This window comes from Hemitrygon akajei, unplaced genomic scaffold, assembly GCF_048418815.1.
Source record: "Hemitrygon akajei unplaced genomic scaffold, sHemAka1.3 Scf000041, whole genome shotgun sequence".
NCBI classification, from domain to species: Eukaryota; Metazoa; Chordata; class Chondrichthyes; order Myliobatiformes; family Dasyatidae; genus Hemitrygon; species Hemitrygon akajei.
Window position 1 is genome coordinate 5,593,637 of NW_027331927.1, and position 72,089 is coordinate 5,665,725.

The 72,089-nt window shown below is 46.4% G+C and overlaps 2 protein-coding genes across 3 annotated transcripts; one reads left to right on the plus strand and one right to left on the minus strand.

The window, feature by feature from the left end:
* Positions 1-6,194: 6,194 nt before the first annotated feature.
* On the plus strand, positions 6,195-14,308 carry LOC140720351 (uncharacterized). Of its 2 annotated transcripts, XM_073035210.1 has the most exons (3): positions 6,195-6,353; positions 8,522-8,686; positions 10,987-14,308. In XM_073035210.1, the coding sequence occupies exon 3, from the start codon at positions 11,154-11,156 to the stop codon at positions 14,286-14,288; it is 3,135 nt and encodes a 1,044-aa protein (XP_072891311.1). In that variant the 5' UTR covers positions 6,195-6,353; positions 8,522-8,686; positions 10,987-11,153; the 3' UTR covers positions 14,289-14,308. The 2 variants fall into 2 exon arrangements, with proteins under 2 accessions (XP_072891311.1, XP_072891312.1); XM_073035211.1 differs by lacking the exons at positions 6,195-6,353; positions 8,522-8,686 and adding an exon at positions 10,588-10,705.
* An 897-nt stretch (positions 14,309-15,205) lies between these two features.
* LOC140720318 (NACHT, LRR and PYD domains-containing protein 3-like) lies at positions 15,206-42,661 on the minus strand. The gene is made up of 10 exons (XM_073035182.1): positions 42,371-42,661; positions 30,534-30,621; positions 29,525-29,691; positions 28,446-28,617; positions 28,297-28,347; positions 22,322-24,059; positions 21,152-21,238; positions 16,749-16,919; positions 16,426-16,593; positions 15,206-16,261 (listed from the first exon to the last, which is right to left on the minus strand). Exons 1-10 carry the CDS (start codon positions 42,659-42,661, stop codon positions 16,174-16,176), a joined length of 3,021 nt encoding a protein of 1,006 aa, XP_072891283.1. The 3' UTR covers positions 15,206-16,173.
* Between the last annotated feature and the right edge of the window lie 29,428 nt (positions 42,662-72,089).

The window sequence follows — 72,089 nt, forward strand, 5'->3', positions numbered from 1 at the left end:
GCAGTTGGGAGCTGAATGCCCAAGGTTACATGTTATATCAGAGGGATAGGAAGGCAGGCAGAGTGGGTAGTGTGGCTCTACTGGTAAAGAATAGCATCAGATCAGTAGGAAGATGTTACATAGGATTGGAAGTTGTTGAATCTTTGTGGGTTGAATTAAGAAACAGCAAGTGTAAAAAGACGCTGATGACAGTTATATAGAGGCCTCTAACAGAGGCTGGGAGGTGGACCACAGGTTACAACAGGAAATAGAAAACGCTGGTCAAAAGGGCAATGTTATGGTAGTCATGAGACATGTTAACATGATGGTCAATTGGAAAAATCAGGTTGGTAATAAATCTCAAGGGAGCGAGTGTGTTGAATGCCAGAGGGATAGCCTTTTAGAGCAGTTTGTCGTTGAGCCTACTATGGGATCAGCTATACTGGATTTGGCTGCTATATAATGAACGGGAGGTGATTAGGGAGCTTAAGGTAGAAGAACCCTTAGGAAAATGTGGTCGCAACATTAGTGCGAGCAACTAAACATTAGAAGGGAAAAGATGAAATATGAAAGCAAGCTAGCAAATAATATCAAAATGGAATACAAAAGTTTTTTCCCCAAGTCAAGTATGTTAAAAATAAAAAAAAGATAAATTGGAGTGGATCAATGACCGCTAGAAAGTGAGGCAGGAGAAACAATAACCGAGTACAATGAGATGGCTGATGAAACTAAATCAGTATTTTGCATCAGTCTTCACTGTGGAAGACACTGACAACACCGCTGATATTGTGGTGTGTGATGGAAGAGAAGTAGGTGCAGTTACTATTACAAGAGAGAAGGTGCTCAAAATGCTGAAAGACTGAAAGTTACACAAGTCACTAGGACCAGATGAACTGCACCCTGGGGTTCTGAAAGAGGTAGCGTTAGAGATTTTGCTGGCATTAGAAATTATCTTGCGATAATCATTAGACTCCAGCATGGTGTCGGAGGACTGGAAAACTGCAGATGCCACTCCACTCTTTAAGAAAGGAGGAAGGCAGCAGAAAGGCAACTATAGACCAGTTAGCCTGACCTCAGTTCTTGGGAAGATGTTAGAATCAATTGTTAAGGATGAGGTGATGGAGTACCTGGTGACACAGGACAAGATAATACAAAGTCAGCATGGTTTCCTTCAGGGAAAATCCTGCCTGATGACTCTTTTGGAATTTCTCAAGGAGATTACAAGTAGATTAGATAAAGGTGATGAATTGGATGCTGTACACTTGGAACCCCAGAAGCCCTTTGACCAGGTGCACACACATGAACTGCTTACCAAGTTAAGAGTCCATAGTATTACAGGAAATTCACTAAAATGGTTAGAACATTGGCTGATTGGCAAGAGGTAAGGAGTTAAAATAAAAAGGACCCTTTTCTGGTTGTTTGCCAGTCACTAGTTCCACAGGGGTCAGTAATGGGACCGCTTCTTTTTATGCTTTTTATAACTGAGTTAGATAATGGAATAGATTGTTTTGCTGCCAAGTTTTCAGATGATGCGAAGGTTGATGAAGGGGCAATAGTGTTGAGGAAACAGGTAGGATGAAGAAGGATTTAGTTTAGGAGAATGGGGAAGAAAGTGGCAAATGAAGTACAATGTGGGAAAATGCAGGGTCATGCAATTTGGTAGCAGAAACAAATATGCGAACTATTTTTTAAACTGGGAGAAATTCCAGGAATCTAAGATGCAGGGGGAGATGGGAGTCCTTGTGCAGAACACCATGAAGGTTAACTTACAGGCTCATTCGGTGGTGAGGAAGGCAAATGTCATGTTAGCATTCATTTCAAGAGGTCTAGCATACAAGAGCAAGGATGTGATGCTGAGGCCTTATAAGGCACTGGTGAGGCCTCACCTTGAGTATTTTGAACAGCTTCGAGCCCGTCATCTTAGAAAAGATGTGCTGCCATTGGAGAGGGTCCAGAGGCGCTTCATAAGGATGATTCCAGGAATGAAAGGGTTATCACACGAGGAGCGTTACATGGCTCTGGGTCTGTACTCGCTGGAATTCAGAAGGATGAGGGGAATATCATTGAAACCTTTCAAATGTTGAAAGGCCCGGACAGAGTTGGTGTGGGAAGGATGTTTCCATCGTGGGAGAGTCTAGGACAAGAGGGCACAGCCTCGGGATAGAGGGGCACCCTTTCAAAACAAATATCCGGAAAAATTTCCCTAGCCAAAGTGTGATGAATGCGTGGAATTGCTTGTCACATGCAGCAGTGGTGGACAGATCATTGGGTATGTTTAAGGCAGAGATTGACATGTCCTTGATTGGACATGACAATGAACTTTACGGGGAGAAGAGCGGGAACGGGGATTGAGGAGGAGGGGAAAAGGTTTAGTCATGATTGAATAGCGGAGCAGACTCGATAGGCCAGATGGCCTCATTCTACTCCCATGTCTTGATGTCTCTCTTTCTTCTCCTCTCTTTTCCCCACCATCTCTCCACACACTCACTTTCATCTGCAGCTACCCGCTCTCCACTTTCCACACACAACTTTCTCAACACCTCTCTCCACTTCACACACCTCCTATTCTTCAGCCTCATTCTACCTCTACCTTTATCCTCATATCAAGTTCTAGATGTCTGGACTAGGACTCCGAGACAAAGACTGGACAGTGACCCGGAACATGGGTCTTGATTCGGGCTCGGAACCCGGATCCAGTCGAGGACTCGGGACTAGGAACAGACTAGACACAAGATAGCACTGGGATCACAGGGACGTGGCTTGGACTAGACCAGGATCTTGGATGTGGCTAGGGCTGGACGAGGAATTTCCAGCACCAGGCTGGGCGAGGTACTCCTGGGCTCAGTGAGGCACCAGAACTGGATGAGGACACGAAGCTCAGACCTGGACGGGGCTGGAACACGGCGCCCTGACTTGATCTTGGAACAGAGCCTTGGTGTTGGAGTACAGGGTCACAGAGCCGGGACCCCTCCTTGGAAACAGGACTAAGAACCGGGGTTCTACACAGAACACAGAACCAGGACCCCTCCTTGGGAACAGGCCTGAGAACCGGGGTTCTACACAGAGTCAGGACCCCTCCTAAGGCCGGGACTCTTCCCTTGACGGACACTAAACACAGGGACACAAAGGGACAGATCCAAACTCAGTAATAGATACCTCCATATCTTGGCATGGCGAGGCTCCAGTCTCACTCCGGCGGTTGAACTTGACAGCGATACAGGCAAGGAGACAGGCGAGGTTACGGGCAAGGTAGCAGGCGCAGGAAACTGACGAAGGTTAGCGCCAAAATAACTGTTGAGATAAGCTGCCAAACTAACTGCCAGATATTCAGCCGTGCGGTGAAAGAAAAGAACAGTCCAGCTGACTGAAGCTGAATCCCGAAACGATTTATGGAGCCAGCCCAAAACGAGAATCATGTGCCGCAATTAAGGCAGCCACTGGACCCAAGGTAAACTGGAAAACCCGGAATGAGGATCGATGAATCGGACCGTGAACCGGAATGCGGGTTTCATGCACCGGACCATGACACTCACTCCAGTACAATCGCATGTTTTTTGTGATTCTTTTCATCAGTTAATCTGAGAGGGGGTAGGTTCAAAGGAGATGTGAGAGGCAAGTTCTTTCACACAGAGATTGGTGGGTGTCTGGAATGCCTGGGGTGATGGTAGAGGCAGATATATTAGACACTTTTAAGAGACGCTGAGACAGGCACATAAATGTGAAGAACATGGAGGGAGATGGACATTGTGCAGGCACAAGGAATCAGTTTAGTGGCCATTTGGTTGCTAATTTATTTGGTTGAGCTCAACATGATGGGCCGAACTTTGTTGACGTACTTTGTTACTTCAGCAATATTTCAATGTTATTTTCAGTTCGGTGCATTGTTTTACCATACCGAGCTGCAGAAATTATTTCAGCATTTTGTCCAACTTTGCCAACCCATTCCTGATTTCCACACAGGATTCCCACATCACTCTCTGGGACTGGGAGCCTTTCCCCATCACCAGGTCTGAGGAAAAGCGGGGAATCCTCTGTCACGGTTTCCTTCTCTGTGAGTTCTGTGATTTCCTGTAAACATGGAACGTGTTGAGTGACGGACTGAGTGAAAGAGAATGGAGAAGATATTATCTGCTCAATGATGAGACGTCCCAGTGACTTTGATCACAGGAACAGTCACTGGGCAGCCTCTACACCCATACTGTAAATTACTGGGTTCGATAATTAGCAGCAAAGCACACGACTGTGGAAATTACATATCAGAATATTATTAGAGTCACAGAGCCCAGCAGCACTGAAACAGGCATTTCGGCCCTTCTAGTCAATACCGACCCGTTTGTGTTTTCACTGCCAACTACCTGCATACACTTCCCATCCATGTCCTTACCCAAATTTCTCTTTAGTGTCTAACTCGAACCCACATCCACCACTTCCACTGGCAGCTCATTCCACACTCTCACCAAACTCTGAGTGAAGAACTCCCCTTCAGATTCCCCCAAAATATTTCATCTTTCAGCCTGAGATATCAAGTGTGACAGTGGGAGAGTGGTTATGGAACCGGAGGAAATAGCAGAGGTACTTAATGAATACTTTACTTCAGTATTCACTATGGAAACGGATCTTAGTGATTGTACTGATGACTTGCAGCAGACTGAAAAGCTTGAGCATGGAGATATTGAGAAAGAGGATGTGCTGCAGCTTTTGGAAAACATCAAGTTGGATAAGTCGCTATGGATATGAACATTTGGAGAAGTATAATATGATTAGTAATAGTCAGCATGACTTTGTGAAGGACAGGTCGTGCCTTACGAGCCTGATTGAATTTTTTGATGATGTGACTAAACACATTGATGAAGGAAGAGCAGTAGATGTAGTGTATATGGATTTCAGCAAGGCATTTGATACGGTAACCCATGTAAGGCTTATTGAGAAAGTAAGGAGGCATGGGATCCAAGGGGACATTGCTTTGTGGATCCAGAACTGGCTTGCCCACTGAAGGCAAAGAGTGGTTGTAGATGGGTCGTATTCTGCATGGAGGCTGGTGACCGGTGGAGTGCCTCAGGGATCTGTTCTGGGACCCTTTGTGATTTTTATAAATGACCTGGATGAGAAAGTGGAGGGATGGGTTGGTAAGTTTGCTGATGACACAAAGGTTGGATGTTTTGTGGATAGTGTGGATGGCTGTCAGAGTTTACAGCGGGACATTGATAGGATGCAGAACAGGGCTGAGAAGTGGCAGATGGAGGTCAGCCCAGGTAAGTGTGAAGTGGTTCATTTTAGTAGGTCAAATATGATGGCAGTGAAAATGTCGGGACTGAGATGATGGGAAATGTCTCCACGCCGAGGGTAGTGAATGTCTGTAAATCCACACCACAGAGGGTGTTGAAGACTCGGTGATCGTCCTCACATAAAACAGAGGGTGGCAGATTTGTGGAGACCCAAGGGATCGAGAAAATGAGGATCGGTAGAAGCATGTGGCTGAGATGGGAGAGTAGTCTCCATCTTGCTGATGGTTAAAGGGGCCGAATGGCCTCCTCCTGTTGTTTCTCACTTAATGTTTCAGTGTTCCTGTCCAGTGAGGCTAGAGGAATGTGAATAGAAATGAGTGTTTATAAACATAGACTGATTTAAATGACAAACACGAGGAAATTTGCAGATGCTGGAAATTCAAGCAACACACACAAAATGCCGGTGGAACGCAGCAGGTTAGGCAGCATCTATAGGGAGAAGCGCTGTCCATGTTTCGGAAAGTTTCAGGACTGTCGAAGGGTCTCGGCCCGAAGCGTCGACAGTGCTTCTCCCTATAGATGCTGTCTGACCTGCTGCGTTCCACCAGCATTTTGTGTGTGTTGACTGATTTAAAAGAAACCAGCTCATTTTCTGTGTGGGTCTGAATTGTGTCTCGGGATGGGATGTGAATCAAAACTATAACTCTGAGAACTCTGTGACCTGGGGCTGGAGGGAAAGGGATCGGGGAAGATATAGAGGGAAAATCTAAATACGTATGGAAATGATATAGGGAAATAATGAAATAATGTGGGAAATGCGGCGGTGGGTAGGGCAATATGTGAAGGGCGAGGAACAGTCACCGGTCACATGGGAGACCCTCCAGCGAAACGTGATCATGTTTTACCGCAGATAGGCAGCATTTGCGGGTTTGTTTCCGTGGCCCCGCCCACCGCCTGTGACGCAAAAGAAGCACATTGCGCATGCTCACAGGCCAGAGCCAGGCAGTGATGTTTTTTTCGTTCTTTGTGTAAGTGGGTCAGCGGTGGGTCCGGGTTCGGGATCGGGATCCGGAGGGGGTCCTCACCCCCTTGGACGGGGAGCCGGAGACGGATTATACTCTGCGGGGCAACACCAACAATTTCCCTTCGGTGAGTATTGAAGCCGGTCCCGAGCGGGGAGGTCTGACGTTGAGTGGCGAGTTAACTTTCCCGAACTCAAACAAGAGAAAATCTGCAGTTGCTGGAAATGCGAGCAACGCGCACAAAATGCTGGAGGAACTCAGCAGTCCGGGCAGCATCTAGGGGAAGAATACAGTCGACATTACCGGCCGAAACCCTTCGGCAGGACTGGAGAATAAAAGGTGGGGGTGGGGAAGAGAGAGAGAAACACAAGGTGATCGGTGAAACCTGATGGGGGAGGGGATGAACTTTCCCGGACTGGCGGCCTCGCCTCGCTTCCTTCACAGAATCTGCCGGGGTCGGTCCGGGTTGTGAGACCTTCACACCGAACCGTCTGAGATGAGCCGCCGCTCAGCCCGTGTTGTTCTGGTCCTATTAGCCGGATGAAGTAAAACATGTTTCTGTATTGTTACTGACAGAGAATTGTATAATTGCTGTTCTGTGTGTTATCTGAATGTACTTGCCTGTGATGCTGCTACAAGTCAAGTACACTGTTAAATGCAAAACCCTGAACAGTGTCGATGATCAGAGGGATCTTAGACTCCAAGTTCATCGCTCCCTGAAAGAGACTGCACAGATTGATCGGGTGGTTAAGAAGGCAAATGGCATGGTTGTCTTTATCAGTTTAAGCATTGAGTTCAAAAGTCGGGAAGTTGTGTTGCAGATTTATAAAACTAGTTAGACCACATCTGGAGTGTTTCATACAGTTCTGGTCGCCCCCATTCTCGGAAGGATATCGGGGCTTTGGAGTGGGCGCAGAAAAGGTTTACCAGGATATTGCCTGGATTAGAGGGCCTGAGCTTTAACGGGAGGTTGGACAAAATTGTGTTGTTTTCTCCGGAGCCGTGCCAGCTGGAGTGAGACTGGATGGATGTTTATAAGATTACCAGAGGATTAGAAGCCATGTCTCAGAAAGGCAGCGTCCATTATCAAGGACCTCCAGCACCCAGGGCATGTGGTTTTCTCAATGTTACCAGCAGGTAAGGAGGTACAGAAGTCTGAAGGCTCACACTCAGTGATTCAGGAACAGTTTCTTCCCCTCTGCCGTCCGATTGCTAAATGGATATTGAACCCTTGAACACTACCTCACATTTAAAATATATAGTATTTCTGTTTGTTGCACGATTTTTAATTTATTCACAGAAACATAGAAAACCTACAGCACAATACAAGCCCTTCTGGAGATCTGCACTAAAAACTGAAAATGTTTGAAGTCATGCTGCCAAAATGTTATTAACCTGAATTGTAAAGATTGTTCCTCTCCCCACTGCTGTTCCTTACATGCTGAGCAGTTTGGTAATTCCAATTTCTTTTTATTACATTCACTCTGGATTGGTTTATGTTTCCTGAAATGTACCGGTTTTAATGTGGAAGTGGAAATGGCTCACTCTGTGACAGTTGAACAATAAAGTAACCACAACTTTTCCCTGCGAATTACCCTGGTGCCAATTAGTTTGTTATTCCTAGAACTGTGTTCAGTACAGTTGTTGTGAACAAGGTTTACAAGAATAATCTCAGGAATGTTCGGCGTTATGTATGAGGAGCATTTGATTGTTTTGGACCTGTGCTCAATGGAGTTCAGAGGGACAGTGGGGGTGGTGGAGGGATGTATGGTTAAGTAAACCTGCCGAATGCTGAAAAGCCTGCATACAGTGGACATGGAGAGGATGTTTCCATTAGACTGTGATCTGACAGCACAGTCTCGAAATAAAGAAGCTTCCCTTTAAAACTGAGTGGAGAAAAAAATTTGGCCAGGAAATGTCTGATCTGTGGAATTTGTTGCCACAGAGGTTGGTTGAAGCTGCCATTTGGGTATATTTATGACAGAGATTAATATATTCATGATTGGTGAGTAGCTCAGGGTTACAGGAGGAAGGCAGGAATATGGTGTTGGAATGAAAATCAGCTGTGGTTAAATGGTGGGGCAGACCAGATGGATCAAATCACCTAATTCTGTTCCTGACTGAATGATGGCTCCTCCTTATCCCATATTGTTTTCTGATGTGTGAGTGACAATAAAAAAATGTTTACTGAGATCATTATATCAGCCTTTAACGTTTTGTTCGTAGTAACTTTAACTAGAAATGTTTGGTTCTCCTTTTTATTGTTATTGTGCTTCATTGTCTCTCTGGTTAAAGTTAGAGGTTTATTGGAAGAAAAACCCCAACTAGAAGCAAACCACGGCTGAAAACGAGGGAACAGCAACAAGTGAACCAGCCTGAGGACTGAGAGCATTAACTGGAGAGAACAGCTCTGCCTCAAGAGACTCGGAGATTCCATTGATTCAGTCAGGAGAAAGTTTGGTGAGACTCATTTACTCAAACATTGGTCCTTTAGACATTACATACCTGTATAAGGGAAGGTGGGATATAGTTGCAGTGAGACTGAATGTGCCTAGAACAACCAGTTTTGCCTCTGTCAGACCCAGTTGCAATCACTCCAGGTCTGGTAATGAGCTTCCAGCAGCCCAGCCCTTTAAAACCACTCCCATTCTGTGGAAGTCGAATCCGGATAAAGTCACTCAGAGACCGTACAGCACAAACTCTTTATTCCAAGCACCCGGGGCTTATTTAGTTAGTCGCTCAAACAGGAACAGTCTGTGACTGTTCCCACCCAATCCACTAACTGACTAACAATTCCGCTTACACCACAGATATATCCATCCAGATACCCCCACACAAGACAGGCTATTTACTACATGACGGGCTGGAGCCCCTAAAGACAAACTACAAAATAGTCATAATGGTTTACACACACAGAACAGACTGAAGCTGTCCTATCTCTACATGTGAATGCGCAAGGAGATAAGCATCTTGAAACCCTAGCTAGCTACCCACAAGAAGAAACATGGCTCAGCACATCAGTTGATCATCAGCAGTTTCTTTCAGAAAACCTGGCTGCTATTGTTTAACGAAGTGTTTTAGCATTTTACAGATTTTATCATTCCCTCCTTTTGATCATTACATTATCAGCAACACAGTAACTTTTTACAGAGAAAGCAACTGACGACAGCATTGACTTATCAGTGGGTAAAGACATGGTACAACAGTAATTGTAACAAAGATATGTACAACTGTTAGGACATAATGCAGTATCATGCCCCACATATTACCAAACAGGCCTTCAAAGATCACCATTTCGACCCTTCGGTGAACCCGTGTAAATCCTGCCCTACTTTCTAGATGCTGTCAATCTCCTTTGCAGTGTGCTCGGAGAGGGGTGTAATGTTAGTAGATTCATCAGGGATATAGGTGCAGCATTCTGTGTCAATAACAGCACAGGTTCCCTCTTTCTCAGCTGGGATAAACTCTAAAGCTGTACGATTCTGTATGACTGTTTGCCAGATTGCAATCATTTCAGTGGATATTTCTGTTACTTGGGCCTGTGTTTCTGTCAGGGCCCCTGCAGTATTGTGGCCAGCTCCTCAAGTGCTGTATCCAAATTGATTTATCTCTCATGAATTCCTGGCTACTCCAGAGGAGAGAAAAGCGATCATCCAAAATCAATCAGTCTCAGTTGTTCCTCTCGGCTGCTGGGCACCTGCAAGTATGGCCAGGATGCATGTTTCCCAGTATTGGAAGTTCCGTTTGATGGGGGCCTGAGACACCATCCCTCAAAACACTGACAGCCACAGTCATCTCTGACTGGACCACAGGTCCTCATCTCACTTCCCCGGATGTTATTTGAGAAAGCCCAGGCTGAGAGTTCCTCACTCTGGTTGAGTGGGATTACTGAATTGGAACCATAGTTTTACCATGCTGTGGAATTTCAGCACAAACCCAGCAGGCCCCTAGTTCTACCTGTTTGGTATAGGTATGACAGAAAGACAGAAATGTGTTAACTTGGGGGCCCCCGGATGCTGGGGTGAGCCCTCTCAAAGACATAAATATGAACACCCCTAACAACCAATACATTCCCATTAGTCCGAGAGAGACCTTCTACACAGTTCCTTCAGTAACATGTTTGGCGCAAAATGATGTATCCACCGAGATTGCCCCTTCAGTTTCACAGCCGTGGGACTGGTCAGTAACACCTGATATGTTCCTCTCCACCGCAGTCCGAGTTTCCCTCAATCCCAGTTGTGCTGCCTTTATGGCAGTTATTTAGTTTATAATATTTTCGCTTAGTAATTTGTTAGCATTTTTTAGTTAAAGTTAGGATTGTTTAAATCAATTGATTTGTCTGTAATACATCCGGGTTCGCCGTGTCTTGTGGGGAATTACCGGTTTGAGATTCACGCAAGGGTGGGGGTCACTCACATGTGCGACCATAACGCTGACTAGGGTCTCTCTATGCACCAAAGACACAGTGAAAGCAACGCTGTAAGTCATTAGATAATCGGTATTTTGAGTTAAAATGTTAACGCCGATTCTGTTAAAAGTAACGACGGTCGGTAAGGTTTACCTTTTCGTCAGTTAAAGAGTCGGGATAGTTTGTATTGAAGTGTATCTAAAGCAGCCAATGGAGCAGCTAGATTCTGACTGTATGCTGCACTTTAATGTAATGTAGTTATTGTAGTTTTACCTTTGCAAGTATTCACAATGTAAATGTGATATTTAGAAGGGAACAAACACTGTACCAATCTTGTATTGTTTTTCAACAGTTTTCACCATGCGTTAATGTGAAGAGTGAACAGTAAATGGTTAATCTTACTGCGGTCACGTTTGCATTGATTCTGGTTTATCTCGACGTTTACCTCGGCGTTATTTCACACCCGAGCGAGAACGTTACAGTGAAAAAGCGGCATTATCAGGTGTTTAAAGTGCAGCCATGTCAACCCGATCCAGCATCAAGTCGTTGTCAAAGTCATCGTCATCCTGCGATAGGGGCAGTAGGGCATCAAGTAAGGCCACCCAAGCAAGAGCGAAAGCAGAAGCCGCCAAGGTGCGAGCGCGCTTTGCCAAAGAAGAATTAGAAGTAAAGATGAAAGCGGCTGCCAGAGAAGCCGAAAACCAGAAGGAAAAGGCTGCCAGAGAAGCCGAAAACCAGAAGGAAAAGGCTGCCAGAGAAGCCGAAAACCAGAAGGAAAAGGCTGCCAGAGAAGCCGAAAACGAATTGGAAAGGAAAAGGGTAGAGGCACGGTTAGAAGCGCTGAAGCTAGAACGAGAAGCAGCAGCTGCCGAGGTGGAAGCAGAGTTAATAGAAGACGCCGAAGAAATGCATGATCCGAAGGACGGAAAATCTACCTCAGAAAAGATCGGATTGGAACGTACAAGAGTCTATGTCCAATCTCAAATGGAATGGAAGACTCTTTCTTCCTCTCCTTACTTATTCGATAACGTCCCACTTCACGAGGAGTCTTGGAGAGGCCCGACGGCATCACGTCCATCCGAGGAAGATAATTTACCCTCGCAACTCCGCGATGAACCCAGGAATGCAAGGGCTCACGACAAGTACTTCTCGACACCGAACTTACCGGATTTGGGGAGAAGAGAGGCAAAGACTGAGTCCAGACCAGCAAATCCCATAACAGATGTACGCCCTCAGTCATGTACCTGTGGACATGTTCCCTCAGCCCGCACGCCACCTGCAGACGAATCCGCAGCACGGTATTTCGCACGACGGGATCTCGTCACTTCAGGACTATACCAGTTCGACGATAAACCTGAAAATTACCGTGCATGGTACTCCACTTTCACCAACGCTATCGACGGATTCCAGCTCAGAGCAACCCAGGAGTTGGATCTTATGGCAAAATGGATGGGAAAAGAATCATGCGAACAGGTGAGACGCATGCGTTCAGTGTACATCAACAAACCCGAGCTAGCATTGAAGAAAGCATGGGAGAGACTTCAGGAGGGCTACGGAGCCCCCGAAATTATTGAGGCGGCGCTATGCCAACGTTTGGGAAATTTTCCTAAGGTGTCAGCCAAGGACCACACCAAGCTAAGAGAATTTGGAGATTTACTCATGGAGATTCAAGGCGCCAAAGAAGATGGCCACTCAGCTGGTCTAGTATACCTAGACACTCCAACCGGGATTAGACAACTCTTGGACAAACTTCCATTTGGGCTGCAGGACAGGTGGTTGTCCGTTGCCTCAGATTACAAGGAAGAACACGAAGGTCAATTCCCTCCCTTCGAGTATTTCACCAGGTTCGTGTGCAAGGAGGCGAAGAAGCGAAACGATCCTAGCCTCATAGGTCCAGGAAGCAGTACAATTTACACCAAGCCAGATAAATCCACTTCGAATAATTCCAACATTACTAAACCAGTCTCAGCGCTTAAGACTGAAGTCCTTACAGCTAACAACGACTCTAGCAAGAATTGTCCATTGCATAACAAACCCCACCCCCTCAAAAGATGCAGAACGTTTAGGGAAAAACCCCTCGAAGAGAAGAAGGCCCTCCTCGAGGAGAAAGGAATATGCTTTAGATGCTGTTCCTCGACCTCTCACTGTGCGAGAGAGTGTACGATCGCCGTGAAGTGCCTGGAATGTGATAGCACTAATCACGACTGGGCCATGCATCCTGGCCCGTCACCGCAAACCGACAACGCTCCTTCACCCCCACAACAGGACGGCGGGGAGGGAGAAGCTCACTCCAGGACAACTGTTGTCAGCTCGAGCTGTACGGAAGTTTGCGGTCAAGCTCAGGCAAGCCGTTCTTGTTCAAAGATCTGTCTCACTAAGGTGTACCCTAAGGGAGCCAAAGACAAGGCCATCAAAGCCTACGTAATTCTGGACGATCAGAGCAACCGCTCGCTAGTCAGTCCAAAGTTCTTTAACTTGTTCAACATTGAGAGTGAGCAGTTCCCATACTACCTTAGAACTTGCTCAGGCAACATGAAAACTTACGGAAGGAGGGCCGAAGGCTTCCAGATCGAGTCCCTGGATGGTAAAGTCCTCATCTGTCTCCCCCCACTCGTAGAGTGCGAGAAAATCTTGAATAACCGCACTGAGATCCCGACGCCAAGTGCGGTGCTACACCAACCACATCTCCACCACATCGGCAAATACATCCCAGAGCTGGATCCAGAAGCAGAAATACTCCTGCTATTAGGGAGGGATGTTCTCCGGGTACACAAGGTTAGGCAGCAGGTCAATGGACCACACGACGCCCCCTTTGCCCAACGCCTGGATCTGGGCTGGGTGGTGATAGGAGAGGTGTGCCCTGGCAACGAACACAAATCAACGGCTAACACACTCAAGACCAATGTGCTAGAGAGTAGCCGCCATATGATTCTTCAACCCCGCATAAGTTCCATGCGCGTCCAGGAAGCACCACAAGGCTTTAACAAGCGCAAAGTAACTGACGAGACGCTCGGTCAGTCTGTCTTTGCTCAAAAGGAGCATGATAATAAACTCGCTCCATCGGCTCAAGACGCCACCATCTTAAAAACGGAGGACACCAAGGTCTTCAGAGACAAAGCAAATAGTGGGGTCGCCCCACTACCTTTCAGAGAACCACGCCAGTGCTTGCCAAACAACAAAGAGCAGGCAGTCAAGCGGTTCACGCCCTTGCAAAAAACCACGAAAAGGAGACCTGAGATGCAGCAAAGCATCCGATCGACCCACGAGGTACTGGGCACACCAATGGCAGAGGTCACAGCCATTATGAATGCACGACCACTCCTACCCGTGTCTCCTGACCCGGAAAACCCCTTCATACTGTCGCCATCAATGCTCCTTACGCAGAAGGCAGGAGCTGCCCCTCCACCAGGGGACTTCTCCGATAAGGACCTGTACACAAAGCAATGGAGAAGGGACCTTCAAGTTGGAGATTTAGTCCTGCTCAAGGACAAGCAAATCGCCGGCAACTGCTGGCCAATGGCCAGAATCACTGCCACATTCCCTAGTAGGGATGGACATGTCAGGGAAGTCGAGTTGAAAACTACCGACCAAGGCGATGGGAAAATTTACCAAAGGCCTGTTACAGAAGTCATTCTACTTCTACCTAACGACTGATTTAGAGACTGAAGTTTGTATTATGTTCATTGTGACCTTACGAAGGCCAAGCGGGGAGTGTGCTGCCTTTATGGCAGTTATTTAGTTTATAATATTTTCGCGTAGTAATTTGTTAGCATTTTTTAGTTAAAGTTAGGATTGTTTAAGTCAATTGATTTGTCTGTAATACATCGCGGCTGCGATGACGTCACATCCGGGTTCGCCGCGTCTTGTGAGGAATTACCGGTTTGAGATTCACGCAAGGGCGGGGGTCACTCACATGTGCGACCATAACGCTGACTAGGGTCTCTCTATGCACCAAAGACACAGTGAAAGCAACGCTGTAAGTCATTAGATAATCGGTATTTTGAGTTAAAATGTTAACGCCGATTCTGTTAAAAGTAACGACGGTCGGTAAGGTTTACCTTTTCGTAAGTTAAAGAGTCGGGATAGTTTGTATTGAAGTGTATCTAAAGCAGCCAATGGAGCAGCTAGATTCTGACTGTATGCTGCACTTTAATGTAATGTAGTTACTGTAGTTTTACCTTTGCAAGTATTCACAATGTAAATGTGATATTTAGAAGGGAACAAACACTGTACCAATCTTGTATTGTTTTTCAACAGTTTTCACCATGCGTTAATGTGAAGAGTGAACAGTAAATGGTTAATCTTACTGCGGTCACGTTTGCATTGATTCTGGTTTATCTCGACGTTTACCTCGGCGTTATTTCACACCCGAGCGAGAACGTTACAATATATTATGATATACCTAGGTTTGACTTGTTTATTTGTATATTGTATCGTGATTTGGGAATACTCATTTATACTGTAATCATTGCTTATGTATTCTCTCATGTTTAGTTGTAAAGTGTATGTTTGTAATCCCATTATCTATGTATCATTTTATTTTGTTGATATTAATAACAATAATAAAAAGATTGAAAAAGAAAGAAAAGAGTATAACGGGTGTCATTCGTTCATTAGCATAGCTAACGCTATTTAAACTAGCTGGCTAGCCACTAAGGAGCTACTCTATTGCAGACATCCCACCTCTCCCGGGAGTTGCGAGAACCTCCCTCAAATTGATGGTGCTACCTCCCTGAAATGAAATTTTGCAGGGTGGAATTAATTGAGTGATGGAATGGTGCAGACGGAGCTTCACTGTGAGTTTGGCATTGCAAGTGTGTGATGGGACGGTGTGGAGGGAGATTCACTCTGTGTCTGGTCCCGGGAGTGCGTGATGGGACGGTGTGGAGGGAAATTCACTCTGTGTCAGGTCCTGGGTGTGAGTAAATTTACAAATGTAAATTAAACAATGTGTGAGCTGCTGACGTGCGGGAATAAATAAGCTGCTCCCGACTCACTCACAGTCACACACAATTAACTGACCGGTGACAACGAGTGACAGTTTGAATAATCAGTCCCGTTTCTCACCGTCACTCTGCATCGGGGAACCAATGATTATAAAATCACACTTCAGGGCCGTGTCCGGGATCGCTGCAGATCCAGGGTCACTGCCGAGGGATTTGTCCATTTAACATCATTATATCAGCCAGGCTGCCGAATGCACCGTCCTCAGCAAAGGGAGCAAAAGGATTCTCTCCCGGGATAATCCCACCTCGGGACACCGGTGTCCCAGACTGAGCCCCAGCCCCCGGGCTCTTTCTGTCTGGGTAATTCCCCGGGGTGTCACGTGGGAGTCTCCAACACGCACATCTGGTGGAAGCTGCCCCGCCAGACAACAGGCGGAAACACGTCACTGCGGACCACTCTGAGCGACGCACAGCGCGAGGCCTGAGCCGGTTCTGTTGGGAATCAGCCCCGGCGCGCGGCCGTTAAAGGTAAGGGCGGGGAATCGGCCAAATGTCCCCATCCCGCGGGCAGGGATGTTCACACATTCAGATGTTCACACAAGCACTGTCAGTCCAGGTCTGGGTTCCTGCAGAGATCTCAGTTCCTTCTCCCCGGTCTCACTGAACCGATTCTCCATCAGCCTGAAACAGATGGGAGAACAAAGATGAAATAAACAGATTACACAGCAGAGTCAGTAACAGGGGACCAGGGTTAATGTTTCAACAACACTCACAGACAAATATCATCAGAAAACCCGCGGATTTGCTGATATTTTATCACTTTGAACATTAACACAAACACTCACCAGATCCACACCAGATGCGGGAGGGTCAGTATGAGGTGGCGGAGAGCGGGGACAGATCGGTCTGTCAGCGAGTTTGATCTCAGGTTCAGCCCCGTCAGTGATGGGTTTGTACTGAGAGTGGAGATGAGATCCTCGGCACCAGAATCTGTGAGACCGACACCCCACAGCCTGGAGAAGAGAGAGAGTGAGGGTGAAGGACACAGAGAGACAGGAGACGGTACAAATCCCCAGTGATTATCAGTAACACAATTACTGATCACATTAATGTTCAGTGTCAGACACCCAGTGACTGTAAGCACAATCTCCCACAGTCTGGTACTTACAACAGTTTCTGTATGTTACACTCCGGGTTCCTCAGAGCCGCAGACACCAGTTTCACTGCTGAATCTCCTAGTTTATTATCACTCAGGTCCAGCTCCGTCAGTGATGGGTTTGTACTGAGAGTGGAGGCGAGATCCTCGGCACCAGAATCTGTGACACCGACATTGTACAGCCTAGAGATGAGAGAGAGTGAGGGTGAAGGACACAGAGAGACAGGAGATGGTACAAATCCCCAGTGTTTATCAGTAACACAATTACTGATTTCTTTCTTCAGCACGACTGCGCAAGTCGGCCAGTGAGAACAGCGAGAAGAGTTTAAAAGGAAGACAGATTTACAGAGCGAGCGTCAGAGGAGCGGGAGACAGAGTAGGAAGGCTTTGGCTCAACAGGGCTTCGGCGATAAAGGGTCGAGGCGAGGTAGGTTATCTGTTTACAATACAGACAGAGAGTATGTGTCTGTGGCTGGTTTTCTGTACTCGGTGTCAGTTGTGGGAGATCCTGGAGACTTCCAGCCTCCTGGACGGCAAAATCTGCACCCGGTGTGTCGAGCTGCAGCTCCTTAGGGACCGAGTTAGGGACCTGGAGATGCAGCTCGATGACCTTCGTCTGGTCAGGGAGAGCGAGGAGGTGATAGAGAGGAGTTACAGGCAGGTGGTCACACCGGGGCCATTGGAGACTGAAGAAATGGGTCACAGTCAGGAGAAGGAAGGGCAAGAAGCAGGTACTAGAGAGCACCCCTGTGGCTGTACCCCTTGACAATAAGTACTCCTGTTCGAGTACTGCTGGAGGGGGTGACAGCCTGGGGGGCGTGGTGATGAAGCAACAGTGGCCGTGCCCGTGGCACAGAGTCTGGCCCTGAGGTTCAGAAGGGCAGGAAAAGGAAGAGGATGGCAGTAGAGTTAGGGAACTCTATGGTTAGCGGGTCAGACAGGCGATGCTCTGGATGCAGGAAAGAAACTCGGATGGTAGTTTGCCTCCCAGGTGCTAGGGTCCGGGATGATTCAGATTGCGTCAAAGATATTCTGCAGTGTGAGGGAGAACAGCCAGAGGTCATGGTACATATTGGTACAAATGACATAGGTAGGGAAAGGTAAGAGGTCCCGAAAACGGACTACAGGGCGTTAGGAAGTAAGTTGAGAAACGGGACCGCAAAGGTAGTAATCTCGGGATTACTGCCTGTGCAACGTGACAGTGAGAATAGGAATAGGATGAGGTTGAGGATGAATGCGTGGCTGAGGGATTGGAGCAGGAGGCAGGGATTCAGATCTCTGGATCATTGGGACCTCTTTTGGAGCAGGTGTGACCTGCACAAAAAGGACGGGTTCCACTTGAATCCCAGGGGGACCAACATCCTGGCAGGAATGTTCGCTAAGGCTGTTGCGGAGAGTTTAAACTAGAATTGCTGGGGGTTGGGAAATGAACTGATGTGACGGAGGAAAGGAAGGCTGGCTCACAAATGGAGAAAATTTGGAGACAGTGCGAAAGGGAGGATAGGCAGGTGATAGAGAAGGGACACTCTCAGACCAACGGTTTGAGATGTGTCTATTTTAATGTGAGGAGTATCATGAATAAACCGGATGAGTTTAGAGCGTGGATCAGCACTTGGAGCTATGATGTTGTAGCCATTACAGAGACTCAGATGGCTCAGGGGCAGGAATGGCTGCTTCGAGTGCCAGGCTTTAATTGTTTCAGAAAGGACAGCGAGGGAGGCAAAAGTGGTGGGGGTGTGACCCTGTTGATCAGAGATAGAGTCACGGCTACAGAAAAGGAGGACATCATGGAGGGGTTGTCTACGGCGTCTCTGTGGGTGAAAGTTAGGAACAGGAAGGGGGTCAATAACTCTACTGGGTGTTTTGTATAGACCACCCAACAGTAACAGGGACATCGAGGAGCAGATAGGGAGACAGATTCTGGAAAGGAGTAATAATAACAGGGTTGTTGAAGTGAGATTTTAATTTCCCAAATACTGATTGGCATCTTCCAAGAGTGAGGGGTTTAGATGGGGTGGAGTTTGATGGTGTGTTCAGGAAGGTTTCTTGACACAATATGTAGATAAGCCTACACGAGGAGAGGCTGTACTTGATCTGGTATTGGGAAATGAACCTGGCCAGGTGTCAGGTCTCTCAATGGGAGAACATTTTGGAGATAGTGATCACAATTCTATCACTTATACCATAGCATTACAGAGGGATAGGAACAGGCAAGTTAGGGAAACCTTTAACTGGAGTAAGGGTAACTATGAGGCTGTCAGGCTGGAACTGTAAGCATAATTTGGAAACAGATGTTCTCAGGGAAATGTACCGAAGAAATGTAAAAAATGTTCAGGGGATATTTGCATGAGGTTCCGAGTAGGTACATTCCAATGAGACATGGAAAGGATAGTACGGTACAAGATCCATGGTGTACAAAGGCTGTTGTAAATCTAGTCAAGAAGAAAAGAAGTGCTTATGAAATGTTTAAAAACTTGGTAATGATATGAATCTGGAAGATTATAAGGCTAGCAGGAAGGAGATTAAGAATGAAATTAAGAGAGCTAGAAGGGGCCATGGTGGAGAGGATTAAGGAAAACCCCAAAGCATTCTACAAGTATGTGAAGAACAAGAGGATAAGACGTGAGGGGATAGGACCAAACTGGTGTGACAATGGAAAAGTGCGTATGGAACCGGAGGAAATAACAGAGGTATTTAATGAATCATTTGCTTCAGTATTCATGACAGAAAAGGATCTTGGCGATTGTAGGGATGACTTGCAGTGGACTGCAAAGATTGAGAATGTAGATTTTAAGAAGTTGGAGCTTTTATAGAAAGCATCAAGTTGGATAAGTCAGTGGGACATGACAGGATGTACCCCAGGCTACTGTGGGAAGCGAGGGAGGAGATTGTTGAGCCTCCGGCAATGATCTTTGCATCATCAATGGGGACAGGGGAGGATTGGAGGGTTGTGGATGTTGTTCCCTTATTCAAGAAAGGGAGATGGGGGTAGCCCAGGAAATTACAGAAGAGTGAGTCGTACTTCAGTGGTTGGTGAGTTGATGGAGAAGATACTGAAAGGTAGGATTAATGAACATCTGGAGAGGCAAAACATGATTAGGAATAGTCAGCATGGCTTTGTGAAAGGCAGGTCGTGCCTCACTAGCCTGATTGAATTTTTTGAGGATGTTTCTAAGCACATTGATGAAGGTAAAGCAGTAGATGTAGTGCATATGGATTTCAGCAAGGCATTTGATGAGGAACCCCATGCAAGGCTTATTGAGAAAGTAAGGAGGCATAGCATCCAAGGGCCCACAGAAGGCAAAGAGTGGTTGTAGACGTGTAATATTCTGCATGGAGGTCGGTGACCAGTGGTGTGACTCAGGGATCTGTTCTGGGACCCCTAGTCTTTGTGATTTTTATAAATGACCTGGATGAGGAAGTGGAGTGATGGGTTAGTAAATTTGCTGATGACACAAAGGTTGGGGTGTTGTGGATAGTGTGGAGAGCTGTCAGAGGTTACAGCGGGTCATTGATACGATGCAAAACTGGGCTGAGAAATAGCGGATGGAGTTCAACCCAGATAAGTGTGAGGTGGTTCATTTTGGTAGGTCAAATATGATGACAGAATATAGTATTCATGATAAGACCCTTGGCAGTGTGGAGGATCAGAGGGATCTTGCGGTCCGAGTCCGTACATCACCCAAAGCATCTATGCAGGTTGACTCTGCAGTTAAGAAGGCATACGGTATATTGGCCTTCATCAATCGTGGGATTCAGTTTAAGAGTCGAGAGGTAATGTTGAAGCTATATAGGACCCTGGTCAGAACCCACTTGGAGTACTGTGCTCAGTTCTGGTTGCCTCACAATAGGAAGGACGTCGAAACCATAGACAGGGTGCAGAGGAGATTTAGAAGGATGTTGCCTGGATTGGGGAGCATGCCTTATGAGGATAGGTTGAGTAAACTCGGCCTTTTCTCTTGGAGTGACGGAGGATGAGAGGTGACTTGATAGAGGTGTACAAGATAATGAGAGGCACTGATTGTGTGGATAGTCAGAGGCTTTTCTCCAGGGCTGAAATGGCTAGCACGAGAGGGCATATTTTAAGGTGCTTGGAAGTAGGTACAGAGGAGCTGTCAGGGGTAAGTTTTTACACAGAGAGTTGTGAGTGCGTGGAATGGGCTGTCGGCAGCTGTGGTGGAGGTGGAAATGGGAGGGTCTTTAAGAGACTCCTGGATGGCTAAAGGAGCTCAGAAAAATAGAGGGCTATGGGTAAAGCCTAGGTAGTTCTAAGGTAGGGACATGTTCAGCACAGGTTTGTGGGCTGGAAGGCCTGTATTGTGCTGTATATTTTCTGTTTCTTTGTTTCTACAGATCATATTAACGTTCAGACACCCAGTGACTGTAAACACAATCTCCCACAGTCTGGTACTTACACCAGTGTCTGTATTTTACACTCCGGGTTCTTCAGAGCCGCAGACACCAGTTTCACTCCTGAATCTCCCAGGTCATTATCATTCAGTCTAAACACAAACAGACAGATTGATGAACAATGTGATTCAAACCATGGGTCTGAGGACATTTCTCTCACTTGTATATTTCAGGAAACATTAAACCCTCCAGTAAATCACTGATCGGAGTTCCCATCACTGTCAATGTCTCTCACTGACCAGCTCCAGCGTATTCACCGAATGTCAGTACTTTAGTCTGTCCGTGTGACCCTGTAAACTCCACATATTCTGTCTGATTCCCCGATGGTTATAAAAGTGTTCCTGATGTGAGAAGGTCGGGAGGGTAATGGATGAAGGATGGGAGAAAGTCCCACAGTGAGGAAGATTTGTGAGTGGGAATGTGTCGATGGGTGATGGTGGAAGAGACCCCACCTGAGGAAAAGAGACAGGAAGGCAGAATCTGCAGGAGGAAGGGGATGGGGAAGAGAGATCCCTCAGGAGGAAGGGGGATGGGGATGTCAGTTCCCACAGCAGTATACTGATGGGAAAAGATAATCCAATAAAATGAGATGATACAGAAATAGATTGTAAGGGAGGGGTGGGTCTGAACTGAGGCCCACAATCGGGGGAGGAGATGCACCCATGGTGTCTGAGTATTTGGTAGTGAGCACAGTCACACAGGTGGACTGATGGTGATAGTCACACACAGGGAAGGGCAGGGGAGGACAATCTCACAATGGTATTTCATTCCTTCTCACTGGGAAAGTCTGCTGACGGTCTCTTGTCCCTCACCGGGAGGAGGGTGTGAATCTCTGACCCACCTGCTGCAGTCAGTGTCGGTCTAGGTGTCAGTAACAGTGAGAAGGAACATTGTCAATGGATGTGTCACAGGCAGCGAGAAACACGGCCATTCCTGTGATTTACTACCATTAAACCAATGGCCGTTGTTCACTGATCTGATGAAGTCTCCAACATCCCTTCACAAGGAACCAAAGAACCCTCCTGTCCTTGGGGAATTACTGACCGATCCCCTGGACATTTGTCACAATTCTTCACAATCTGATTTACTAGAGTTTTAGCCAAATTCCTTTACATTGAAGCAACACAAGGGAACAAACAGTTCCACAGTTCAGAGTGAAAGATAAATCAAGTTACCTCAACTCCTGGCACTTGTGCAGCCCGGGTCCCAGCCGCTGGATTCCTTCACACTGAATGTGGCAGTTCACCAGGTCGAGGTGTTTTATTGTATCACAGAGTCCGATGACATGAGACAGGACCGCGCAGTCAATCGGGGTCAGTGTCATTCCACTGAATGAAAGTGTTTCCACAGATCCCAGTGCGGCCTGAGCCAGTCCACGATTCTGAGACTCAAACAGGTAGTGCAATGTGTTCAGGAGGCTCCTTTTACCAGCTTCACTCCTCGTGTTTCCACTCTGGCGTTTAACCTCCTCCTTCACCCAGTCAATCACCCGGCAGGTTGTTTGATGAGGAAATCGACCCAGAAACTCCTCCAGGCCCCGAGCTGTCAATGGGTTGGAGAGACCAGCAACAAAACGGAGAAATACCTCAAATCGCCCATCCTTCACGCAGTGGGCTTCAGTGAGGAGTTTCCTAATATCTCTGCCATCTGGGATCAGGAATTGTGCGACTGCAGCTACAAACTCTTGGATGGTGAGGTGTGGGAATGTGTACACCACGCTCCGGGCAGAATCCTCTCTCTCCAAAAGCTCCATCAGGAAACCGGACAGGAACTGGGAAGGCTGCAGATTGAACTTGATCAAATCTCCATCTGTAAACACAATCTTCTTCTCGGACACTCCTCTGAAGGCCATCTGACCAACCCTGAGTAACACATCATGGAGGTTCTCAATCTCACGGCCGTGGTTTTTCAGGATGTTGTAAATATAGTTGGAGTACAGTTGAGTGATGGTCTTGGGAACTCGCTGCGGGTCCCTGACTTTCTGTGTGAAGAAGGGGCCCAGTGCCAGAGCGAGGATCCAGCAGTAGGAGGGGTTGTAGCTCATGGTGTACAGGATCTCATTCTCCTTCACATGTTTGAAAACAGCTTCCGCCACCGTCTGATCTTCAAAATACCTCATGAAATATTCCTTCCGTTCTTCACCAACAAATCCCAGGATTTCAGCCCAGACACTGATCTCTGCCTTTTCCAATAAATGTAATGCAGTGGGCCGGGTGGTCACCAGCACTGAACACCCTGGGAGCAGCTTGTGCTGGATTAAACTGTACACAATGTCCGACACCTTGCACTTGAATCCAGGATCTGTGCATGTGGACTGAGGTTCTGTGTCTCTCCGACTGTCAGCAAAATCAATTGTGTCATTGAATTCATCCAAACCATCAAATATAAACAGCAATCCCTTTGGATTCTTCCAGACCTCTCTCAGGATATTCCCAAAGTAAGGATACTGATCCAGAATCAGTTCCTTCAGATTTATTCTGCAGTTAATGGAGTTTAAATCCCAGAATTTGAAACTGAAGACAAACTGGAATTGTTGGTATATTTTCCCCATGGCCCAGTCATAAACAATCTTTTGTACCATTGTTGTTTTCCCGATCCCCGGGACTCCGGCCACTGCTGCAGAACTCCCAGATTCGGACTTACTTCGCGAAAAGCTGCTCTGGAACACCTGATCCGTCCGGAGTTTTTCCAGGAGTACATGAAGATTTTTTTCTCTCCACTCCTCGTGGTCTCTGCCTCTTGCCAGCAGCTCATGTTCCACCAGTCTCCGATCTCGAACAGTAGAAATGACCGTGAGCTCAGCGTATCGATCAACTAGCTGGAAAACCTTCACCTTCTCCCTCATCAGGATCGTGTTCACTCTCAGTGTTTCAGTTTGTGCCCGCAGAGTCTCCTTGTGTTTCTGTTGAACATCTTCCATGGGAACAGACAGTGGACAAACTGTTAGATGCCTCACCTCAGAAATCAATATTTAAGCACACACGAGTTAACTCAAAGCTACTGCATTAATTGGATTCATCAATGGATTTTCATACAGTAAAGTAAATTGCATTAACAGAACCCTGGCTGGACAAAAACCAGATCATCACATTTCCACATTAACTGTGCTGTGAAGGTGAGTATTTCCCTGGTAGTTTACTGACCCCCAACTGTCCTGTACTGGACGAACTCCCACTACTGTCACAGCTGTGATTTTTTTCCTGTGGAAGAAACTTTTAATCCCCAGTGTTGATACGGCGTATCGAGATGGAGAAGAGGGTAGAAGACATTCTGTCAAAGGAACAGGTCGGGGAATCACATCTCCCCCTCCCCTCCTACCATCACTGATTCAAAATACAAATAAGTAACTTTGCACATCAGCACGTGCACGGTGGGTGGCTGGTTGGGGTGTGTGGCATCTCAAAGTGTCTTTGAACCCTGTCAGGGGTGTGTGGGGTATCAGTGTCAGGACCCTGTCGGGGCTGTGTGGGGTCTCACAATGTGTCAGGACACTGTCAGAGGTGTGTGTGGTCTCACAGGGTGTCAGGACCCTGTCAGGGGTGTGTGGGGTCTCACAGTGTGTCAGGAACCTGTCAGGGGTGTGTGGGGTCTCACAGGGTGTCAGGACCCTGTCAGGGGTGTGTGGGGTCTCACAGGGTGTCAGGACCCTGTCAGGGGTGTGTGGGGTCTCACAGGGTGTCAGGACTCTGTCAGGGGTGTGTGGGGTCTCACAGTATGTCAGGAACCTGTCAGCGGTGTGTGGGGTCTCACAGTGTGTCAGAACCCTGTCAGGGGTGTGTGGGTCTCACAGTGTGTCAGAACCCTGTCAGGGGTGTGTGGCATCTCACAGTCTGTCGGGAACCTGCCAGGGGTGTGTGGGGACTCACAGTGTGTCAGGAACCTGTCAGGGGTGTGTGGGGTCTCACAGTGTGTCAGGACCCTGTCAGGGGTGTGTGGGGTCTCACAGAGTATCAAGACCCTGTCAGGGATGTGTGGGGTCTCACAGTGTGTCAGGACCCTGTAGGGGTTGTGTGGGGTTTTCACAGTGTGTCAGGACCCTGTCAGGGGTGTGTGGGGTCTCACAGGGTGTCAGAACCCTGTCAGGGGTGTGTGGGGTCTCACAGTGTGTCAGGAACCTATCAGGGGAGTGTGGGGTCTCACAGTGTGTCACAACCCTGCCAGTGGTGTATGGTGACTCACAGTGTGTCAGTACCCTGTCAGGGATGTGTGGGGTCTCACAGTATGTCAGGACCCTGTCAGGGGTGTGTGGGGTCTCACAGTGTGTCAGGACCCTGTTGGGGTTGTGTGGGGTCTCACAGAGTATTGAGACCCTGTCGGGGTTGTGTGGGGTTTCACAGTGTGTCAGGACCCTGTCAGTGGTGTGTGGGGTCTCACAGTGTGTCAGGACCCTGTCAGGGTTATGTTGTATCTCACAGGGTGTCAGGAACCTGTCAGCGGTGTGTGGGGTCTCACAGAGTGTCACGACCCTGTCAGCAGTGTGTGGGGTCTCACAGTGTGTCAGGACCCTGTCAGTGGGGTCTCACAGAGTGTCAGGACCCTGTCAGCGGTGTGTGGGGTCTCACAGTGTGTCACGACCCTGTCAGCAGTGTGTGGGGTCTCACAGTATGTCAGGACCCTGTCAGAGGGATGTGGGATCTCACAGTGTATCAGGACCCTGTCAGAGGGATGTGGGATCTCACAGTGTATCAGGACCTGTCAGGGTGGTGTGGGTTCTCACAGTTTGTCAGGACACTGTCAGGGGGATGTGGGATCTCACAGTATGTCAGGACCCTGTCAGGGGTGTGTGGCATCTCACAGTCTCTCGGGATCCTGCCAGGGGTGTGTGGGGACTCACAGAATCAGGACCCTGTCAGGGGTGTGTGGGGTCTCACAGTGTGTCAGGACCCTGTTGGGGTTGTGTGGGGTTTCACAGTGTGTCAGGACCCTGTCAGTGGTGTGTGGGGTCTCACAGTGTGTCAGGACCCTGTCGGGGTTATGTTGTATCTCACAGGGTGTCAGGAACCTGTCAGCGGTGTGTGGGGTCTCACAGAGTGTCACGACCCTGTCAGCAGTGTGTGGGGTCTCACAGAGTGTCAGGACCCTGTCAGCGGTGTGTGGGGTCTCACAGTGTGTCACGACCCTGTCAGCAGTGTGTGGGGTCTCACAGTATGTCAGGACCCTGTCAGAGGGATGTGGGATCTCACAGTGTATCAGGACCTGTCAGGGTGGTGTGGGTTCTCACAGTTTGTCAGGACACTGTCAGGGGGATGTGGGATCTCACAGTATGTCAGGACCCTGTCAGGGGTGTGAGACGTCTCACAGTCTGTCGGGATCCTGCCAGGTGTGTGAGGCGTCTCACAGACTGTCGGGAACCTGCCAGAGGTGTGTGGGGTCTCACAGTGTGTCAGGACCCTGTCAGGGGTGTGTGGGGTCTCACGGTGTGTCAGGACCCTGTCGGGGTTGTGTGGGGTCTCACAGTGTGTCAGGACCCTGTCAGGGGTGTGTGGTGTCTCACAGTGTGTCAGGACCCTGTCAGGGGTGTGTGGGGTCTCACAGTGTGGCAAACCCTGTCAGTGATGTGTGGGATCTCAGTGTGTCAGGATCCTGTCAGGGGTGTGTCGGGTCTCACAAATGTCAGGACCCTGTCAGGGGTGTGTGGGGTCTCACAGTGTGTCAGGACCCTGTCAGAGTTGTGCGTGGTCTCACAATGTTTCAGGACCCTTTCTGGGAGTGTGTGGGCTTTCTAATCTTCGTATTCGGGTGTAGCAGGGAGTGTAGGAAAACATTGATTGTTGAAATGTTTACTTTAAGGAATGTGACTGTGGTAGAAATAATGTTCTTCAATAATGAAGGAGTGAGTCTGTTCTGTATTCAGAAATATGTGTGGGAATTTCACTGCCGTGACTGGACTCTTGGCAAACAGCATGAAGTACAGTGAAGAACAAGTTTGAGAATTACCAAATCCTTAGTGCAGGGAAACAGAGGGATTTTATTGTTTCAATATGGACTTGCAAAGCATTAAGAGGTGACAGAAATGTGAGCAGTTTGAAAACTTCATCTGGTACCATTTGAAAATTAACATCTTTGGAATTTTGTCTTGGAAATGAGACAGGCTGAATGAGGGTTTCTTTAAATTTCTGTTCAAGGGTTTCGAGTATTCAGTTAGAACATGGGCTACTGTGGAATTAATAAATTTTTACCATATCTGTTTTTCCTACGCTCTCTCCTCTGTTAAATGTGGAGTTGACTGATCCAACTCTGTCTGTGATTATGAAGCCTCACAATCTTGAGTCCATGGACTGACCCAGGCTCCATTTTCACGGACATGATGTGCTTACGGATGTAGTGAGTTTCTTATCCAGACGGTCACAATTTAATTAATTACAATATTATTTATAGATATTTTCAGTCCTTTCAAACTTTCTTGCCACAATCTCACAACCCTCGGTTTCTCTGTCCTAATTCCCATCTCTCCCCCTTCCACAGTGTCCATCACACATCACATCAATTTCAGCTTCTGTGGACTGAGCTGAGGATTTTGTCCCCCATCACACCCTCACTAACACTGTCTCCTAATGGAAATCCCAGGATTATTGAGTGGGAAATAGTAATTTAGCAGTGTTTGCAGTAAGCGGGTGCAGATGTGAATATAGTTGGTTTCATATGCTGCTTTGGGGTTGAACAGACGAGTTGGGGTGTTACCTGCTTTTCTCATTAAATTATCATTGTTATTCTGTGGTGAGAACTTCAATGGACTCCCAGTCCTAAAAATGATGACTTGTAGGATCTGAGGGAATTTAGAAAAGTGATTTATGATGAGGGCCGTACCAGAGGTTGGGTGGTTGTAGGGAAAGGATTTCATGTTTTGGAGTAAGAAATTTCTAATAGTTTCGCTCCTCAGATTACCCCCTTCTCCAATCTAACCCCGGTGGAGGGATCTGTAGTTGCGGGACCCAGAGAGCTGTGATCCCTTTCAGCAAACTCACCAACTCTCTGCGTGGTTCCTCAAAATGTCCTGTGAAAACTCTCCCTCCAGCAAACATGTTTCCATGTGTCTCACTGTGCGCTGTGTCACGGTGGAACATTTACCTGATCAAATCCCCGTGACTCAACAGCAACATGGTCCTACACAACATCAACCTTTGATGGAAACAGCGGTTTCTTCACTTACCTTTCAGTTCCCTGGGAATCTCCGGTACGAGTCGATGAACCAGAACACAACCTGTTCAGATTTAAACAATTTGAGGAATTGAAATGTGTTTAATTATAAGTACGTAATGTTTGATTCTAAAATTAAATTAATCTCTGATACTCTCTCACCATGTTCCTGTATTTCTTTCAGTATTTTGTCCAACTTTGGGACACCAATCCGCATTTTCACAAAGGTTTCCCACATCACCCTCTGGGCGCGGGAGCCTTTCTCCATCACCAGGCTCAGGAGGAGTTTAGAACTGTCCGCCCGCTCTCCCTTATCAGCGAGATCAGAGATTTTCTGTGAAGAGTAACAGTGAACATATTGGGGACTGACAGATCCACACAGAGAATGAGAAGTAAATGATGTGCTCTGTAACGGGATCACACTGAGCAGTCACCCGGACGGGTGCTGATCCTGTCTGGACATGGACTGTACATTCTGAGTGCAGAGCACACGGAGGGACATTCACCGTGAACCTGGTCCACCAGTCAATTATATCCTGGCTGGTCTGTGACCGCTTCATTGATGTGGCTCCAAATCCATAAATAATTCCTCACTGGATTTGACAGTGTAAAACAGAAATCAGAAAATATTGATCACAGATGAAGAAAGAATTCAGGCGGGCTTTTATAACAATGAACTGTCTTGGAGAAGTTGCAGAAAAGGTGATGTGATTCATCTCCTCAGTCCGCCAGTGTCCAACATGACAGCGGATTACCGGCTGACACCTGATGCCTTTCCTTTGCCTTTTCCAGTGGAGGTTTATTCAGTGATTACACATTACAACATGGCAGAATTCCCCGATCCGCACTGTTTGCAGTTACAGATTGTAACAGACTCATCTCCACCCAGAACACAACACACTCGAGCTCCTGTGGCATCCAGACATAATGCCCCGGTTCTCACTGAATCCTGCCGTCATAATGTACAGTCTTCCTGAAATAAAAATTCCTGTCATATTTCCATTTAAACGTCTTTATTACAACCTCATAGAACTGTTGCCTACTCCCCTTGCTCTGAACATTGAGCTGCCAGCATGGGTATTTACACCTCTTTCAACCATTCCTTCAGATTCACAGTTTTAAGAATTATATATATTTATTTCTGATTTGTTTTTATGCTTTATTATCCGATGAGTAAGAGTCCCGACACCCATCAGTCCTGTGATGTGTGAAAATTTAAAACCATTCTCCCTCCCACTCACCCGATGTTCCTCTCCGCTGAACTGATTCTCGGCCGTTAACGCCAGGCTCACTCCGTGCACCCCTCCTTCCATCGCCTGTTCCAGCCTGTCCCGGTAGAAATCCGTCAACTGCAGCAGCTGGAAATCGTCCCAGCTCGCCAGGAGCTCGGTGATCACTGAGCTTGGACCTGTGAAGGAAAATTAGGAGCATTAAAGAAATTACAACACCATACTGGGTAGTAACTTTCTCTCTGGAACCTAAAGATCACAACAAAACACAGTCCGAAATATATACATGGGCCTGGTGGGGGGGGAAGAACAGGTTTGGCCCGGGGGTAGGGGTCGCCAGGGTGTAGGAGGTGGTATAGTTCCATCTGTTGAAGTCTACTCTTTCGTGTCCCCAGGAATATACATCCCTGTTTTGAAAGGACACTGCTTATTGCTGAGAATATAGTAACCCATCACCATCACTCTCCTGGTACTGCCCATCACCACCGCTTTGCTCGGGTTACTGTCTGCCTACCTGGTCAACCCCTTCCTCAGCAAATCTCTGGAATATCTCACAAAATGCAGCAGGTACTCAGCATGTCAGGCAGTGTCTACAGAGGAGAATAAACAATCAATGTTTCGGGCCAAGGACCTTCATCGGACTGGAAATGAGGGGACAGAAATTCTAGATATTGTCAGATTACTTTCTATTCCTTGTGGTCCTGATCCAAAACGTTAAATGTTTATTCCTCTCCATGGTTGCTGCCTGACCCTGCTGAGTTCTGCAAATCTTTTGTGTGTCTTTGTGTTGCCCAAAACTTTCAGCATCTGCAGTATGTCTTGTCTTCTGGAGTAACTCGCTACTTTAATGCGCATCACAATCTGTTAGAGGAGCAGGAGCAGATGGTAACTGTACTCCTTCCTCGAGTTTCCCCCAGGGATGCTCAGTTCGCACAAACATTTTGTTAATTGCCGACGTTGAATTAAACCCAAAAACAGAATCAGTAGAGTATTTATAAATTAAAATAATTCGCCAAAGTACCTGTGTCCTTTCCCGATGCTGACGCCACTGGAGCTTCTCCACTGCTCGATCCTTGACCCATTTTGAGGACAGATGTGATCAGTTTTTGCTGCTCTGTAACAAAAAAAAAATAACAGGAGGATCAAACAATCACTGGAGTTTAAAGGAGAACACTGTTTTGTTTTTAAACTGAGGCAAGCACTTCCAAACATCTTGGGCCTATCCACTGAAGACGTGACATGGTCTGGTCCACCTGTGCCCATCCACCCACAGTTCCACAATGTCCATTTCCACTCTCTCCATTGATCGTAGATTGGGCCAGGATTCTCCAGGGTATCTACTTGCTATATTGCATCCAATTCCCTTTTTGGAACCAATCTTGTGCCCTGGACTGGGAGTGATGTGTCAATGGAATAGCAAGGCAGGTCGAGCAGACAGCGCCCACTGCTTTGGTCCTCCTACCACTAGTGGTGCTATGGTGAGTCATGGACAAGTGTTACAGCAGTGTGGGGTGAAACATTTCTGCTGACCAATGGGACATCTATTCCTCTCGTCAATGAATTATACATATCTCTCAGTCACACCTGATTCTTACCGTCTCCTTTCAGATTAACATCATCTGGGATTGACGCTTCTGGCAATATATGGTTTGAGTCTACATAGAATCACTCTGACATCCCGAACAATGCAATATCACACATAACATCATGACATCTTGTACTGAACCATGACATTTTTTCCAGCAGGACTTTAGGACCATTATTATCACCTAAACTCGGTCAAGATTTCTTTGAACTTATCACTTGGCTATTATCAGATAGTTACATGGCAACTTGTTAAGTACAATGTAGACCCGCCATACATCGAAAACAGCAAGCTGGGAAAAGAAGCTTTGACATAAATAAATCAAAATGCTGGAATTATTCAACAAGACAGACAGATGTTAATATTTCAGGTGGAAGACCCTGTATCGGAGATGAGCCTGTGTGTAGGAGCCATGTATCTGTTCTCTATCTGCATTGTTTTCTGCATTGTGTATTTATGATGTTTTTTTATGGTAACTTTTCGCATCAGTCGGGGTGTGGTAAACGCGAAGGGAATCAGTTACATATTTGTGCTTTGTTCCGTGCGGTACACTGCTCGGGACTGACGGATATCATATCTTTTGTTATTATCCTCTCAAATATGCTGAACCTGCACTTGGCTACACTTCCGATTCATCGCTTCAAGATTGTACATTTGCTGATTGCTAATAACGGATCGAATACATATCACTGACATTTGTAACAATCATCACGGGAGCTGAGGGGACGCCATGCAAATATAACAAACCTGTGGGGTCGTCAGTAATGGCAACTTGGTTTGGTTAGAATTCACCACTACATTCTCAACAGATGTTTCTCAATCAGCTGATCATTTAAAATATTCTGATGTACATAATGAATACATTGCTTCAGTATTCACAAGTGAAAAGGACCTTGGAAGTTTTGGGAATGACTTACAGTGGACTGAAACACTTGAGTGCGTAGACTTTAAGAAAGAGGATGTGCTGAAGCTTTTGAACGTCATTAAGTTCGATAATTTGCCAGGACTGGATGAGGTATACCCCAGGCTACTGCGGGAAGTGAGGATGGAGATTGCTGAGCCTCTGGCGATGATCTTTGAATCATCAATAGGGACAGGAAAAGTACCACAGGATTGGAAGGTTGCAAACATTGTTCCCTTGTTCAAGAAAGGAAGATAACAGATAGATAGATAGATAGATAGATAGATACTTTATTCATCCCCATGGGGAAATTCAACTTTTTTCCAATGTCCCATACACTTGTTGTAGCAAAACTAATTACATACAATACTTAACTCAGTAAAAAAAATATGATATGCATCTAAATCACCATCTCAAAAAGCATTAATAATAGCTTTAAAAAGTTCTTAAGTCCTGGCGGTAGAATTGTAAAGCCTAATGGCATTGGGGAGTATTGACCTCTTCATCCTGTCTGAGGAGCATTGCATCGATAGTAACCTGTCGCTGAAACTGCTTCTCTGTCTCTGGATGGTGCTATGTAGAGGATGTTCAGAGTTATCCATAATTGACCGTAGCCTACTCAGCGCCCTTCGCTCAGCTACCGATGTTAAACTCTCCTGTACTTTGCCCACGACAGAGCCCGCCTTCCTTACCAGCTTATTAAGACGTGAGGCGTCCCTCTTCTTAATGCTTCCTCCCCAACACGCCACCACAAAGAAGAGGGCGCTCTCCACAACTGACCTATAGAACATCTTCAGCATCTCACTACAGACATTGAATGACGCAGGAAATTATAGAACAGTGAGTCTTACTGTGAGTTACAAAACAGTGGGCATGTTTTGGAGAAGATCCTGAGAGGCAGGGTTTATGAGCATTTGGAGAGACATAGTCTGATTAGGGATAGTCAGCATGGCTTTGCCGAGGGCAGGTCATGCTTTATGAACCTGACTGAATTCTTTGAGGATGTAACAAAACACATTGATGAGGGTAGAGCAGTGGAAGTACTGTATATGGATTTCAGTAAGAGGTTAGCTAAGGTTCCCCATGGAAAGCTCATTCAGAAAATAATGAGGTATGGGATCCAAGGAGACATTGCTTTGTGGATCCAGAACTGGCATACCCACAGAAGGCAAGGGTCGGTTGTAGATAGTTCGTATTCTGCAGGGATGATGGTGACTAATAGTGTCCCATTGGGATCTGTTCTGGGACCCCTTCTCTTTGTGATTTTTACATATGACTTGGATGAAGAAGTTGAAGGACCGTTTAGTAAGTTTGCTGATGACACAAAAGTTGGGAGTGTTGTGGATCGTCTGCAGGGTTGTCAGATGTTACAGTGCAACATCGATAGCGTGCTGAACTGGGCAGAGAAATGGCAGATGGAATTCAATACTGATAAGTGTGAAATGTTTCATTTCAGTAGGTCAAATTTGAAGACAGTATAATATTAATGGGAAGACTCTTAGCAATGTGTTGGATCAGTGAGATCTTGGGTTCTGTGTCGATAGAACACTCAAAGCTGCTGCCCACATTGACAGTGTTGTTAAGAAAGCATATGGTGTGTTGGCATTCATCAACCATGGAATTGAGTTCAAGAGCATGAGGTAATGTTACAGCTATACAAGACCTTGATTAGACCCCACTTGGGAGTACAGTGTTCAGTTCTGGCCACCTCACTACAGGAAACTATATGGATGCTATAGAGAGAGCACAGAGGAGATTTACAAGGATGTTGCCTGGATTGGGGAGCATGCCTGATGAGAATAGGTTGAGTAAACTTGGCCTTTTCTCCTTGAAGTGATGGAGGATGAGAGGTGACCTGACAGAGGTGTGCAAGATGAGAGGCAGAGGCTTTTTCTCAGGATTGAACTGACCAGCATAGTATTAAGGTGCTTGGAAGTAGGTACAAGGGGGATGTCAGGGGTAAGTTTTTCACACAGAGAGTGGTAGGTGGGTGGAATGCATTGGCAGTGACAGTGTTAGAGGCAGATACAATGGGGTCTTTTAAGAGACTCTTAGATTGGTACATGGAGCTTATAAAAATAATGGGCTATGCTGCAAGGAAATCCTAGACAATTTCTAGAGTAGGTTACATGGTTGGCACAACATTGTGGGCTTGAGGGGCCTGTAATGTACTGTAGGTTTCTATGTTCTTTACATTTTACCTACTGAAGTGCCAAGATGATCGTTACTAATCAAATCTCACTGAGATTTCTCAGGTCCTGTTGAATTTATTGCCAAGTGAGCAAGTACGGGAAGGTACAGGTGCAGAGAAACACTGACTTGTGGCAGCATCACAGGCAAGTACATTCAGATAACACACAGAACAGTAATTATATAATTGTGTCACTGACAATATGAAAATACAGTCTACCAGTGTTTGCCCCCAAAAGTGGTGAATATCTCTGCTTGCTATCACCGTAGGCTCAGACATTTCTATAGATGAGTCCCTCCTGTCCCCTCCCCACTGTCAATGGACTCCTTTCCCCATCTTGCTCCTTGATCCTCCACCGGGACAAACATCCTCTCAGACCCTATCCTATCCAACCCCATACACCATATTTATCCTCTGTTAATACCCCCTCCCTCCTCCTTCTGCTGGGATCCACCCCACCCGAAGAACTGATGGGCCAAGTGGTCTCCTCCTACCTCTCAGTGATACATCAGACACTGGCCACAGCAGACACTTCACAAATGCCCCCAACTTCCCTCGGAGGGAAATGCAAATAATTCAAAACACGGGACAATTACTTTGAGATTTGTTCCACTTTGACAGGGAGTTCGGAGCGGGAGCAGGGCTAATGCCCTCTCCGCTGGCCCATCTCTGCTATTGGGTGTACCAGTGACTGACATCGGTTCTCACCAATGGGAAGAGTGTGACTGCTCTGTTGACTGTGGGGTGGTGTGGGTGGGTCAGGTAATTGTTACCTTAGCCAGTAAAGTTCAACCGTCTCAGCGCCAGTGTGACATAAGGAACTGCACACAGTCAGATCCCAGTATGGGGAATGCACACATGTCATCAGGCATGAGGGGATACAGAGTGATGTCAGATCCCGCTGTGGGGAATCCCATACGTGTCATCAGGCATGAGGGGGTACAGGGTGATGTTAGATCCCGCTGTGGGGATCCCATACGTGTCATCAGGCATGGGGGGGCGCAGAGTGACATCACATGTGGGTGACAGCTTGTTTTCAAAAGCTGTTCAATAGACGTTTTTAATGATTTCAGGGGAACAATGAAGTAAACAACAGGTTTCATCCAGTGGTTCTCATGTTCAGGCGGGGGTGAGGGAGGGGATGATCCTAGGTTGTGTAAATCAAGCTTTAGTTGTAGTGGAAAAAGGCTGGGACTGAGCCGGACAGCTGGAGAGCCCAGGCTGTCTGGTCTTGCAGCTCTGGGTTTAGTTTTGTGCCCGAGCCGAGATTGTGGGGTCAATTAGTTGTGGTTCCCCAAGCTGGGAGGGAGGATGTGGGTGATGTGGATCAGTCTACATGTGCAGGTGTGGGGTAAATAGTGGAAAGGCTGTGGAGCCATTGGCGAGGTGGAGGGAGGCTGGGGATGTGGGTTATCAGACGCAGCATGATTTGGGAGGATGGGTCCCAGGATAAATTAAGTTGTAAACAAGGGAGGAGTTGGTCCATTGAATCAGACAGGATACATGACCTTTCAGGAAGCAAAAATTCTCTTTTCACCTTAATTACTGATTAATCTTCCTGTTAACATTGTATTTCAGAGGTGATGGTGAGAGGCTGTTTATTGGACGGTGGACTATTGGACTAGGTGTAACAATGGTTACACCTATTGTTATTGTTACTTGTCATATATATCCATAAGACCATAAGACAAAGGAGCAGAAATCGGCCATTCGGCCCATCGAGTCTGCTCCGCCATTTTATATGAGTTGATCCAATCTCTCCTTTAGTCCCATTACTCCGCCTTCTCACCGTAACATTTGATGCCCTGAATACTCAGATATCTATCAATCTCTGCCTTAAATACACCCAATGACTTGGCCTCCACTGCTACCCCTGGCAACAAATTCCACAGATTCATCACCCTCTGGCTTAAAAAATTTCTTCGCATCTCTGTTCTGAATGGGCGTCCTTCAACCCTTAAGTCATGCCCTCTCGTACTAGATTCCCCCACCATGGGAAACAACTTTGCCACATCCACTCTGTCCATGTCTTTCAACATTCCAAATGTTTCTATGAGGTCCCCCTCAGTCTTCTAAACTCCAAGGAGTACAGTCCAAGAGCAGTCAAACTTTCCTCATATGTGAACCCTCTCATTCCCGGAATCATTCTAGTGAATCTTCTCTGAACCCTCTCCAACGTCAGCACATCCTTTCTGAAATAAGGAGCCCAAAACTGCACACAGTATTCCTAGTGAGGTCTTACCATTGCCTTATAGAGCTCAACATCACAGACCTGCTCCTAAACTCTGTTCCTCTGGAAATGTATTCCAACATTGCATTCGCCATCTTCACCATCGAGTCAACTTTGAATTCTCTCCCCATTTAAATAATAGTCTGCCCGTTTATTTCTTCTACCAAAGTGCATGACCGTACACTTTCCGACATTGTAATTCATTTGCCACTTCTTTGCCCATTCCCCCAATCTATCCAAGTCTCTCTGCAGACTCTCTGTTTCCTCAGCACTACCGGCCACTCCACCTATCTTTGTATCATCAGCAAATTTGGCCACAAAGCCATTTATTCCATAATCCAAATCATTGATATACAACGTAAAAAGAAGCGCCCCAACCCGGACCCCTGTGTAACACCACTGGTAACCGGCAGCCAACCAGAATGGGATCCCTTTATCTTGTTTAGCAGCCTCATGTGCAGCACCTTGTCAAAGGCCTTCTGAAAATCCAAATGCACAACATCCACTGCAACAATCATCAATATCTATCAACATATAACATGACTGAATATATAACATATATAATCTATATCAATATGGAACATTTAAATCTACAGCCCATTACAGGCCATTCAGCCCACAATGTTCTGCCAACCTTGTAACCTACTCTAGAAACTGTCTAGAATTACCCAATTGCATAAAACTAATTTTCTAAGCTCTATGTACCCATCTAAGAGTCTCTTAAAATACCCTATTGTGTCCACGTCCACCATCGTCACCAGCAATGCTTTCCACACTCACTACTCTGTGTGGGAAAAACTCCCCTGACATCCCCCCTCTATGTACTTCCAAGTACCTTAAAACTATGCCCCCTCATGTCAGTCATTTCAGCCCTGGGAAAACACCTCTGACTATCCACACGATCAATGTCTCTCATCATCTTATACACCTCTATCAGGTCACCTCTCATCCTCCATTGCTCCAAGGAGAAAAGGCCAGCAAATTTGTAGCAAGTTCAAACAGTTACTTTTTTTTGAAAGATATTATGTGTAAACTCTCCCCTGTTTCCATCTCCCCACTCAGAAGTGACCAAAACCTATTTCACAAGATGCAAGACCTTAAAAAGAGCAAATACTGAGGGAATGTGAGTGACTTTAAAGAGCTGGGATACTGACAGCACATCACCAGACCTGGAGTGATTGCAACTGGGTCTGACAGAGGCATAACTGGTTCTTCTGGGCAGATTCAGTCTCACTCCAACTATTTCCTACCGTTCTTTGTGCAGGTATGTAATGTCTAAAGGACCAATGTTTGAGTAAATGAGACTCACCAAACTTTCTCCTGACTGAATCAATGGAAACCCTGAGTCAGAAGGGTTCTCTCCAGTTGGTGCTCTCAGTCCTCGGGCTGGTTCACTTGCAGCTGTTTCCCTCATCTTCAGTTGTGGTTTGCTTCCAGTTGTGGGCTTTTCTTCCAATAAATCTCTCACCTAATCAGAGAGATAATGAAGCAAGTTAACAATACAAAGGAGAACATTTCTGCTCAATGTTCCAAAAAACAAAACACTTAAATTCAAACGTTGAAGACAAATATAAGGCACACAGTGAACAAACCTGTAATTATCCCTCACACGTTACAAAACCAGGTATAAGATACGAAGGAGTCATCATTCAGTCATGGTAAGACATGAGACACAGGAACAGAATTAGGTGATTCGATCCATCGAGTCTGATCCACCATTCAACCATGGCTGAGTTTTATTCTAACACCATATTTCTCCTGTAACCCTGAAGCTAATCAGCAAACACAAATATATTAATCTCTGCCATAAATATACCCAAATGGCAGCCTCAACCACACTCTCTGGCAACAAATTTCACAGATCAGCCACTCTTTTCTCAAGATATTCTCCTCATCTCAATTTTAAAGGTAAACTTTTTTTAATTCTGAGATTGTGCTCTCAGATCCGTGACTCTCCGTCTAATGGAAACATCCTCTCCACTCCAGTGTATCCAAGTTTTTCCAGCATTCAGTATGTTTCCTTAAACAAGCACCACTCTCACCGTCCCTCGGAACTGCACTGAGCACAGGTCCAGGACCATTTACTAACAAACAGGTGACAGTGAGGGGAAATTTACAAACACGGTTTGAACAGTGAACCCCTGGGTCTAATTCTACTGCTGAAAACACTTCATCACAGCTTCTCCCTGTGAGGGATGGAATGGGATCTCATTTTCTCCTCAGATTAGCAGTCATTGCTTTCAAAGGATCTCCAGAAACAAACATCTGACCCCAGACCAGAAATACTCTCTCAACACCTCATAAGCCCAAGCAGCTTGATCTCCAGGTCCATTTCACCAGGGTCAAAATCTGTGATAAGATCACACAGCTGAACGTGCCTCTTACCGACACCAGAATCCTCACACATCATCCCCACATCAGGGATTCCCCCACAACCAATGGCCAGCAACCCTAGACTTCTGATTCATTGTGGGGGGAGGAACATTCAGCCCCATCTACAGAAGTACTGACCTGGTCAAATCCCAAATACTGACAGTTCCACATGCCCAGAGTCTATATCCCAGGATAATAGGCCAAGCACCAATTTTCCCAGGACTCCTTGCTGCTGGTAAAATGCTACAATGTGTTGGCCATTCAGAGTTCAAAAAGCTGACACTCCTACATCAACCTGTGGCAGAACAGGAACCTGATAATCCTCTGGCTGGGCCAGATATTGGGCTGGAAAACTGGGCGTGGGTCAGCAGCAGGCAGGGATACGTTTCACATTGTCTCCAGCAGCTAAACTGAAAGCATTTTATCATTATCATATAGTTAAATGAGATTTTGCTCAGCACAATTGGCCATCACATTTCCTGTAGGCAGGAATAACAGGGTTTTCATTTCAAATTGAAATTAAATGCTGGAAACTCGGTACATCAGATTGGATCTGTGGAAAGAGAAACTGTGGAAGACTCAGTATCAGAACTGATTCTGCCTGAACGTTTTTCCAATATTTTCTCTTTTTACTTTAAATGATGCACAACTATTGACTGATTACAAGATGTTTGTGACAGCTTGAACAAAGTCGCAGAAATGTAATGCCCACATTCATTAGTTTTCTCTTCATTCCAACACAGGGTTAATACAGTTGATAGAGTCAATGCTCACAACATCCTCCCCACCCCACTATCATTCTGTTACATCTACTCCCGAGGCCACTGTCCCTCACTGAGGGATCGTGACCAGAGAGAAATAAAAATGTGCACCACTCCCTGCACATCTGTTCCTCTGGCAATGGAAAAAAGTGGCTCTCCAAAAATGACTGAAAAAGAAAATAACTTCAAATTTTAACTCTATTTTTAAAATTCAACTTTAAACACAGCAAATTTCGTCATCAGAAAGATTAATGTCATGGTCATTTTGTAATGTTGAAACTAAAATTGTAATGGCTGTCTTTATCCTTCCTCATGCTGCATTCACTAAATCCTCTGGTAGTTCCAGGTAACAAACACCGATTATGGAAATAACTGAGTGAGGCAAAATACTTCACAATGAAGACAATGGAGGAGAGATATTGTTGATATTTGATCATTGGTGGGGTACAGGATGGACAGAGGTTGATATATATCATTGAGGAACTGGGATACAGACTGGACAGAGGTTGAACAAGATGGTTGATATATATCATTGAGGTGGTGGGATACAGACTGGACAGAGGTTGAACAAGATGGTTGATATATATAATTGAGCAGGAGAGATACAGGCTGGAAAAAGTTTGAACAAGATGGTTGATATGTATCATTGAGGTGGTGGGATATAGGCTGGACAGAGGTTGAACGAGATGGTTGATATATATCATTGAGGTGGTGGGATACAGGCTAGACAGAGGCTGAATGAGATGGTTGATATATATCATTGAGGTAGTGGGATACAGACCGGACAGAGGTTGAACAAGATGGTTGATATATATCATTGAGGTGGTGGGATACAGACTGGACAGAGGTTGAACAAGATGGTTGATATATATCATTGAGCAGGAAAGATACAGGCTGGAAATTCTTTGTTCTTGTGTTAAAATGCTTTTGCGAGATTATGGTGGGAATTTCCAGTTCACTTATTGTTACATTTTAACCTGGGTTATACAGTAATTTGCTCGTGTTATTTGTGGGTCAGATTGATTGTAATCGGTGTGTGTGATGGTCACCTCCCCCATCTTTTGGAGATTGGTTGAGTTCACTCTCCGGGTCACGGTGCCCAGTCTGTTTTGCGTTTAACACAATAAACCGTTATTGAGATTAAGCAGCGCCCTCGTCTGTCATTATGGACCAAATGCTCGCCACAATACTACTTTATAAAAGATACCAAACTGACAAAGCTAGAACAAACCGTAAGAACTTTGTCATATTCGCGTTGTCAATCACCAAATTTTATCAATGCACCATAAAAAGTTTCCAATCCGGATACTTTACGCCTTGGTATGGCACTGATTTACCCGTGACTGCAAGGAACTGCAGAGTTACGGACACAGATCAGCTCATCACAGAAATCAGTCTTCCCTACATGAACTCCTTCTGGACTTCCCACTCCCTCGGTAAAATCAAAGATCCCCACAACCTGGGGCATTCTCCTTTTTCACCCACCCCAATTAGGCAGAAGATGCAACAGTCATTCAGCACCTATCACCAGGCTTATCTGAAGTGAACAAACTTTGGAGGATTTCCAGGAAGCGAGGCAAAGCCACCAGTTCGGGAAGTTAACGGGACTCACTGGCCAACATCCGATTTCCCCAAAAGGAGAAAATATGCCGCTGCTGCAAATCCGTAGCGGCGCAAAATGGTGAATGAACTCAGCGGGCTAAAAATCACTGCCATGCCACAGACTGTGAGCATGCGCAATGTGATTCTCACGTCACCAGACTGGGGGGGGGGGGCGGGGGGACTCAAAAAAACCGCAATGCTGCGCTCTGCGGCAAAATGAGAGCGCAGAAGGGGATCACGTGACCGTGGTTGGGTCTCCCCGACAATAAACCTATTCTTTAAGACATACGAACAGGATTAGGCCGTTTGGCCATTCGAGTCTGCCCGGCATTAAATCATGTCTGACTCGTTTATCCCTCCTCAGCCCCACACCCCGGCCTTCTCACTGTAACCAATCAACAACCTATCAATCTCCGTCTTACATACCCCCAACCTGGCCTCCGCAGCTGCCTCTGCTAATTCCACAAATTCACCCACTCTCTGGCTGAAGAAATGTCTCTGAGTTCAGTGAAGCGTATCCCTCTGATCATCGACACTGTTCAGGGTTTTGCATTTAACCGTGTACTATCTCATACATTCGACCTACCGAGCTGCCAAGATGATCATCACTAATCAAATCTCACTGAGATTTCTCAGGTCCTGTTGAATTTATTGCCAAGTGCACAAGTACGGGAAGGTACAGGTACAGAGAAACACTGACTTGTGGCAGCATCACAGGCAAGTACAGTCAGATAACACACGGAACACAAATTATACAATTCTTTGTCAGTAACAGGATAGAAACATGTTTTACTTCATCCTGCTAATAGGACCAGAACAACAGGGGCTGAGCGGCGGCTCATCTCAGACGGTTCGGTGTGAAGGTCTCACAACCCGGACCGACCCCGGCAGATTCTGTGAAGGAAGCGAGGCGAGGCCGCCAGTTCGGGAAAGTTCATCCCCTCCCCCTTCAGGTTTCACCGATCACCCTGTGTTTCTCTCTCCCTCCCCACCCCCACCTTTTATTCTCCAGTCCTGCCGAAGGGTTTCGGCCGGTAGTGTCGACTGTACTCTTTTCCTGGATTCTGCCCGGTCTGCTGAGTCCCTCCAGCATTTTGTGCGCGTTGCTCGCGTTTCCAGCATCTGCAGATTTTCTCTTGTTTGAATTCGGGGAAGTTAATAGGATACACGGCCTAACATCAGACCTCCCCTCTCAGGACCGGCTTCAATACTCACAGAAGGGAAATTGATGGTGTCGCCCCGCAGAGAATAATCCATCCCCAGCTCACTGCCACTGGGGGCGAGGACCCCCCTCCCGATCCCAATCCCGATCTCGATCTCATCACCGACCCGCTTCAACAAAGAACGAAATGCAACGCTGCGCTTCCAGGACTGAGCATGCGCGGTGTGATCAGGGCGGTGGGCGGGGCCTCGGAAATAAACCAGTAAAAATGCTGCAGCTCTGCGTACAAACGGGATCAGGTGACGTGTGGAGGGTCTCCCACGCGTCCCGGTGACTCCGCTCATCGCCCCTCAAACGCTGCCCGACCCACCGCCGCATTTCCCACATTATTTCATATTTACACCAGATACATTTGTAATTCCCCGTCCTATCCCATTACACCCGGGTCACAGAGTTACGGGTTCAGTTCCCATCATAGCAGAAGGAGTTCAACCCAGATAAGTGTGAGGTGGTTCATTTTGGTAGGTCAAGTATGACGGCAGAATATAGTATTAATGGTAAGACTCTTGGCAGTGTGGAAGATCAGAGGGATCCTGGGGTCTGAGTCCATAAGTCACCCAAAGCTGCAACTCAAGTTGACTCTGTAGTTAAAAAGGCATCCGGTGCATTGGCCTTCAACAGTCATGGGATTGAGTTTCAGAGCCGAGAGGCAATGTTGCAGACCCCACTTGGAGTACTGTGCTCAGTTCTGGTCGCCGCACTACAGGAAGGATGTGGAAACCATAGAAAGGGTGCAGAGGAGATTTCCAAGGATGTTGCCTGGATTGGGGAGCATGCCTTCTGAGAATAGATTGAGTGAACTCGACCTTTTCTCCTTGGAGAGACAGAGAATGAGAGGTGACCTGATAGAGGTGTATAAGATGATGAGAGGCATTGATCATGTGGACTGACAGGTGCGTTTTCCCAGGGCTGAACTGGCTAGCACAAGAGGACACAGGTTTAAGGTGCTGGGGAGATGTGAGGGGTAAGTTTTTTACTCAGAGAGTGGTGAGTGTGTGGAATGGGCTGCCGGCGGCCATGGTGAAGGCGGATATGATAGGGTCTTTTAAGAGACTTTTGGATAGGTACATGGAGCTTAGAAGAATAGAGGACTATGGGTAACCCAAGGCAATTTCTAAGATAAGGAGATGTTTGGCCCCGGATGGTAGGGCGAAGGGCCTGAATTCTGCTGTAGTTTTTTTTTAATGTTTCTATTTTTCTAATTTTCATTCTCATTCCTCTGTCTTCACTGGACAGAAACATTGAAACATTAACTGAGAAACAGTAGGAGGAGGCCATTCAGCCCCTCGAACCATCAACAAGATGGCGGCTGCTCTCCCATCTCATCCACATGTTTCTGCATGATCCTCATTTCCTCCATCACTTCGGTCTCCACACATCTGCCAGCCTCTGTTTTATGTGAGGACGATCACTGAGTCTTCACTGCCCTCTGTGGTGGGGATTTACAAATATTCACCACCCTCGGAATGGAGACTTTTCCCCTCATCACAGTCCCGGATAGTCTACCCCTTTTATCAGAGACTGGGATCCCTGGTTCAACCGATAATGATGTTGAGCATTTCAATGTGTTCACCTCTCAGTCCTCGATTCCCTAAATGAAAGGGTTATCACATTTGATCTTTCTTCATATGATGACCCCACCACTCCAGGGATCAGTCTGGTGAATCTTCATTTCACTCTCTATAACAAATACTCTCTAACCTCCTTGTTAATTCTCTATGGAATTAAGTTCCATCTTCTGCAGCCCCGTGTTGCCCCAACCACTCATCTCCCACCCCTGTCACTATTTCCACCTTCCATCTCCCCCTTCACCTGGATCCACCTCTCACTCCCCAGCTCTTGCACCATCCCCACCCCTCACCTCTTTTCTCTGACTATTTCCCGTCCACTCTCAGTCCAGAGGGAGGGTCTCGGCCCGAAATGTTGACGGTCCATTTCCCTCCACAGATGCTGCCCGACCCACTGAGTTCCTCCGGCAGTTAGTTCTTTCGTCTGTATAACCCGTGTTAGTATGGGGAGCGGGATTTTACACCATATTCCAGGTACAATCTCAACAAAGCACAAATAATTGTCACTTTGTCCGGACCACTGGCCCCGCTTGCAGGGCAACAGTCTGCCGGTGTTTGCCCCCCAATGTGGTGAATCCCTCTGCTCGACACCACCGTGGGCCCAGACATTTCCACAGATGAGCCCCTCCTGTCCCCACCGGGACAAACATCCTGTCCGCCCCCCCTCTCACCATCTTCATCCTTTCAATAAAATCCCCCCTCCCCGGGGATCCGGCATCAAACCGACGGGCCGAGCGGGCTCCTCCTACCTCTCAGCGATACATCAGACTCCGGCCGCAGGAGACGCTTCACAAACGCCCCAACTTCCCTCGGAGGGAAATGGAAATAAACCAGAAAGCGGACATTTACTTTGAGGTTTTCTCCGCTCTGATGAGGCGGTCGGCGCTTGAGCGGGAGACGGACTCAGCGGGGTAACGCCCACTCGGCTTGTCCGCCTCCGCGATTGGTTGTAACCGGTGATTGGCATCGCTTCGCACCAATGGGAATAGCGCAGCTCCCGAATCCTGTGTTGACAGCTGTGGGGGAGGGGCTGGTCACGTGATTATTAGCCCAGCCGTTAAACTGATAAAGCTCGAGCACAGCAGCGCGTGGGTGACGTAAGACACCGCGCACGTGAGGGCAGATCCCGGTGTCGGGAGCCCATGTGTGACGTCAGTCACGCGCGGGGGGGAGCTGTGTGACGTCACTCGTGGGAGAGGCTGGTATTTAAAAGCACTTTAATGGACTTTTCCGTGGGACAACAACATTAATGACGGGTTTCATCACTGAGTCCAGTGTTGTGGGATGTAAAGTCCCCTGTTATGTGTCCGGCTGTGCCGTGTTGTTGGTGGAGTGGGCAGCGTGGTGTTTGTCTCGATTCGGGTCACAACACCAGAATTGCCAGCGGGGTCCACACACAGTGTATTAGTCAACAGAAAACCTCTCGTCCCTGCAGTCTTTGTCTCCTGGTAAACTCAACACCCTGACAGTGTGGACCATAGACACCCCTTCCTCTCAGAGTCAGGGAATCACTCAGACAGCTGATCGCTGAGAGGAATTATATTTATTGGTCATTAATGTTCGCCCAGATTCGTTTGGACGGATTTGATGTGGAGTTCGGGGTGTCACAGTGAAAGGGCCGGATGGTCGAACTCTCTCCATTGTCCAAACATCCTTCCAGGTGAGGCGACACTTCACCTGTGAATCTTCCGGGGTCGCCCGTTGTGTCCGCTGCTCCTGATGCGGCCGCCTCTACACTGGTGACACCGGCTCCTCCGCAGTTGTGCGGGCTAGGGTTGTCTCGATGTTATTGTTCCCTTTTGTGCGGGAGGGGGGCGCGTTGTGGATTGATGATCGGGATACCGTTCTTTTTTTAAGCTGGGGGTGGGGTTGGAGTTTGATTTTTCTATCTGAACGACTTTCATGCTCTTTCTTTGTTTCTTGGCGAAGAAAAAAACTCAACCGTTCACCTGCTCCGTGTGTGCGAAGAGACTCATTCAGTTAACCCACCTTGTGATGCTCCGGTGAGTTCACAATAAATAGAGGCCACATTTCTGTCCGGAGTGAGCAAAGAGTTTTACTCAATCATCCCAGCTGCTGCAACACCAGCAACTTCACATCAGGGAGGAAGTTCAAATCAGCTCTCTGTTAAATGTTTAACCATCACGGTGACTGAAGGCAGCTGCAGGTTCATGAGGGACTGTTACTGTCAGATTCTGCAGTTCTTGCGGCTGCTCATCGCACCCAGGACTGAACCCTGGTCACTGAGCATTGGAGGAGTCTGTTCTGCTGATGTTAGCCTTAAACTAGTCTGGTGATTAATATTGTGGCGCTGTGATATATAAATCACTTCTGTATCAAATTCCGTGTCTCACTGGAGAGGCCACTCGGCCCATCTTATCCTGCCCATGTTTCTGTTCCATATCAGTATATGAAAATATATCCCTGCCATTCCCCTCTTGCTCTCCCTGAGATGACAGGTTGCAACTAGTCACCACTCTATGGGATAGGAGATTTGTTAAGTACCCCGCAACTGGGTGTTTAAACAGCAGAGAAAGAAGAATCCGTTGGAGTCTGTTGGTACCAAACTAAAGGTGTTTATTAATAAAAATAAGCAAAACCATATCAATAATGCAAATATACATATAAAACAAGTTAGCAGTAATAAACCTAAAAGTGTAGGAATAATAATAAGCAATAATAAACAAGCTCTATCGAAGTCTCGGGGTAAATGATTTGTCATAGAAAAATATAAAGTTCAGTTCAGTTCATGAGTGCTGTTGTTGTATGGTTGTTGTATTGAGAGAGAGAGAGAGAGAGAGAGAGAGAGAGAGAGAGAGAGAGAGAGAGCGAGCGAGCAAGATTTAACAACTACCGCAGCCAAACCTTCCTTTGCTTGCTTAATCCGTCGTACCGTTGTGGTCATTCAGTTATGACCCCTCTGGTCTTCAGCTAGACCGTTCTTCTGTGGTGGACTCGTCCACTCTGGCATGAGTGGACATGCACACAAGCCCCCACCAAGCCCTGTTTTTACACTGATGGCCTTTTACAACCTGGTTCGGTCTTCGAAGCCCCCACCTTTCTTGTGGGTTCCAACACTCAATCAGTGTCCACTGGCGTGTCTGGAGGGTGTCTCTCCAGACCTGTCCTTTTATCCCTACCTCCGGGGACTCAGCTATCCATCACTCCTGAATGACTGTGTCCATCAAATCAGGCCACTCCTTCAGTCCACTGAGGACTGTTTATGAGCAAAATAGTAGAAGATAAATAACCCTTGCAGAAGTCATAATACAGTAAATCAACAGTCTCTCCCTCCTCTCTTATCTGTAGCGAATGTTCTTGCCTGTTTTTCGTCTCTTTCTCATGGTCAGCATAGCAACAGTAATAGTTGGTGTTTCTCGGGGGGGGGGGGAGGATGGTTAACTCTTCACCCCATTGTCCATCAGATCTGTTCATCACTCATAACAGATTTCCCTTGAATCTCATAGAATCATAGAAATCTACAACACATTACAGACGCTTTGGTCCACAGTGTTGTGCCAATCATGTAACTTACTCTAGTAACTGCTTTACTCTGCCGCATAGCCCTCTATTTTCCTAAGCTCCATGTACCTATCTGAGAGTCTCTTAAAAGACCCTATTGTATCCGCCTCTACCACCGTCGCTGGCAGTGCATTCCACACACCCACCACTCTTTGCTTAAAAAAACTGAGCTCTGACATCTCCTCTGTACCTACTTCCAAGCAGCTTAAACCTATTCCCCCTCGTGTTAGCCGTTTCAGCCCTGGGAAAAAGCCTCTGACTATCCACACGACCAATGCCTCTCATCATCTTATACACCTGCATGAATTTCCTGCATGATTTTCTCCGGGCTGAATAAGACGATGAGCTCACTGTGGTTGGTGACGTTCTTCAGGCTCCGGACGAATTTGGTTAAACTCCTTCTTCCCTGCTCTTTTCAACATTTTGGGTCATTTTCACCAATTTTTAAAGGACTGTGCCTCAGACAGCTGGGTTGTTGCAGTTGTTACGTACCACTAACGGAGTCTGGTTTCGATGTCAAAACCACTATCTTTATTAGTATTGTGACCGGGTCCTGAATTACCCCTATGAAGTGTGTTTTTGAAAAGAGAGAGGGAGTTGTTGTTCAACACCGAACACCTTGTTGGAGAGAGGGAGAGGTGGTGGGGGGAGGGGGGGGGGGGCAGGGGGGGGGGGAGGGAGAGGGGGGAGGGAGGAGAGAGAGAGAGAGATGAGAGAGAGAAGATGGTTTCTCTGCAAGCTTGTTTACACTTTTACAAGGACACTGTCAGCTTCTGTGTTACAGAGAGAGAAGGGAGGAACTGTTTGATGGACAGCTGGGGCTCAGCACGGTGAGATAAGTAGGAAGTCCGCTGATAGACCCTCCAGACACATGGTTTTGGACACTGAATGAGCTTTGTTGTGTCCACAGAAAAAGGTGGACTTTGGAAGATCGATCAGGACCATCGATCAGTGGCTCTCGCAGTGTGAAAAGTCTGTGACCGGTGGGGAGTTATTCGTGTGTCCATCCCTCGCCTGGGTTAATAACTCCACCACAGAAGGACGGTCCCGTTTGTAGTGTCACAGTCGGTGACTTCCAAAGGATTTCGGAGGACGACGGGACTATCGACGGCGTCAGCTTACCTGAAGACTCAAACCTCTCCCTCTCTCTCCATCACTACTCGACTCAATCCCACGAACTGAACTGAACTTCACTCATCACCGTAAGACGGTATCCATTCACCCCGAGGCGTGAAGAAGCTTGGCTTTCCTATTTCCACACACACACACACACACACACACACACACACACACACACACACACACACACACACACACACACACACACACACACACACACACACACACACACATCGTTGCTAACCTGTTTGATATATCTGCATTTATATTGCTGTATCGCGTAATTACTAATAAATAGCATTAGTTATAACAATACCAGACTCCACGGTGTTTTCCATTTCTGCTGGTTCTTTGACCCGTCACGGGGTACGTAACAGTATCTACTCCAAATATAAAAGATTAAATGAAATAAACAGAAGTAAACAGTGTTATGCGTATATAGATAGATAGATAGATAGATAGATAGATAGATAGATAGATACTTTATTCATCCCCATGGGGAAATTCAACATTTTTTCCAATGTCCCATACACTTGTTGTAGCAAAACTAATTACATACAATACTTAACTCAGTAAAAATATGATATGCATCTAAATCACTCTCTCAAAAAGCATTAATAATAGCTTTTAAAAAGTTCTTAAGTAGTTTACTTAAATACATTAAATACAATCAACCCCGGCACTTCAACATATCTTACTCCTGGCGGTTGAATTGTAAAGCCTAATGGCATTGGGGAGTATTGACCTCTTCATCCTGTCTGAGGAGCATTGCATCGATAGCAACCTGTCGCTGAAACTGCTTCTCTGTCTATGTAGAGGATGTTCAGGGTTTTCCATAATTGACCGTAGCCTACTCAGCGCCCTTCGCTCAGCTACCGATGTTATACTCTCCAGTACTTTGCCCACGACAGAGCCCGCCTTCCTTACCAGCTTATTAAGACGTGAGGCGTCCCTCTTCTTAATGCTGCCTCCCCAACACGCCACCACAAAGAAGAGGGCGCTCTCCACAACTGACCTATAGAACATCTTCAGCATCTCACTACAGACATTGAATGACGCCAACCTTCTAAGGAAGTAAAGTCGACTCTGTGCCTTCCTGCACAAGGCATCTGTGTTGGCAGTCCAGTCTAGCTTCTCGTCTAACTGTACTCCCAGATACTTGTAGGTCTTAACCTGCTCCACACATTCTCCATTAATGATCACTGGCTCCATATGAGGCCTAGATCTCCTAAAGTCCACCACCATCTCCTTGGTCTTCGTGATATTGAGACGCAGGTAGTTTGAGTTACACCATAACACAAAGTCCCGTATCACTGTATCCTGTATCACAAAGTCCTATATAGCTCCCAAACTATCAAGCTTGGGAAACAATGCTTAAAGTCTTCAGATGGTAAAGTGGAAAAGTTCAGTAATCCGCGGAATAAGTGAGTGAGAGGAGAGATTTGTAAATCCACACGAAAGTGTAGAGAGAAGGCAATTACGAAGAATTCCACACACATTCCACGCTGGGTAAATGAAATAACAGTCGCCGAAGATCTTATCCGTCGATTAGTTCCGAAATCCACTTAGAAATGTCACAAGGTGACAGTCACAGGAATATCGTCTTCAAGTGGTTACCACAGAGCACCCCGATTCCACGTCAGGGCCAACAAAAGTGATACCACAGGATACTCCAGCAAATCCACACATATGGATGATACGAAGTGACAGTCACACATCCGTTGTGCACTGCGTGCCGATGATCAGATCAACCCAACCTTTTGGGAATGGAAGAGTTGCAGCCTATAGCAGTCACACGCTGAAGTTCCAACAGCTTGTCTCCCTCTCCCTCTGCCGTCACAGCCCCGCCTCACTCAGGCACCTAAAGCGACACTCACAGTAAACGAACCTGCGGTCTCGTAACACAATGCACCTCTAAAGTCTGACAGCAGACTAGCGAGTGAATCTTCGATGGTGCAGAGTCAGAAACCGAAGATTTGCCAGCCTGAGTCAGGGGCTCCAGAGAGAGATGGGGTCCAGAGGAGGAGGACGAATAAGACCAGCAGGATGTGGTCAAAAGTGAAAGATTAGAAGCATTTGGAAACTGGTTGATCGAAAAAAAGGGTGGTTAATTTCTGCAAAACACAGGTGGAAATTAACAGATCAGGCAGAAATTTTGGAGAGGAATAAATAGAAAACGTTTAGGCAGAGCCCCTTCCGCATGTCTAGACTGTGTACTCCGCTGCTTAGTTGCTCTCTGAATTGCAGAGTTCCTCCAGCGTTTTGTGTGTGCGTCTCTGTATTTCCAGCAACTGCAGAATCTCCTGTGTTTTATATCTGCATTTTACTTTGGCATTAGATACACGTTGATAATGAGTATATTGCTTACGGGAGCCGCTTTCTGCGTTAAAACAGCTGCAGATTTTTTCTATACCCAAGGTTAAAAAAAAATGAGGTATGGACATTGAACCAGTGCTTGCAGAAATGTTCAATGGCACCGTGATTACCCATAGGGCCATGCGTTAAGAATTTCGCCGGATGAAATGCGCAGGCGTCAGACTGAGGACGTCCCTGAGTTTCACGCATGCGCGCAGTACACTGAAGGCCTTGAAAATGTCGGTTGCAGGTAAGAGCGTTTCTCCGTGTTTTTATCTTAAACACCGACTTCGGGATAATTCCTCTGAATTTCTGACACCGTGGCCAGCAATCCCGGGACAGTCCTGCTCTCTTCCCTCTCTCTTAGCCCCACGATCCGTACACGGGCCCCGGGGAGCTTCCGACTGATGAGGGAATCGGAACCGGTGGATCTCTCAGACGGAGCTGAGCTCCAGCTATCTAAATGCAAGGATTAGGAACTCGGAGAAAGGGAACAAAATCTTTTACATCAGCAGTTGAGAAAATCGGCATTAGTACTCTTTTCCGTAGATGCTGCCTGGCCTGCTGAGCTCCTCCAGTATTTTGTGTGTGTTGCTTCCTCCACCTCCTCTTGCTCTGGACTTTTCTACCGGTGAGAACATGTTTTGTCCCATTCTCTCTGGGTACGTAATGATATCAAACACCTTTGCCCTGGGCAACAAGTAGATTTCACATCCCAAATGTGCCAGACACCAGTGAGACAGACTACTGCCCTTCCCTTCATATTCATTGACATTGCATTCACTGAGTACACCACCGTCAGTCATTGGGGGAGGGTTCAGAGGAAATATTTATGTAGAGTACAGAAACTAGTGATGCCTGTTTGCATTTTGGTGATGCAAAAGTTGCTGGAGAATTTGCAAGTGGGAAGAAGTGGAATGATATTTGGAAATCTGACTTTTTAAAGCATAATTTAGCAAGTGAACCACATATGGACAATGTGCAAAAGCTTTGGTGAGAAAATCCTTCATTACCCGTTCCAGGCCTGCTACATAGGTTGTGTGAGAGTGCAGATGAACTCGATCAAACCCAGAGGAGATCAAAGTTCCTATTGACAGTAATTTGCTAGCTGTGAAAATGAATACCTCTCTATATAAAATTCCCTGTGCACATCTTGTCACTGGGTAAAAAATGCACAGTACAAGATTTATCTGCACACTGGTTATTACAAATTAGAGGGGTATTGGAGGGAAGGAGGGGAGACCTCCAGTGTCCCTGATGCCTTCACCTACAAGATGTGCAGCTTGTAACCCTGCACTTCAATGAGCTGCAACTTGAAATGGGTGAATTCCAGGTCATCCAGCAGTTGGAGGGGGTGATAGATATGACATGAAGAGAGGTGAGTTACACCCAAGGTGCAGGACACAGGAAACTGGGTGAGAATCAGGAAGGGGAATGAGGTTAAATATCCATCGCAGAGTACTCTAGTGGCCATCCCCCAAAAACAACAGGTGGACCCATTTAGAAGCTGTTGGGGGGAAATTACCTGGCAGAGGAAAGTCAAAAGGCTGATAGGGGATTCATTAGTTAGAGGAACAGAACAAGAGGGGATGAATATCCTAGTGGTAAGGCTTGCTGGTGGTAGTGAACAGGGGAGGGGGTGATGTGGTTAAAATAGGGGGAATGTAGGGGGAATGGGAGCCAGAATGACAGAACAGATAGTGGAGAGGGTGAATTGAATTGACTTTATTAAATACCTACTACATAAACATGAGTAGAAATATTTACCTTACATCTCCATCTAAATGTGCAATGTGTAATTTATAGTAATTTATAATAGATCGTCTGTACATAGGACAGTCACTATAACATCGAAATGCAATTGTATCAGCATGAATTAATCAGTCTGATGGCCTGGTAGAAGATGATGTCCCGGAGCCTGTTGCTCCTTTTGCTGTGATACTGTTTCCTGGATGGTAGCAGCAGGAACAGTTTGTGGTTGTGGTGAATTAGGCCAGTTTGTCCCTGATATTCGTTGGGCCCTTTTTACACACCTGTCCGTGTAAATGTACTGAATCGTGGAAAGTAGATTGTGCAATGTATAATTTCCTTGTTTATATTTAGAGACATTTTTTGGTGTATAAAATGATGAGGGGTATTGAGCGTGTGAGTGACCAGAGGAGTGTTTTTTTCCCCCAGGGTTGAAATGGTTAACACCGCTTTTCCACACTCCCATAGACCCTTTGTCCATCTCCTGAGTAAATAGAGTTTGAAAATTATTTAAGATCTCCCCCATCTGCTTTGTTTCCACACGTGGATTGCCATTCCGGTCTTCCAGAGGACCAACTTTGTGCCTTGCAATCCTTTTGCTCTTAATCTATCACTAGAATCCCTGAGGATTATCCTTCACCTTTTCTGTGACAGCAACCTCATGCCATCTTTTAGCCATCCTAATTTATTTCTTATGTGTTCTCTTGCATTTCTTATACTCCATAAGAAACTGACTGCCTATCCCTGTTATGCAATTCCATTTTGTGCTTTACCAGGGTCTCAATATCTCTTGCAATCCAAGTTTCCCTACAGTTTCTATCTTTACCTTTTATTCTGACATACCCACTTACTACTTTCAAAATTTCGCTTTGAAGGCCTCCCATTTACCAAGCACACTTTTGCCATAAAGCAGCCTGTCCCAATCAACAGTTGCCAGATCCTAGTATCTTAATTCAAGGTGTTGATCCATGCCCTGAACACATCCACCTTTCCTACGCTGCTCCTTGTATTGAAATATACAGGGCTCAGCATATTCACTGCACCATGCTCAACGTTTTCATTCCTGACTTTGTTTGAGGACTGAACAACATCTGTCTTCACAACCTCTCCACTACCATTCAGGCTCCCATTCCCCCTGCAACTTTAGTTTAACCCCCCTTACCCCCACCTCCCACCAGGCAATCTATCACCCCTTTGGCTTTCCTCTCCGAGATCAATAAAAAGGAGGTGCATACCAGGTACAGGCAGATAGGAACAAATGGGGTACTTATGAAATACAGGAAATTCAAGTGAACACCTATGAAAGAAATAAAGGCATGAGGTTGCCCCAGCAGACAAGGTGATGGAGAATCCTCAGGGATTCTGCAGACTTGATAAGAGCAAAAAGATTGCAAGGGAAAAAAATAATTCTCTGGAAGATCAGAATGGTAATCCATATGAAGGGATAACATAGACTTGGGGAGATTTTTTTTGCATCCGTATTTACTCAACAGATGGACACAGAGTCTATAGAAGTGAGGCAAAGCCGCATCAACTTCATGGACCCTGGACAGATTACAGAGGTTGAGGCGTTTGCTGTCTTGAGGCAAATTAGTGTGGATCAATCCCCAGGGCCTGACAAGTTGTTCACTAGGACCCTGCGGAAGACAAGTGCAGAAATTATTGGGGCCTTAGCACAGATATTTAAATCATCCTTAGTGACAGGTGAGGTACTGGAGGATTGGAGGACAGACAATGTTGTTCTGCTGTTCAAGAAAGGCTTTAAAAATGAACTAGGAAGTTATACGTTGGTGGGCTTAACATCAGAACTGGGAAAGTTATTGGAATGTGTGTGCAGGAACCAAGTATATACTGTAAGTATTTGGATAGGTGTGGACTGATAAAGGATAGACAGCATGGCTCCAGCCAATCTTTCAGAGTCTCTCGAGGAAGTTATCAGGGAAGTGGATGAAGGCAAGGCAGTGGTTGTTGTCTACATGAACGTCAGCAAGGCACTTGACAAAGTCTCATATAGGAGGTTGGTCAAGAAGGTTCAGTCACTCAGCATTCAAGATTAGACAGTAAATTGAATGAGACGCTGTCTTTGGGAGAAGCCAGAGTGTGGTAGCAGATGGTTGCCTCTCTGACTGGAACCTGTGTCTAGTGGTTGCCACAGGGATCAGTGCTGGATCTGTTGTTGTTTGTCATCTATATCAGTAATCTGGATGATAGTGTGGTTAACTGGATCAGAAAGTTTGTGGATTACAACAAGACTGGGGGTTTAGCGGACTGCAAGAGGACTATCATGGCTTGCAGTGTGATCTGGACCAGGTGGGAAATGGTTTTAGAAATGGAAAATGGAATTTAATGCAGACCAGTGTGAGTTGTTGCACTTTGGTATGACCTACCAAGTGAGGTCTTTCACAGTGATTGTTCGGGCACGGAGGAGTGTTGTGAAAGGAAGGGACCTGGGATTACAAGTCCTTAATTCACTGAAAGTGGTATCACAGGTAGATAGGGATAGAAAGAATAATTTCAGCCCATTGCCCTTCATGAACCAAAGTACTGACAACAATAGATGGATGTTACGTTGACTTCTAGAAGACATTGGTGAGGCCTAATTTGAAGTATTATGTGCAGTTTTGGTCACCTACCTACAGGAAAGATGTAAAAGAAGTTCAGAGATTTCAGAGAAAATTCACAAGGATGTTGCCATGTCTGGTGGACTTGGGTTATAAGGAAAGATTGAACAAATCAGGACTTTATTCCTTGGAATGCAGAAGATTCAGGGGAGATTTGATTGTGACAGAGTGGCACAGATAGTGTTAATGCAAGCTGGCTTTTTCCATGAAGATTGGGGGGGACAACCAGAGGCCATGGGTTAAGGGTGAAAGGTGAAATGTTAAGGGGAACATGAGGGAAAACTTCTTCACACAGACGGTCATCCGGGTGTGGAATGAGCAGCCAGCACAAGCGGTGCATGTGAGCTCGATTTCAACATTTAAGAGGTTTGTGTTGGTACCTGGATGGTAGAGGTGTGGGAGTGGGCTGTTTAAATAGTTCAGCACAAACTAGATGGCCCAAAGGGCCTGTTTCTGTGTTGAAATTTTCTATGATTGTGACAAGAACCTGAAGTAACACAAAAACTCACTCTAACCCCTTTTGACAGCTGTGTGAACCAACCAGTCATTTCAGCAGGAATGTTTTATATGGCAATAAAACTGTGGCACTTTAAGTTAATAATACATAAAAGAAAATCCCAGCTGCACGTCAAGAAAAACTATTTGTGTGAGAGTGTTTCAGTTACTGTGGGGCGAAGAACCCATGCTGCTCAGCAGGAACAGGGAATAATACCAATGGAGAGACTAAAACTGAGCCAAGGCACAGATTGGAGACGGCTGAAATGCCCCATTCTTATAGAGACACGAAGAGCATCAGAGAATTGATGGTCATTCCAGATACCAGCACTCTGCCCAGTCAGACGATAATTTCTCTGTCCAACTTGGGTAGAACCTCACTGTAACAGTGTGATACCAGATCAAACGTTGGCAACTCAAGTAATCTCATCTGAAATGTTGTCTTCATCTGAAATCTTTTTACAGGTTAAAACTGAGAAGGAATTCATCTCCAGGAAGCTCAAACACGGCACAGCAGTTTTGTTGTCTCTGTCTAGATATTTAAGAAGTGGAGCAAAGGATCCAATTGACCACCCTTCCTGCTCATACTGTGGGGAGGGATTCACGCGGTCATTTGACCAACTGGCACGCCTGTAATTTACACAGGAGAAAGGCCTTTCACCTGCTCAGACAGTGGGAATGGATTCACTCGGTTATCACAATTGAAGGTACATCAGCAAGTTCACACTGGGCAAGGCCATTCACCTGTTCTGTGTGTGAGAAAGGATTCACTCAGTTTTCCCACCTGTGGACACACCAGTCAGTTCACACCAGGCTGAGGCTGGTCATCTGTTGAATTTCTGGGAAAGGATTCACGCAGTCATCTGACCTAATGGCTCACCAGCGAGTTCACACTCTGGAGAAGCCATTCATCTGCTCAGTCTGTGGGAAGGGATTCACTCTGTCATCTAACCTACGGAGACACCAGCGGGTTCACACTGGGGAGAAGCCATTCACCTGCTCAGTCTGTGGGAAGAGATTCACTCAGTCATCCCACCTACAGAGACACCAGCGAGTTCACACTGGGGAGAAGCCATTCACCTGCTCAGTCTGTAGGAAAGGATTCACTCTGTCATCTACCCTACTGGTACATCAGCGAGTTCACACTGGGGAGAAGCCATTCACCTGCTCAGAATGTGGGAAAGGATTCACTCGGTCATCTACCCTACAGGTACATCAGCGAGTTCACACTGGGGAAAAGCCGTTCACCTGCTCAGTCTGTGGGAAGAGCTTCACTCATTTATCCACCCTATGGAATCATCAGCGAGTTCACACTGGGGAGAGGCCGTTCACCTGCTCAGTCTGTGGGAAAGGATTCACTCAGTCATCTACCCTACTGGTACATCAGCGAGTTCACACTGGGGAGAAGCCATTCACCTGCTCAGTCTGTGGGAAAGGATTCACTCAGTCATCTACCCTACTGGTACATCAGCGAGTTCACACTGGGGAGAAGCCATTCACCTGCTCAGTCTGTGGGAAAGGATTCACTCAGTCATCTACCCTACTGGTACATCAGCGAGTTCACACTGGGGAGAAGCCGTTCACCTGCTCAGTCTGTGGGAAGAGCTTCACTCATTTATCCACCCTATGGAATCATCAGCGAGTTCACACTGGGGAGAGGCCGTTCACCTGCTCAGTATGTGGGAAAGGATTCACTCAGTCATCTACCCTACTGGTACATCAGCGAGTTCACACTGGGGAGAGGCCGTTCACCTGCTCAGTCTGTGGGAAGGGATTCACTGAGTCATCTACCCTACTGGTACATCAGCGAGTTCACACTGGGGAGAGGCCGTTCACCTGCTCAGTCTGTGGGAAGGGATTCACTGAGTCATCTACCCTACTGGTACATCAGCGAGTTCACACTGCGGAGAGGCCGTTCACCTGCTGAGAATGTGGGAAAGGATTCACTCAGACATCCCATCTGCTGGCACACCTGTCAGCTCACAATGGGGAGTGGCCATTGTTTTGAATCCCTGGGTTTTGTTTGCTGTGGACTGTCATTTTAAGAGAGAGAGAGAGAGAGAGAGATTAAGAAGGCAAATGTGTCTGACTTGCAGCTTGTTTACATCGCGTGCAGCTTGTTTAGTTTTAACCGAGGACACAGACACTCAGAGTCAGACGGAGACGAAGGAGGAAAAATGGGAGAATCGAAACCAGGGAACTAGTGGCCAAGGGTCACTGTTTGGAACTTTCCTTTGCCCACAAGGGTGGGCTAATTATCGATTCACCGTACATCGAATGTGTGGTTGTCACCTCATTTGATCCATAGGAGTGGATCTGATTTGGCGCATCCTGTGGAGACCACTTATGTGTTAACCCTTGCCTGGCTGTGGTGTGGTAGTTCATTAAGACGATACCAATTATGACAAGTCACTTCGGGTGATAGTTAGTATGTGGATTTGGAAGGATGACAGATAAAATCTACAGTGACTGTTGGTCTCGTTTTACCACCATGGAACCTGTGGAATATGACATAATTGCCTTCTCTCAACATTTACCCTGGATTACAATGATCTCTCTCTCATCACCTATTCTGTGGTTGAACTGAACTTTCATACTTTACCATCTCAAGACTCCAAGCCTTGTTTCCCCCGAGCTCAATAGTTTGGGAGTTACATTTATACACATAACACTCACGAGGAAATCTGCAGAGGCTGGAAATTCAAACAACGCACACAAAATGCTGGTGGAACACAGCAGGCCAGGCAGCATCTATAAGGAGAAGAACTGCCGACGTTTCAGGCTGAGACCCTTCGTCAGGACTAACTGAAAGGGAAAATACTAAGAGATTTGAAAGTAGTGGGGGGAGGGTGAAATGCGAAATGATAGGAGAAGACGGGAGGGGGTAGGATGAAGCTAAGAGCTGGGAAGGTGATTGGCGAAAGTGATACAGAGCTGGAGATGGGAAAGGATCATTGGACAGGAGGCCTCGGGAGAAAGAAAGGTGGGTGGAAGCACCAGAGAGACATGGAAAACAGGCAAACAATTAAATATGTCAGTGATGAGGTAAGAAGGGGAAGAGGGGCATTAACGGAAGTTAGAGAAGTCAATTTTCATCCCATCAGGTTGGAGGCTACCCAGCCGGTATATAAGGTGTTGTTCCTCCAACCTGAGTTTGGATTAATTTTGACAGTAGAGGAGGCCATGGATAGACATATCAGAATGGGAATGGGACGTGGAATTAAAATGTGTGGCCACTGGGAGTAGTCTGTTGCTGCTGGTTCGTTTCTAAAGCGTTACGGTTTGTAACAAAATGGGGCCTGCATCTGGGATATGAACAAATTTAACGATTGATTTATTATCGATTGCATTGGGGAAATCCCTTTTGATTTATTTGTGTGTGGAAAATCAGCAGCAATGGATGTTGATAGATATCTGGAAGTGTGAACCTCTCAGGCATTAGAGGACACCAGAAGGATTGAGTATTGCTAAAACGTTAATACTTGCTAAGGTGAAATTGACAATGAGGAGGGCACAGATGCAGAGGATAATAGCTGAACATTATGTATCTGAGGGTGTATTTAAAGTGGAGGAGTTGGGGGTGTTTCCTGAAAGTAAACCTAGTGAGCTTGAGCTCCAGTACAAGTGAGAAAAATTACCCATTACCTGGACATTCCCATTACCCATTACCTGGACATTCTTGCTGCAAACCCGCTCCCCCATCGGGGAAGAGATACAAAAGCCTTAAAGTGCGTAACACCAGGCTAAAGGATGGCTTCCTGTCTGCAGTTATAAGCCAAATGAATGATAAAATGGACTCAACCTCACAATGTAACTCGACGTGACCCTGCACCATATGTCTATCTGCACTGCACTTTCTCTGCAGCCTTAATGCTTTGTTACAGTTATTGTTTTGTTGTATATCAGCTCAATGTACTGTTATAATGTATCTGTCTGTGTGGATGGTACATCAGGCAAGATTTCCACTGTAGCTCAGTACATGATGATAATAAACAAATTTCCCACTTTAACTGTGTGGAAATATTAGACAGACTAAGCTTCTGCTCTGGCAGCTCAGAAGGAAACTGAACTGTTGTCATTTCTGTGGAAAGCAAATATATGGAAAATGCTTCAATCTCACATTACGATCTGCGGTAACTGGGATCAGTTGACCAGTGGTGGGTCTCCCATAACAATATCAGAATCAGGTTTAATAGCACCAACATGTGTCATGAAATTTGTTGTCTCTGCAGTAGTAGTAGAACCTAATTCATGACAATAGTTTTTAACAATTGTGATTTAAAATAAGAATATACATATATAGTACAAAAATAGAAAAAAAATTAAAGATATAATAACTATCTTAATTGTGTGGAACTATTTGACTGACTGGGTTGTTGCTTTGGAAATTCTGAGGTGAAGCTGAACTGAACTTTACACATTTATGAGAAGCTCAGATAAATAGAAAAGGCTAAATTCTCACATAAATGAGTCATACACCCAGACACATCGGCTGCACTTCAGCGCCTCAAAACAGCGGAATGAAACATGCAGAAAATATTGCAGAGAAAAAGACATTGTCCACGAGAGGATGTGACAGATCCGGATCTCACTGACTTGTCTGAACGGGGAAAGATGAAGCTACACGTACACGTAGAGCAGTGACCCGCAGATGCTGCAGATCTGCGGAAAAACATGAACAGGAAACGGGATCAGGTGACGGGTGGAGGGACTCCCACCTGAACCGGTGACTCCGTTTCTCACCCTTCACACACTGCCTGACCCATCCACCACATTCCCCACATTATTCCATATTTACCCCAGATACATGATTATTTTTCCACACCATATCTTCCCCGATCCCTTTCCCTCCACCCCCAGGTCACAGAGTCACCAGCTCAATTCCCATCCAGGTCCAAAACATAATTCAGACCCAAACAGGAAATGTTCACGTTTCATTTAAATCAGTTCTGTGTTCATAAACACTAATTTCTATTCACATTCCTCCGGACTCAGTGGACAGGAACACTGAAACATCAAGTGAGAAACAGCAGGAGGTGGCCATTCGGCCCCTGTAACCATCAACAAGATGGTGGCTGCTCTTATCCATATGTTTCTTTCCATTCACCACCCTCGGAGTGAAGACATTTCCCCTCATCTCAGTCCCGGACAGTCCATCCCTGTTTCAGAGACAGGGATCCCTGGTTCAGCCGGTAATGATGTTGTGCATTTCAATATGTTCACCTATCAGTCCTTGATTCCCTAAATGAAAGGGTTATCACATTTGATCTTTCTTCATATGATGACCCCACCACTCCAGGGATCAGTCTGGTGAATCTTCATTGCACTCTCTATAACAAATACTCTCTAACCTCTTTGTTAATCCTCTATGGAATTAATTTCCATCTTCTGCAGCCTCGTGTTGCCCCAACCACTCACCTCCCACCCCTGTCACTATTTCCACCTTCCCACCTCCCCCCTCACCTGGATCCACCTCTCACTCCCCAGCTCTTGCCCCATCCCCACCCCTCACCTCTTTGCTCTGACTATTTCCCGTCCACTCTCAGTCCAGAGGGAGGGTCTCGGCCCGAAATGTTGACGATCCATTTCCCTCCACAGATGCTGTCCGACCCACTGAGTTCCTCCGGCAGTTTGTTCTTTGGTCTCTATAACCCGTGTTAGTATGGGGAGCGGGATTTTACACCATATTCCAGGTACAATCTCAACAAAGCACAAATAATTGTCACTTTGTCCGGACCATCGGCCCCGCTTGCAGGGCAACAGTCTGCCGGTGTTTGCCCCCAATGTGGTGAATCTCTCTGCTCGGCACCACCGTGGGCTCAGACATTTCCACAGATGAGCCCCTCCTGTCCCCACCGGGACAAACATCCTGTCCGCCCCCTCTCACACCATCTTCATCCTTTCAATAAAATCCCCCCTCTCCCTCCCTCCCTCCCTCCCTCCCGGGGGAACCGGCATCAAACCGACGGGCCGAGCGGTCTCCTCCTACCTCTCAGCGATACATCAGACTCCGGTCGCAGGAGACGCTTCACAAACGCCCCAACTTCCCTCGGAGGGAAATGGAAATAAATCAGAAAGCGGACATTTACTTTGAGGTTTTCTCCGCTCTGAAGAGGCGGTCGGCGCTCGAGCTGGAGACGAACTCAGCGGGGTAACGCCCACTAGGCTTGTCCGCCTGCGCGACTGGTTGTAACCAGTGATTGACATCGCTTCGCACCAATGGGAATAGCGCAGCGCCTGAATCCTCTGTTGACAGCGGTGCGGGGGGGGGGGGTGGGGGGGGGGGGCTGGTCACGTGATTATTAGCCCAGCCATTAAATCGATAAAGCTCGAGCACAGCAGCGCGTGGGTGACGTAAGACACCGCGCACGTGAGGGCAGATCCCGGTGTGGGGAGCCCATTTGTGACGTCAGGCGCGTGGGTGAGGAGCTGTGTGACGTCACCTGTGGGAGAGCGCTGGCATTTAAAAGCACCTTAATGGACTTTTCAGTGGGACAACAACATTAATCACGGGTTTCATCACTGAATCCAGTGTTGTGGGATGTAAAGTCCCCTGTTATGTGTCTGGCTGTGCCGTGTTGTTGGTGGAGTGGGCAGCGTGGTGTTTGTCTCGATTCGGGTCACAACACCAGAATTGCCAGCAGGGTCCACACACAGTGTATTAGTCAACTGAAAACCTCTCGTCCCTGCAGTCTTTGTCTCCTGGTGAACTCAACACCCTGACAGTGCGGACCATAGATACCCCTTCCTCTCAGAGTCAGGGAATCATTCAGACAGCTGATCGCTGAGAGGAATTATATTTATTGGTCATTAAAGTTCGCCCAGGTTCGTTTGAATGGATTTGATGTGGGATTCGGGGTGTCACAGTGAACTCAATGAACAGCCGAACTCTCTCCGTTGTCCAAACATCCTTCCAGGTGAGGCGACCCTTCACCTGTGAATCTTCCGGGGTCGCCCGTTGTGTCCGCTGCTCCCGATGCGCCGCCTCGACACTGGTGACACCGGCTCCTCCTCAGTTGTGCGGGGTAGGATTTTTTTTTTTGGGGGGGGGGTGGAAATCGATGATATTAATCCCTTTTGTGCGGGAGGGGTGGATTTGGGGGTTGATGATTGGGATGACATTCTTTTTAATGCGGGGGTAAGAGTTTGATTTTTCTCTCTAATAGATGCTGCCCGGCCTGCTGAGTCCCGCCAGCGTTTTGTTTGTGTTGCTCTGAATTTCCAGCATCTGCAGACTGTGTCGTGTTTGTCATTTAACTCTCCGTTGTCCCTCCCACCTCCGGTCAGTGGTCGCTCTTTCGGGACCCCCGGCCACGGCTGGTGCAGCCCAGAATCTCCTGCTAAACGCAGGCGCAGTGCCGACCGTAGCTATTATTCTGTTTATGTGTCCGTGAAGAAGGGTCTGATCTCGGGTTTGTGGAAACCAGGGGCCGGCTGCCGTGGAACCACAACTTTGTGGGCCGAAGGGCCTGTATTGTGCTGTAGGTTTTCTATGTTTCTATGAAAAGTGCCGGGAACGAGCTCTGCCGGACGGCTGGAGGCTCCGGGCTCTCCGGTCCCGCAGCCCCGGTTTTAGCTTTGCGCCCGAGCCCGGGCTGTGGGATCAGTTAGTTGTGGTTCCCGGGCTCGGAGGGGTTTGGGGTGAGGGGGATCTGTCTGTGTGTGTGTGGGTAGAGGTTATGGGTGTACTGTGGGTGTGGGGTGAGAGGAGTGACGTTTTGGGGGACCGTATTGTTTGTAATATACATACATGATCTGGATGATGGGGTGGTAAATTGGATTAGTAAGTATGCTGATGATACTAAGGTAGGAGGTGTTGTGGATAATGAGGTGGGTTTTCAAAGCTTGCAGGGAGATTTATGCCGGTTAGAAGAATGGGCTGAACGTTGGCAGATGGAGTTTAATGCTGAGAAGTGTGAGGTTCTACTTTTTGGCAGGAATAATCCAAATAGAACATACAGGGTAAATGGTAGGGCATTGAGGAATGCAGTGGAACAGAGAGATCTAGGAATAACAGTGCATAGTTCCCTGAAGGTGGAGTCTCATGTAGATAGGGTGGTGAAGAAGACTTTTGGAACGCTGGCCTTTATAAATCAGAGCATTGAGTACAGAAGTTGGGATGTAATGTTAAAATTGTACAAGGCATTGGTAAGGCCAAATTTGGAATATTGTGTACAGTTCTGGTCACCGAATTATCTAATTATAAATTAGAGAGAGTGCAGAGACGATTTACTAGGATGTTACCTGGGTTTCAGCACAAGTTACAGAGAAAGGTTGAACAAGTTAGGTCTCTATTCATTGGAGCGCAGAAGGTTGAGGGGGGATTTGATCGAGGTATTTAAAATGTTGAGAGGGATAGATAGAGTTGACGTGAGTAGGCTGTTTCCATTGAGAGTAGGGGAGATTCAAACGAGAGGACATGATTTGAGAGTTAGGGGGCAAAAGTTTAAGGGAAACACGAGGGGGTATTTCCTTACTCAGAGAGTGATAGCAGTGTGGAATGAGCTTCCTGTAGAAGTAGTAGAGGCCAGTTCAGTTGTGTCATTTAAGGTAAAATTGGATAGGTATATGGACAGGAAAGGAGTGGAGGGTTATGGGCTGAGTGCGGGTAGGTGGGACTAGGTGAGATTAAGAGTTTGGCATGGACTAGGAGGGCCGGAATGGCCTGTTTCCGTGCTGTGATTGTTATATGGTTATATGGTATTCGGCGGGGGGGGGGGGGGTGTTGCTGTTGTGAGAAAGTGGGATGATCGGACGTTCCGTGACCTGGGCCAAATAAAGTTGTGAACGGGGAAGGATCTGCTCCGTTGTGTCGAACGCTCGCGTGTCCTTTCAGGAAGTAGCAATTCTCTCTTCAAATGAATTACTGTCTAATCTTGCTGTTAACATTGTGTTTGTTACAAAGCCCCAGTGTCTGGCAGAGCTGTCACCATCATGGGCTGTTGATGCAGACTGGGATGGCGGTGGGGTGTCAGTGACCTCTGTATCAGAGAACAACATGGGTTTCTACCTCCTCCTGTGAGATATAAATGTCCTCACAGTGGCTTCGGATCAGCTGGCATAGCTGGAGTTTGAAAAGGGTAAGGGGATAGGGAAGGGGTGAGGAAAGAGAGTTTTAACCAGCAAACCATCGTCCGGGATGGAGGGGTACAGGAGCTGTCTGATAGATCATTTTACAGTAATTGTGTTTTTATATAATCTCACAGACGGTGACTGAGGAAGAAGATTGTTGATGGAGGATACCCGGAGGTGTGCAGGTCAGACACGGTATCAGGAGAGTGACAATGATGTGATTTCCTGTGCCACGGGTACAGACAGCCGTCGCGAGTGAGGAGTTTGTGTGGAGATGCAGCTTCCCTGGAGGTGGAGGAAAGAGGACACACCAACAGGTGGAACCAGCTGTGGGAAGACACGGTTTGTCAGGTCTGACGATGAGCTGAATGTACCATAACCTTCAGACTGAATCAGAAAACCATTTTGAGGGTATTTGAAATGTCAGAAGCAGGGGAGATGTGATCCCATGTCTCCATCAGACCCTCAGTGAGATGGTTCCAGTTATAACGTGCAGGGATGAAAGCACAGTGTTCGGGGTCTGATTTAATCACTGATTCTGACATAGTGAGAGGGTTAGTTTTGCTGTAAGGCAGCAACATTAATGTAAGAAGACAAAGAAACTTCATCAATTGCCAGTTGTTTAGCAAAAGTGATCAATTTGTATATTACCTTGACAGAAATAGCTATTTCCAGTGGTGACAAAGGGTTTCAGTCTGGTTTACTTCAGGTTGGAGAGGGGCGTGGATCACACAGCACGGAAACAGGCATTTGGCCAGCCATACCTGTTCTGACCATCCACTCACTGTCTCCACTGGTCCCATTTATCAGCACTTGGTTCATAGCCGACTGCATCTCGGCAGTTTCAATGCTCATCCTCTTCGTAAATGTTGTGAAGGGACCTGCCTCCTCCACCACCTCGGGCAGTGTGTTCCAGATTTCAGCTACCCTCTGAGTGAGAAATCTCTTCCTCAGTTCCCTCTAAACCTCTTCATCCTCTGCTTAAATCCATGCCCTCTGATCTGTGACACCTCTGTCCCAGGATCGTGGTCGATATGGGCATCAGTGAGGCCTTTGATAAGGTTCACATGGTAAGTTGCTGTGAAAAGTCAGATCACACGGGATCCAGGGAGAGCTGGCTCACTGGATGCACAGTTGTCTTGATGGTAGGAAGCAGAGAGTGATGGTGGGAGGCTGTTTATTGGACTCGAGGCCCGGGCCTAGTGAGGTTCCCCAGGGTTACAACCCATTGCTCTCATTATTCATTGATATTTAAATATATTTGCATTTGCACAGTTTGTTGAATTCTATGCTCCACTTGATCTTTCATTGATCCTGTTACTATTCTATAGATTTGCTAAGTGTTCCTGTAGGAAAAACTATCTCAGGGTTGCATGTGGTGACATATATGTACTCTGATAATAAAATTTACTTTGAATATCAACCATTGCTACTTGTCATCTAGATCAATAACTTGGTTGAGAATGTACGGGGTATGGAGAGTAGGTTTGCCGCAAGTTCAGACAATTACTTTTTCTGAAAGATATTAAGTATAACCTCTCTGCTCTGTTTCACTCTCCGCACTCGACCACCCCTCCCCATTACTTTCTTCCCTCTCTGCCCCATCCTCCCTCTCACCCTGACATTGGGCATACGTTCAGGGTGAAAGTGAATTATTTTCGGGGAACATGAAGGGGAATTCTTCACTCAGAGGTTGGTGAGAGTGTGGAATGAGCTGCCAGTGGAAGTGGAGGATGTGGGTTTGATTTAGACACTAAAGAGGAATTTGGGTGAGGACGTGGATGGGAGGTGTATGGAGGCTCTGGTGTAGGTAGCTTGAACCAGGCAGTAACAACAAAAACGGGTCGGCATGGACTAGAAGGGCTGAAAGAATGCAGAAATAATTACGCGGCTATTACAGGGACTGAATGTTTTTAATTAAAAAGAAAGGTTACATATGTTAGCACTTTATTCCCGAGCGGGTAGGGACCGAGGGGAGATTTCATAGAGGTATACAACATTATGAGGCTGATGGAGAGTGTAAATGCAAGCGGGCTTTCTCCACTGATGTTCGGTGAGAATACAACTAGAAATCATGGGCGAATGGTGAAACGTGAAAAGTTTAATGGAAACATGAGGGGAAATTTCTTCACCCAGAGAGAGGGTAGACAGTGTCGCCAACGCGAACAGTGATTGAGATTCCGATGCCAATGTTTACGAAATGATTGGATAAGTACTGGGATATGGATGGCCACGGTCCGGGTTCAGTCGATGGCAGTAGGCAGTTTAATTAATTCCTCAGTGGCCTGACGGTTTGAAAACCCTGTTTCTGTGCAGTGGATCCCTATCGGTGTCTGACTGTATGTCTGGGTTAGAACTTCAGTGTGTCGCAGCACCGACCAATCTATAAAGTCGTTGATACTGTTCTTGATTGGTTATAGCATGGGAAGATGGAAGCTTTGGAAATTGTTTATTCTGTATTCCCCAATTGCCTACGCTGGTTTTCAAGGAAGACAAGTGTGAGCCCAGATATTTGCTTTGCCTTCGCTGCGTTTTCAGTTTGTGTAAATTTGTAGGTTTCATTATTATTGATTTCAGAGGGAGACACGGATTCCACACCTGTCATGTGGATTCAGGGTTAAATGGATCGAAATATGAGCGTATCTACACCCGATACGATAAAACCACGATTCAGAGGTAAATTGGCATTCAGATAAATTGGTGTGTACCTGAATTGGGAATTTGGAATTGACATTTTGGAAGGCTGGTTCTTTTAATAAGCACCAGAAGCTGCTGCTGAACACTGAAATGCTGGTTTTAAGTTCTAGGGCTTCACTGGAAATCAGGTTGTAAAGTTATTGTAGCATTTGCCCTGTAATATGTAAATGACAGGTCAGTTTAGAAAACGCGCAGGTGCAGTCAATTGCTCAGCGATTTGTTTACATCGTCAGTCCTAATTCCATTAATTATCCAGGTGCTGCTGTGTGATCAGATTAAATCGATTATTTCCTCAGCCCTATTTCTTGGAGCACTGTAACTGCGGACTCGCAATAGAGTTGTAAAGTGTACCGAAGTTTCGACTCACCATGCGGAACACGGCTGTCCTTTGTCTTCCAGCCAGAATTCACTCTGTCTACCACATCATCTGCTTTCGGATAGGAAGCCAACTCTGAATCAACGCAGTCAGGTTTCCCTCGATCCCTTGCCTTCTGACTTTCTGAATGAGTCCACTATGGGGAGCTGATGAAAAGCCTGAGCATAATTAATGCACCCACATCGACAGTTCTAATTCCTCTATTTGATTTATTTTCACTTTTTCAAATAACTCAATCTGGCTAATAAAGGACAACATGCCATGTTGTTTCTCCTTAACCAGACTACGTTTCTCCAAATACACATAAATTCCTTCTTCAATTATCCTCTCCAGTAGTTTACCCACTACTGATGTAAGACTGCCTGCTTATAATTAAAAGAAATATCCCTATTATATTTCGTCAACAAATGAATAACATTTTCCACTCTCCAATCATCTAGTTCTACCTCCGTGGCCAGCTAAGACACAAATATCCTGTCCAAAAGTGCAGCAATATTTTTGCTCGCCTTCCAAAATTACCTGGACTATATCTCTTTCGGCACCGGGGAATCATCTATCATAATGTTTTCCAAGTTTCCATCGCATCCTCTTTCTCAGCGTCGGCAGGTTCTGGCATATCTGCCATTTGACGCAGTGTTCACATTGACCTATGTATTCAGTGAGGAGCTTCACCGCCTCCTTGGACTCCAGACACAAGTTTTCCTCTTTTACATCTGATCTGCCCACACTCTCTCTGGTCATCTTTCTGTTCTTCACTTATCTTAGTGCATCTCTGCTCCCCTTCTAACTTTGAAGTCCATTGTTAAATTCATTTTCTATCTACATTGTTACTCGCCCTAAGCCAATCTGATCCTTTCTTCCTGAACCTTAAGTATCTTTCTTTCTTCCTCTTGACAAGCTGTTCCAATTTCTTGTCAGCAAGGGTTACTTTCCGCTATCGTCCTTTCCCTGCCTCAATGAGGCAAGCTTTTACTGAACCCCATGTAAGTGTTTCCTGAACAATCTCCACATATGTGTTGTGCATTTCCCTGAGTACATCATTTTCCTATTTACCTTCCCAAGTTCCTGCCAGGTAGCCCGATATATCGCAATTAAATAATTCCATGCTGTCTGGTCCTATCCCCGTGCAGGGTGGATGTCGGGGAGTTCTCCCTGTCGTTCTGAAATGCTGACCCGCGGAGAGATCTGTCACCTGATCCGTTTCGTTATCTAATATTAGATACCGTATGGAAGTCCGCCTGTCTTCATATAGTGACATGAATCCTTCCAACACACAACTGAGGATTTCTGTCATAACCAAACCTTTTACCCTGGGGATGTGCCAAAGAATATTAGGGAACTTTCAGTTGCCCTTGCCAATAATATGACACGTGTCCAAGTTCCGCTTCCCGATCGGTACCTCCCTGTTTCAGTCGCCGTTTCTATTTTTGTTCAACTTGTGGGCGGCTGTATAGAATACTCCAAACGGAGAGATCGCGTCCTTCATGTCTCTGTGTTCGTCTCACAGTCTATCAACAAACGAACGCTCCACGATGTCCTCCCTTTCTGCAGCTGCGATACTATCCCTGGTTTCCCATCGCACTCCCTTTACACTCTGTTACACGACCCTGTCCATTTTGAAACACCTAAAACTCGGAAAACCCTGAAGCCATCCCTGTCCTGTTCACACATTTCAGTGGCCATTGACATTGTCAATTTATAATTTCCTGTCAGACACATATCATGTTCAGATGTTCGCGCAACCAGCGTTTATTTAAGTACGTAAAATTAGTCTATGTACATAAGCGAATCTTATGTACATTTCACAGACAGGCGAGTGTCTGTGATAGATTGTAACATAATTCAACCAATCTAACAATCACGGTAGCAGCATTGTGCGTTTGTATTGCTACCTACCTGAACTGTATCACGTCAGCAATCTTCCGCCAATTCTCCAATTCCCGGATGATCAGGCATATGAATGGTTGAATTTATGACATACTTGCCAAGCCTGTTCATTTTAAAACGGCTTTATTTGAAAACTCCGCTGAATTGCCATTGTAGGCGGACGTTATCTACACAGATGGCCATTTACTGTAAACACATACTTCATTCCATTCCTCAGCTCCTCTCTGAATTTCCTCTGTGTCAGTGTATAGATACAAGTATTGGTGCACATGCTGAGCATTTGCAACATTAACCCAAATTATTGGAGGATATATACCGGGGAACTCAAATATCTGTCCTCGTAAAAATAGTTTTGCGCTTGCCATTTTAGAGAACGGGCTACATGGGGAATCCACAATAATATGAAATTAGCTGATATAGAAAACAACAAAATCATCGATTTTCTGCGTTTTTCCACCTCGGCATCTTTCTGATTGTCGCCGCTGTGCCAAAGCTTTCTGCGGATTCTATTTGCCACAACGGTTAACCCGTTAAACACCAGGATTAATCCGATTGGTATCAATGGTGTTAAAATACAGTCCAGTAATTGGTATCCTCTCCACACGGGTGAAGTAGCGTATTCATATGTGTGCGGATGCACCGCCACGGCGTGTTGTCAATGATGCCGTAAGGTTCAATGACAAAGTAAAACGCGACACCTCTCCCGCAGTTCACTATAACCACCGTCACCATAACCACCGTTGCTGTTCTCTCAGTGCAGTATCGCTCCCGCAGCTTTCGGCAACATATTGCGATGAAGCGATCGAAGGTAAAACTGACCGTGTACCAAACAGAACAGTCCGACGTTACGACCCGAAATACAAGTGTCAGTGCGCACACAGGAGTGATGAGCAGGATTCTGGAATAAATGTAGATATTGTTGGTCTGTTCCATTAAAGCAGCAACGATAACCACCAGTAGATCGGCTGCTGCCATTCCAACCAGGTAACGGGTGATGCATTTGGAGAGTCCGCATTTTCCCCGAGAGAGGATCACCATCGCCGTTAAATTAACTGCAAGAAATTTGAAAAGAGATTAGAGATATGGTCATCTCCTTGCATGCCCCCATTCTACCGATGGTATGCAGGGTAGGGTCTTGGAAGTGGAAAGCGGGAGTCTGCGTCGCTGCACTCCGGCTGGGCAGGTTCGAGCAAAGAATCTGAGTTCCATGGCTCACGTACCGGTGAACGGACGATCGTCCCAGTAAACAACACCATTTCCATTACTAGAGGTGAAAGAGCTAAAGGGATTGTTTGCAGCCGTGACAAAGTGGAATCAAAAGATACAAATCACAATTTATCATTTACAGACCCGCGTGTCGGAAATAGACTGGACAGTCATTTAAATAAGCTGCTATGTTGTTTTAAGCTCGAAGTGTCTGCACTGATAGAAACTCGGACCTAGAAAAGCAGAGAGCAGCATCACTTCAGAAAGCCTAGCGAGGTGAAATTATGAAACAATGTCAATATCGGTATATGCGTAATTGACAAAAGAATAATCACTTCGAACAAAGTACGAAAATGAAAATAAAACCATTAGATGCCTGAATCCTCCATTCCGGAAACACGTTTCAGCCGACGGTAGCATCTGTGTTCAGTAACAGTGCGGATACGGCAGCAGAGTAACGACGGCACCATACATAAAGTAACCAGCTCCGGAATTTACCGGGGACACCAACCGCTACAAGTGTGGGATAGAAAATGGCCGCGATGTAGTAAATCGCCGGATATCCCATATTCGTTCAGAAGCAGCGTTCAGTTGTACGGAACGTTTCAGCTGCTCAGATGGACTGGTGATCGGTTTAGCAAACTTTTATTGGGGTGAGAACAATTCCACTGAGGTAATTAGCGTAGCGATCACATCAGGGACATTAGTGACAACCAACTACACAAACACTTACGTTAAACTAGATTTACTCTCTCAATCCCCTTATCATGAATTTGACTCCTCAAGGGATTTTGCAATGTAATTACTTTAAAACAAAATATGATGTGCTTTTTTTCCATGTTATTTTCCATGATACCTGGCTTCAGCTAATTAAATGAAGATATATTTTGTCATTGTTGCTTTTAAATCAGGCATTCAGCTTGAAGTCGATATATTTGGAATATTTGACGGGGCACATTCGCTTCTGAAATTGAGGAAAGGAGTTTGTTCTGGCGGGTGAAACGGAGAACACTTCTTTATTAAAGGCGAACATTCATCATCTTTT

Bases quoted from the DNA above. Each gene is read 5' to 3' on its own strand.
- LOC140720351 (XM_073035210.1), top strand. From the start codon at position 11,154: ATGTCAACCCGATCCAGCATCAAGTCGTTGTCAAAGTCATCGTCATCC.
- LOC140720318 (XM_073035182.1), bottom strand. From the start codon at position 42,661: ATGAGCGGAGTCACCGGGACGCGTGGGAGACCCTCCACACGTCACCTG. The intron at 29,692-30,533 runs GTACTTTGGCGA...TTTCCTTCACAG, and splicing joins AGCATCGGGAAAGGACACAG to GTCCAAGCTCAGTGATCACC. The intron at 21,239-22,321 runs GTAACTTGATTT...GTTTGTGTTTAG, and splicing joins CACAAGTGCCAGGAGTTGAG to ACTGAATGATAATGACCTGG.